At 31.7% G+C, this 56433-nt stretch overlaps 6 protein-coding genes and 2 pseudogenes across 11 annotated transcripts; 7 read left to right on the top strand and 1 right to left on the bottom strand.

Annotated features, from left to right (window-relative positions):
- Positions 1-1010: 1010 nt before the first annotated feature.
- On the top strand, positions 1011-5006 carry CLPP3 (CLP protease proteolytic subunit 3). The gene is made up of 5 exons (XM_007033044.3): positions 1011-1388; positions 1888-2002; positions 3203-3378; positions 4363-4458; positions 4565-5006. The coding sequence occupies exons 1-5, from the start codon at positions 1119-1121 to the stop codon at positions 4856-4858; spliced, it is 951 nt and encodes a 316-aa protein (XP_007033106.2). The 5' UTR covers positions 1011-1118; the 3' UTR covers positions 4859-5006.
- Positions 5007-5950: 944 nt separating this feature from the next.
- Positions 5951-8246, bottom strand: LOC18601942 (uncharacterized). Its single transcript, XM_007033045.3, has 4 exons — positions 8112-8246; positions 7142-7509; positions 6885-6927; positions 5951-6648 (listed from the first exon to the last, which is right to left on the bottom strand). The coding sequence occupies exons 1-4, from the start codon at positions 8236-8238 to the stop codon at positions 6203-6205; spliced, it is 984 nt and encodes a 327-aa protein (XP_007033107.2). The 5' UTR covers positions 8239-8246; the 3' UTR covers positions 5951-6202.
- A 65-nt stretch (positions 8247-8311) lies between these two features.
- ZEU1 (P-loop containing nucleoside triphosphate hydrolases superfamily protein) lies at positions 8312-12951 on the top strand. 3 transcript variants are annotated; one of them, XM_007033047.3, is made up of 7 exons: positions 8312-8448; positions 9164-9224; positions 9476-9835; positions 10898-11009; positions 11100-11159; positions 11977-12081; positions 12671-12951. In XM_007033047.3, exons 2-7 carry the CDS (start codon positions 9184-9186, stop codon positions 12785-12787), a joined length of 795 nt encoding a protein of 264 aa, XP_007033109.2. In that variant the 5' UTR covers positions 8312-8448; positions 9164-9183; the 3' UTR covers positions 12788-12951. The 3 variants fall into 3 exon arrangements, with proteins under 3 accessions (XP_007033109.2, XP_017975413.1, XP_017975412.1); XM_018119924.2 differs by having other exon boundaries at positions 9598-9835; XM_018119923.2 differs by lacking the exon at positions 9164-9224 and having other exon boundaries at positions 8340-8448.
- Positions 12952-13140: 189 nt separating this feature from the next.
- On the top strand, positions 13141-15616 carry LOC18601944 (carboxypeptidase). Its single transcript, XM_088805467.1, has 2 exons — positions 13141-13501; positions 14696-15616. Exons 1-2 carry the CDS (start codon positions 13249-13251, stop codon positions 14848-14850), a joined length of 408 nt encoding a protein of 135 aa, XP_088661593.1. The 5' UTR covers positions 13141-13248; the 3' UTR covers positions 14851-15616.
- A 117-nt stretch (positions 15617-15733) lies between these two features.
- Positions 15734-16684, top strand: LOC18601945 (uncharacterized). The gene has a single exon (XM_007033049.3). The coding sequence runs from the start codon at positions 16132-16134 to the stop codon at positions 16570-16572; it is 441 nt and encodes a 146-aa protein (XP_007033111.2). The 5' UTR covers positions 15734-16131; the 3' UTR covers positions 16573-16684.
- A 9839-nt stretch (positions 16685-26523) lies between these two features.
- On the top strand, positions 26524-26964 carry LOC18601946 (uncharacterized). Its single transcript, XM_007033050.2, has one exon. It carries the CDS (start codon positions 26524-26526, stop codon positions 26962-26964), a length of 441 nt encoding a protein of 146 aa, XP_007033112.1.
- Positions 26965-48284: 21320 nt separating this feature from the next.
- Positions 48285-51303, top strand: LOC18601948 (protein PIN-LIKES 2 pseudogene; annotated as a pseudogene). Of its 3 annotated transcripts, XR_016025691.1 has the most exons (3): positions 48285-50340; positions 50539-50796; positions 50900-51303. The product of XR_016025691.1 is annotated as a protein PIN-LIKES 2 pseudogene, transcript variant X1 (transcript). The 3 variants fall into 3 exon arrangements; XR_016025692.1 differs by lacking the exon at positions 50539-50796; XR_016025693.1 differs by lacking the exon at positions 50539-50796 and having other exon boundaries at positions 50927-51303.
- Positions 51304-55554: 4251 nt separating this feature from the next.
- LOC18601949 (non-specific lipid-transfer protein A pseudogene) lies at positions 55555-55936 on the top strand (annotated as a pseudogene).
- The last annotated feature ends 497 nt before the right edge of the window (positions 55937-56433 follow it).

Raw genomic sequence — 56433 nt, forward strand, 5'->3', positions numbered from 1 at the left:
GTGGAACATGGAAACAATTAATTGCAAACTCAAGCATAGAAGCTGATGTAGTGTGGCAATGAGAGATGGGCTTAAGTTAGCTGAGGAGGCCAACTTTCAGAAGATTATATTGTAAATAAACTTTGAAGTGCTGCACAAGAATTTCAAGACAAGATGAACTTACTCAAATTGGAAACCCCACCCTTGGTGATAGATATTAAGACATGGTTTTAAAAGTTTGAAAATGTGAAATTGAGTCGTATTCAATGAAAGGCCTCGCTACTTAATCAAACAAGGGGATGTGTCTTATCGACTCGGTCAATGTGCCCTATCCTCCTTGGTGCATATGTCATTGATTGATTCCTCGTCAATAAGAGATGGAACGAATCTTGGTTCTTCCATTTATCGGACATATTTTTAAGTTTGAAAAATGAATTCGTTACAAGTAATATTAGAACAAATTTATATCTTCACTGATGTGGAACCCATGAAAGATACCAAGGCGGAAGTAAACCCAAACCACAATATAGTCCTTCTTCTTTATACAAAGGTGTTACACAATTGAGTGGAGTAAAATGTAATGGATCTCATATCCTTAAATAAAGACATTCTTCCACTTATTAAATATGTTTTTTGGATTAAAAACATAAGTCAAAAATTTAGGTTACGTAGAAGGGGTAGACCTTCTCAATTTGTCCCTAGAGAATATTAGGGTCATCTCTATGTGACCAAAAATACTTTTTTTCATTTGCAACAAATCAGTACAATTGGATTTTTTTTTTCAATAATGAAAGTTTACAACTTTTATTGCTCATATCCAAAAAGCTTAGACCTAATTTTTAATTTGGTACTATATTTAATCCAAAGATAATTGCTAGAACCTATAAGTTGAATCGTTTTTTATTAAAAAAAAAAGCCCAAAAAACAATTCTATTATTTATTGTCAAGAAAAACAAGGCAGTTTACCAAATTCAAAACGACACCGCTTTTAATATCCAAAGCATCCTCCCCGACTCCCCAATTATCCCAACCCGTTATTGCTTCTCTTCCTTTTCGACTACGTTTCCAGTTAAACAAACGACAGACAGAAACCAAAGACAAAAACAAAGAAAAAAAATCCCATCATTCGTAAGAAAACCATGGAGATGAGTTTAACCCACATAGCCAAACCACCTCCATCTCTTGTTAACAAACAGTTTCTGTTTCCAAATAAAAGAAGAGAAAAAATCATATGTGTCAAGGCTTTGAAGAGTTCATATCGGAAAACAGCAACTTTATCCAGCGACTGGGATGTCTCTGATTTATCTGCTCTTACTTCAGCTTCAGCTCCAGCTTCGTTTTCTAGATTTGAAGAGTTTGATACTACCAACATGCTTCTTCGTCAAAGGATTATCTTTTTGGGTTCTCAGGTTTTACTCTCTCTCTCTCTCTCTCTCTTTCTTGTTTTCTATTGCGTTATTAATTTAATTTGGAAAGTGGGTTTCTTTTGTTTTCTTACGAGTACTTGATTTTTTCTTCACCTTTATATTTCATTTGGGAAAGTGGGTTTTTGGTTTTAAAGGATTAGGATTGTCAATTGTGTTTGTCTTCTCGGTTTCTTCAGTTTCACTCTCTTTTGATGTTGTAGAATTACTTGCTTTTAACCTTTATAATTCACTTTGGAAAGTGGTTTGTTTATTAGTGTCTATTTGCGTAGTATTCTTTTATGGAAGATATAGGAAGTGGGTTTACTTCTTTTCAGCATTACTGTACGTTAAAGGTTGAATTTTCTGAGATGGGTTATGCTTGCAAGTTTAGAGGATTTTTCCGTTTTATAGTTTTGCATTTGAAGGTCTTGATGATTGTTTTGGCTGAGTTTTGAAATTTCTGAGGTTTGAATCAATTTGTTCTTTCATTGATGCTGAGCAGGTGGATGACATGACAGCAGATTTGATCATTAGTCAGCTGTTACTTCTGGATGCTGAAGACTCTAAGAAAGACATCAAATTATTCATCAATTCTCCTGGTGGCTCTGTGACTGCTGGTATGTCTATTGGATTTCTTCCATATGCTTGAATCCCTGTTTCCCTCCTCTTGGTCTTGCCTTATTCATAAGCATCAGAGTAAGCTTTTGAATTGAACAAAATGCTTTTAAATATTTTGAGTGTGGGTTGTTGGAATATTCTTCATAATATACAACAAGGCAAGCTCCTAAAATTCCTTGCTTGATTAGCTTCAGGGTAGTCTTATGAGTTGTAAATGGTCCTGAATGGTATTAGTTGAAAAAGAAAATGTCTAAAGGATCAAGTATAGCATAAGAAACGTTACTTCCTGATTTTTATTTAGAAACCGAGTTTTAAATGTTGGGTTGAGCTCATTTAAATGAACCTTAGGTTTTCCAATAAGCAAAATTTCCCTTGCAATTTGTTTACCCCTATTTTTTCTTTCTTTCATGCATTATTAATGGTTCAAGTGATGGATGAAAAAAATATTTTAAAAATGGTTTTCATGGAACTTAGCTGATATTTTTAGTGGATAAGCATAGACACGGTTTACAATGATCATTTGCCAAATTTGAGCTTCATTTCCTCACCTTCATATTATTTAGATGTCTTGTTAAATTGAAAACTTCATCAATTGGGTAATTGTCATTATATGCCTATTGGCATCTGATTCAGTGAATCATAAGTACCATAAGGGCTCGTAGACCTAGCTGAAATGTTGGAGGGGCAGTGCAGCAGAATCTATTTCTGGTTGTTTAAGATGGAATTGAAAAAGGTAAAAAAGAGTTTCATGAACTGGAAGTTTGGTGGCGTTGTGTTCATGTTAAGTTTTTATAATGTTATCATGCGCTCAGCTGCATGGGTCTTTTTGTGTAGCATTTAGGAACTTCATTTAAGTAGTTATAGTTTACTCAAAAGCAAAAAAAAAAAAAAAATGCTGTGGTATATAATTCTATGGAGCTTTATCAGTTCCAAGTTGTGAGAATTGGGTTTGTGTTAGTTAGCTGTGAATGCAAAATGCAAAATAATCTGGGAGGTGGCCTCTTTAAATTTGCAACTTTGTGGTTAGAATATAGTAGTACGAGAAAATAAAGGTGCTAGAATTACTTAATCAGCTGCAATAAAGGATTCATGTAGATGATGCAAATATATAAGATGTTTGTGTGAGTTGAGTATATCTAAGCAGCTTGTGGTCACCCTTCTGATTATGTCAACCTTCCCTCATTGATTGATGCATTCAGGAATGGGAATATATGATGCTATGAAGATGTGCAAAGCAGATGTTTCAACTATTTGCCTAGGGCTTGCCGCATCAATGGGTGCATTTCTCCTTGCTTCTGGTACAAAAGGAAAGAGGCTTTGCATGCCCAATTCGAGAGTGATGATTCATCAGCCACTTGGAACTGCTGGGGGGAAAGTAAGTGCTTGATCCTCTGCGTAATTTTGTAAACATTGATAAGAATTATACATCTTCATTTCAGGGGCCCTTTGGCTCTATTTACTTTTTTGTTTGTTTTCATTAATAATTATGACATGCTTGTCTTCAGATTTCAACTGGAAAATTTGTTGTAATTATTGTTTGTTTTCATATGAAACTTGACATGCTTGTATTCTGATTTGGACCTGCAAATTTTCTTTGGTTGATCTTCTATTATCAAGACTAAAATTTGAATCATCATTAGTGTGGGTTTTGAAATGTGCTTCAGATCTGAATTCTTATTCACTTTGCTTCCAGAGAACATATTAATGCATGAAGGGGAGAGATGTAGAAATGGAAGGAAAAGGGCTGTGGCTCAAATCTATTAGAGATTTGTTTGCATTATTTTTGATAGAGTTAATTGAGCTTATACTGCCAATTTGAGTGCTTTCACATTTTGTCAATATGGATCTTTTCTGCTAATTCTGTGTTGTTTAATTTACATGCTAATATGGCAAAGAGGAATGATATATGATGATTGGAAAGGGTGATTAGTTGGTGTGTGTTTCTGACATATATTAATGTAGGTGGATATTTTTTAATGTGTGCGTAGCAAATATTTGAAAGCAACTTTTTCTTTTGTTTGATTTACATGCAAATATGCTGAATGAGAACGCTAAATGTAGATTGCTTTCCTTAATGTGTTGGCAAATTATTTGGATGCGACTTTTCCTTGTTGTTCAAGAGTAACTTTCTTGCAAGATGTAATTACATTAACCATTGGAAAAATGTAGTTTTAAGTGGCAAAAGCTGGAGCTCAGTTGAAAAATTCTACTCAATAGAACAAGTCTAACTTGAACTCAGCTAGTAATTTGTCTGGCACATTATAAGATGAATGTTGATTTAGAAGGGTATGATCGTCTGTAGCTAGTTAATTTCTGGTGGTTTCTTTTAGTCACACTAGACTGTTGCATGTGATTCCAGGCAACAGAGATGAGCATACGAATAAGAGAAATGGTGTACCACAAGGTTAAGCTGAACAAGATTTTATCGAGAGTTACAGGAAAGCCTGAACAACAGGTTGGGCATTTATTGATATACCTTCCAACATTCTTCTATTTTCTTGCACTTCATCCTATGTTTTTCTTTTCAAATTTTATTATCTTCACTATCGCTGACTTTGCAGATTGAAATAGATACAGACCGGGATAATTTCATGAATCCTTGGGAAGCTAAGGAATATGGGTTAGTAGATGGAGTTATAGATGAAGGCAAGCCAGGGTTAGTTGCACCAACTGCAGATGCAACTGCGCCACCAAAAACCCGAGTATGGGATTTGTGGAAAGTTGAAGGGAGCAAGCAAGCCAAGAAGAATTTGCCTACAGAACATAAAATTTTACAGAATGGAAATAGGGGAGGTCAAGGAAGTGACGGGGGAACAGACTCGGAGAAGGAGAAGAGAGAGCCTGCTCCTTCATGAGATTTGAGAGATATCTCAACTAGTTTGTGTGCCTATAGGTCATCCTGTGTTGTTTCTCACAATATGCTTTTGACAATGTAAGATTGTAACAAATTTTTCAAAACTCAAAAGGTAACACAAATTTATTCATATTTTTTATTGACCTCAATGTGCCTCTATATCTGCTTGCTATCTGCTTAATAGCTTAGGTTCACAGTGTCAGTGACTTAAATTTAGTAAACATCAAAGACATCAGATTATGGTTGCATACGGATATGGTTGTAGCATTAGCATATTGTGACTATTGAGATCATCTCTCAGCAGATGCTTAACGATGAAATACTCCTTTTGTGTAATGTTATAGGATTTGAGTTTGAAACAGCTATCACCATCAACATCATTGAATCTACCAATGGAGTTGGAAAAGAAAGAATTCATACAGAAACCTCAAAATCTCAGACCACTGTTCTATTTTGCTAAAACAAACTGGTTGCAACAAATAACCACATCCTGCATAGATTTGTCATAACAAAAATCCTTGTCTGCTTAGAAACTTGAGGCACGGTATAGAATGTTTTTCCCTCTAAAATTTCTTTTTCTTTTTTTTTGGTGTTTATCAAAGGTATGCTGCAAGTATCATTACAACAACCTGTATGTTCGTTTCTCTATATTGATAATTTTGGCTGTTGCCAAAAAAAGGCAAGAGGTGGTGATTGACAGAACTGGCCCAGAGCAAAAATTTAAGCACGAAGGATAATTGGGTAGCTTTATTTTTCAAACTATGTCCAACAACTTTATTTATATTTCCTTCCATCATATATTTACAACAATGATATTTGACTATTTCCCAAAAGAAGACTAAGCGGTAAGAATTGAGTTACATTAACTACACGAAACAGATAAGGATGCTTGATATGCACAGTGGTTAATGCAATAGACTAAACACTGCCGGCCAAGATCTGCATGTTGCTCCTAAGATCAGCTTCTTAAGCCCCGTTTGGCATCGAAGGGGAACCTGCTTTTGGACTGAAAGCAGCTTTTCAACACCACCACCTCAATGCCAAACAAGCAAAGAATTTTGGCTTTGAACTACTAAAGCTGGTTTTAAACCAATTTCTCACAAAATTACTAGTATATCTCTGTACAGCTCAGCTTCTCATTATTTCATTAATGTCTTTTGAACATTTTAATTCATTACAACAAATTTTCACAGCAATGCTAAACGCTCAAAAATCTCAAAACACTTTCCCATGCAATTTTTCACAACAAATTTTAAACCTCAGTTTTCCAACCAATTAGGCTGTTCAAAATGACTACTAGGCTGTTGCTGTAATTCTCGAAGTAAATCTGCATGATTGTTATCACTTAAATAGAGATGACTGAGTCACCATCACTGCTTTCACTATCACTACTACTGCTCCCACTCCCGCTCCCACTCCCGCTACTCTCACTTCCACTGCTACTGCTTGAGCTTGAAGTCTGTTCTTCTTTCCCTTCTGCATTCACCTGAGCTCTAAGAGCTTCTGCTGCATTACGTCCCACTTTATGTTCTTCATCATCACTTACATCTACATCAGCAATCTCATCATCTGTGTCACCATGATGTGGTAAGTTAATATCAATACCAATAGCAGTGTATGGAACCTTTTCAGAGGCATTTTCTTGCTTAGCTGTCCCTAAACCATAATTATCATCGTCATCATTCACTATATCCACCTGTTCTTCTGATTCATAATTTTTGGGGTCAGGTGATGCAGTTGGTTGATTAGGAAGTGAAGATGGGTACTGCACATTGTTCTCCTTTCTAGATTCTGCAATAGGGAAAGAATGAGTTTTCCATAGTACCCAAATTGACTCAAAACAACATCTCATAAGACAAAGTGGTTAAAGTATCAACAACAGCTTAGCCACCTGGATTCTGACTAATGAAGCAAAGATATTGTCTTTAATTTCGAGTTCAAAGTCAAATTCAAATAAACCAGTAAAATCATGATGATAAAGCCCTAACTTAACTATATTAGCATAGAGTAAACAAAGTTAATCTTACCTCCACTCTCAAAGTCACCAGTGTCAATATGTTCCACCTGAAGCTGTACAATCACATAGAAACATGACAAAAAGAAAAATTAATATAATTGTAGATCTTATTAACAACAATAATGTCTAATTTCTTCAAATAAAACAGCAGTTCTATAACATGCTTTCAAAATATGAAAGTTTCAACAATAATCATAAATCAAAAGTGGTCCTTGCTTTTTCTGATAGAAAAAGATGCAAAAGGTTCCAAGAGTCAAGTAAACTTACTGACACTGGCTGAACTGGGCCTTTGTTCAAAGACTCATGCTTTGCTCCTTTAGCAAGTGGAGGTGAATAAGAATCTGCAGAAGGGCCGACTGAAGGAGCCATAGCTGTGGTAGCTGCAGCTGTGGACTCACCAGGCTGCCGTACATGCCTCAACCGCTTCACTGCTCGGTGTAACCGCTCCATTCGAAAAGTCTCGCCATCAAAGAATAACACCGCATCATTGTCCTTGTAATCTTCACTGACACCCTCAAACGTCACCTTGGGTTTTCCATGTTGGTTGTTTTCAAATTCTACCTTAACCCGGTTATCCTTAGCCTTGTGGAATGATCCTGGTTGGTTCTTATCAATTGATGCTGGCTTAAATTCATCTGGACCAGAACAAAAAAGAGATCTAAAACTTAAAATTCTTCACGTTCAAATATTTAAGGCACTGATAGAAATGCATATATCAATCGAATTCCGATTAATTTATAGCAAACCCCTCCACTAGATTGCCAATCAAACATTATAGATAAAAAAGGCAACTAAAAGTGTACTACTTCGTAGCTAAAAGAATCTTTCACTTCCTTTCCAACCTTTACTCTCTATCTCTTTTGCTTAAAAACCTTCCAGCCATTTTTTACTCGTATTTCTTTACAAGCTAAACTGTAACAATCTTTTCGATTCAACTCTTCTTTCTTTCTTTTCGTTTGTTTCAAAATTAAACTCGAATAATATTATTATTTTGGATATTCAATTAAACAATTCCTACTTTTTTCTTCTCCATAGTTTAATATGCTAAGAGATCAAATTAAATAAAAAAACACCCTGACATACAGATTCAAGAGAAAGTATATTGTTTCCAAATCCTTATTTTCTTGGAAAGCAAATAGTACCCTGAAAAACTGAAAGGGAAAACTTAGTAGGAGATAGTGTTTTCTTGGAAAACAAACAGAACCCAGAAAAATTAAGTGGAATAGTGAGTACTTACAGCGTAAAGTGCAGAATTTGAGTGAAGGCTGGTGTTGGTCCTTGAAAGAAGACCCTAAACTTATATTGTACCAGCGATTAGGCTTTGGAGCAGTGCTTGGTTCTTCTTTATTGGTGTTGTTTGCCATTTTTGAAACCCTAGAAGAATTTTTGACAAAGAAAGAAAGACAAGAGAGAGAGAGAATTGGGTTCCAAGAGGATATTTTGGTCTTTTTGCTTTATTACTAAAAAGTTGTTAAATTAACTTTCGCGGGCGGGGTTACACATTTTATAAAGTCGCCATAGTTTTCCCTCGGAAACCTCTCCTTTTTCGCTCTGATGGCTGCATTTCCTATCAGGTACTTAATCTCTTCCAGTTTCTTTTTCTGGGTTTTCATTATCCCTGATAAATGCTTGTTCCTTAATTTCATGTAAAATTTTTCTTAAGCTGTTATTTGAGTTATGATGTTATTCTATATTTCTTTTTGAGAATGAGATCAAGTCTTTATGTTGGGATTTTGATCCATTGTGTTATTATGATTTTGATTAAGCTATAAAGGTGGATTTGGGTTAAGAGTTTGAATTTCAAAATAAATTAGTATTAGTATCTAACTTTTTTCTTAACTCAATATTTTATTGTATTAAAAAAGGATGGATACCGTAATTTCTGTCCAGTTGAGTTTTACTGAGACCTGTAAAATAAGTCATTAAATTGAAAGATAATGGTGCTTTTGGAAGGTGGATGACATATCAGGGAAAGGAGAAAGTTTGCAAGAGAAAGAGAGGGAGGAGGAAGGGGGAGGGGAATTAAACATACAGAACTAAAAGAACAAAGAATTGCAAAAAGATAAAAAAAGAAGCTTAGTTTCTGCTTCAGGCATGGCATGTAGCATGCTTTTCTTGTTTGGGTTTGTTTATATGTTCTTTCTTATTTACTTATTGTGGAACCGTTTTTAATCTGAAGTAGGAGGACAACATATATTGCACTTTGTATTTTTACTTTGAAAGTTCAAACTTTTAAATTCAGTTGCTTAATTCTTGGACCTTTTTTTTTTTTTTTTATCTTAATTGCAGTTTGTAGCATTAATAGGGACATGACACATGCCTGCTGCTCTTTTACAGTTTCTAAGGCTTTGTAAGTACTTTTTCTGTTATCTTTTCTAGTTCCTGTGGTCCATTTTGGTCCACACAAGTTTATTTTTGGGTGTTTGAGTTGGAAGTTTAATTTTCTCAGATACCAAATAATGTGAAACTCATAACTTGAAAAATTTTCTTTTATCAATTTTCCACAAATGAAACACTAAGTAAAGACATCTGTTAAACTATTACCTGAAACTTTCTTGTGTTTGAGATTGTTTTATCTCATTAGTTGTTGTTGGATTCCAGAAATCTTGGAGCTTTTGCTGTGAGGAGGTCGTTGAATTTGGGATCGAATTTTTCCTACAAGTGTTCAGTTAGGTCAATTAGAATAATGGAAAATGCTAATACTAGTAGTCTGATGGGTGCAGACAATGAATCTAGAGGTGCCTTGGTAGTTTTTGAAGGATTGGATCGTAGTGGGAAAACTTCGCAATGTGGGAGGCTGGTTTCATATTTGGAGGGACTGGGGCATTCAGTTGAATTATGGCGATTCCCCGACAGAACTACAAGTGTTGGGCAGATGATATCTGCATATCTTACTAATAATTCACAGTTGGATGACCGCACTATCCATCTCCTTTTCAGTGCAAACCGGTGGGAGAAGAGGTTTGTTTTGGCACTTTAGCATTGCATTATATTCTGCCCTACAACAATGTTTGCTGATAGGAAATTACATGTGCTATTTGTTCCAGTGATTGTTTTCTAGTAAAATAATCATTTCTTGGTTAGATATGTGGTGACTTCATTTCTCTACAAGTTTCACAATCTTTGAGGTTTTTTAGTGTTCAGTTTTATTCTTTTTACTAGAACTTTTGTCAGCCATATTGGTGAAACGAAAATCCTTTTAGCTACACTGCCCCAATGCTCCATTTTTCTTCTCAGATTTGCAATGCTGCATTTGTCAACAAGTTTTGTAATCTTTGAAGTTTTTTATTGTCTGATCTAATTTCTTTTTAGTATAACTCGTATTCTTAGCCATCATTTGTGAAAGGAAAATTCTTGTAGCTATACTGCCATTCTGCTCCATACGTATGTTTCTCGGATATGGCATTTGCACTCATTTCACATCCAAGTAAATTAAATGGCCAAGATTCATCGTGGTTGGAATGGTGATACTCCTCTATCTTGGACCTTAAGTATGCATTTGTAGCATAATTAAGTTGATGTTGTGCTTAAAGTAAGCACTTTTTGAGTTGGAGAGTGAGTATGAATAACTTCACCAAAATATGGCTTTAGACAATCCATTGACTGTGTTCTTGTGTTTTTGAGTGGTGGCATGGCAACAAGGATAAGTGGGGCCATCTTGGCATTAGTTGGCAGTGTAACACTATTGGAATAAAATAGCCTGAATGAGCTGATGTTCTGTGAATGTATATCAGATGAAATTATGAAAATTTGTATGCTTTTAAGGAAGTTAGAAAATTCTCATGACATATTTTAGTGATAGATACTATGAACTTGATGCACAGCATTACTGTTTTGACAAATGTATTTGTCTGTCTGTGATTCTTGTGTTTAATTCATGGAATGTGCTTTGCATATGGACCACTTGGATATTCCATTCACTCATTTAGAATAGCATTAAATGAATCAGATATCTGCATAAGCACACTTCTGATAGTAGTTTGCAGTATATTATGAGGTAGTTAATCTGACTTTTGTTTGCAGATCATTGATGGAAACCAAACTGAAAGCTGGAACCACTCTTATCGTAGACCGTTATTCTTATTCAGGGGTTGCTTTCTCATCTGCTAAAGGACTTGATTTTGAATGGTGTAAGGTGAAGGCATGCTGCCAAAAAAGATTAACTGCTAAAAGTATTAAGTAATTTTCTAGCGTGATTATAACGAAATAAGGTCCTTTGTTACAGGCACCAGAGATTGGGCTCATAGCTCCAGATCTGGTAGTGTACCTTGACATAGTACCAGAGGTTAGTTGTGCCCACAACTTATTTTGTTATGTTAAAATTAGTGAAGTGGATTGGTTACATTAAACAATTGACTCTGCTTTGAATTTTTTGGTCTTAATGATTATGGTGTTGATAGTTCACTCCTTACTCCCTAAAGTTTGTTTAAGAAAGGGACTTGTCTTCCGATTTGCCATTTTTTCAAGCCCAGGAATATTTCACTGCTCAATTATGTGAGTCTTTTTTGTGGCACACACTGCCACCTCAAAATAAGCTGATTTCAATTGATCTAAGCTGACAAACCTGCATTTAGGGCACCCCCATCTTTCCCCACCTAAGCAAAAAAGGATTTTTCATTGCCTTTTACCCAAGGAATTCATGGTCTAAAAATAAAATGTCATTGTAAATTTCTGTCTTTAATTCATTACCAGAGGGTCATTTAAAGACAAATTTCTCTGTGTGAGGATGACTGTATAGGCGGGTGCAAATAGACATGGTAAAGTTCAATAAAAGTTTAGAAAACAGTCAATGCAGTTAGTTTTATATAGACAGACTGCTTGTGTTAATAAGCCAATGCACTTGAATTCGGTTATCCTAGCTTCAAATTGTGCAGATCAGTTAAACAAAAATGGAAAAAGAAAAAATAACTGAGATTTGCTTTGCATATTATTCTTCTGGAAAAAAAATATTGGATGCAATTTAGTTCAATTTGGTTAGCATAGACTTTGACATTGTAATGAACATTTAATTTCATGCTTACTTTCATAATTTGTGCTTGTTTTGGTTTTGCCGCTTTACTATAACGTAGCTATATAACTAAAATATTGTTTCATATTATCAGAAAGCGGCAGAAAGAGGAGGCTATGGAGGTGAGAGATATGAGCAGCTTGAGTTTCAGAGGAAAGTTGCCCAACGCTATAAGCTCCTTGAAGATTCTTCCTGGAAGGTAAAAGTTTGTTTCATCTTATGCTTTTTAGCAATACCAAGATGCATGGCCTGCATCATGGTTGTGACTTTGATGGGCTGTAATCTAGGTGTGAAGAATGCTACTGCTACTTATTGTGTGGTTTAGAACCTTTCTTCTCAGGCAAACTTTGTTTGTGGTCGCTTTAAAAGTAAATTTCTGGTTTTGCTTCAGAGACACCGGGAAAAATATTACACCTAGTACTCAATGACGGTACACATGCAGAAAAGCTAGACTTTTCCTAATCTAACAACTTCCATCCATTTTATTGCTGCCTTTTTGTGATTTTTACTGTTTGCTCCATTCATTTTTCTGCAATTTTCATTTTGTTGCTAAAACTTTTGGTCTTAGATGATAAGATCTATATTATCTTAGTTTGTTGCATGTATATAATGGTCATTATTCTCCGTCCACTTGTGTAATCAAGTCACTCATCACGGTAGTATCCTAGAATTTTAGACCCCTCTGCTATCTCGGTCAAGAAATAGGTTTGTTTTTCAGTTTTATTTGTCTGGTTATGGGAATGGATGAAGGCATTGCCCTTGCTTAAAGTTTCCCGTGTCGATTGCAGATTGTAGATGCTTGCCAACCCTTGGAAGATGTGGAAAAGCAGGTGAAGGAGATTGTATTGGAACACGTCATGACATGCCAGAAAGGGAAACCTGTTTCATCCCTCTGGTCAAGCTAGTTTATCTATTATCCCTCTTGCTTTCATACGAGGGATGCAACGCTCACTTGGGTTTGACAGCTTGGCTGAGTGTTTCCTACTGTAAAATGTTGAATAGTTTTGGCGTTGTGGACTTGAATTCAGTGTGTTCTTCCAAACTAGAAAAGGCATACTTGCATTTTGCAGTATTGTTTTGGAACTATACAAATAAAAAAAATTAAAAGTTAAAATCTAAAACGAAACCCGAATAAAAGATTAATGATTATAAACAAAATTTACTCGAAATAAATATTTATAAAACTATTATTTATTAGATTCGATTAATAAATGCTTATAGCACTTATTAACATTAATAATTTTATAAAAAAAAAAAACGATATCACCCAACGAATATCTACGGCTATTGTTTTTCTCAAAGGGAGACCGTGAACCCTTAAGACCCAATAGTCAAGCCTGAAGATCAAGAAGAGGATTGCTATCAAATGGCTCTATCAATCTCTCTCTTTCCTTCTCCTTACACTCACAGAAACTCACCAATCTTTCGCCAGGAATTGCATGTGTACCCATGTCCCATAAAAACCAGCCAAAGACTCTCCAAATTGGGTCCAACTCCAGTCCTGTGCACAGCAAAACCCAGCAGCAAAAACCTGAAAACATGCAAGAATTGCAAAACTCAATTCGACCCTTTGCTCAATCACCCTCGGGCTTGCCGTTTCCACACTGCCCATTTTGGAGGTAACCTTTTTACATACATTCTTTAGCTTGTATGTGTAAATTAGAGCTTTCTATGCATAAAATCAACTAGCTATGAATTTTTTTTTTTGGGGTTAGTGTACCTGGCTCTCTTTGGAAATCTAACTATGACTTTTTGGCTTTGATAACTGAAACATGCTTTAGTTAATTAGGAGAAAACAGGTTCTCAGGTTAACAGTGATATTGGTGGTCGTTAGTGAGAGAGAACTTGAAAAGTGGTTTCTCGACTGTTAAATCTACTAAGAGAAGTTATTTTGAAAAATGGCTATCAAAGGTTTCTGCTCTGGCTGATGCGGATGCATGAAAAAGGCAATTCGAAATGCTGATTATGAGGAATTAGATATTCTGGTACGTGTTACTATCAGAGTGAGGTTGAAGAAAGTGGAAATTTTCATTTTTTTGGATAACTATTTTCCTGCTAATGGACAGATGTTGAGAAAAATTGTTAAGGTTGTGTAGTTTAAGCATCGAAGTGGCCAGATTGTGTAGGATTTTGTGAATGCTGCTGTTTGCTACTTTATGTGGATCTTATTTCTCTGTTGCTGTTCTCTGTGATAACTAATTTATGCTATTCCAATCTAATAGTACTGCTGGCTGAATATTGTTATGGATTTTTCATCGACAATTTTAGGTGTCTGTGTTTGAGATGAAGGGAACAAGATAACTGAAATGGTAAAGGATGTAAACGGTACAAGCTCCAGCCAAATGAGACTGGTGAAATTCTTGTGACCATTTTGCAAAATTAATTGTTGAATAACAGAGATAACTTGTAATGATAAGCGCAGAACCTAGTGAAGATCTTACTACAATTGGGTCCCTTGGAAACATAATTGGGATAGAGTTTTACCCTTTGGCAATTTGTACTGAGTCACAGCTCTCATGAACCTGCTCCTCTGGCATTTGTCAGTCTAAAACATAAGAGTTTTGCAGCTCCCTAAACTAGTTGCGTCTTTTCTTAGAGATTATGAAATTTTTTAGTGCACAAAAGATGGAATATGAGCATGTTTGAAATATTTGTAACTGTCTTGGGCCTTCAATTTGCTTGACGGATCACTTTGAAATTGTCCCTTTTTTCTTTTTAAAGTTTCTCAATCTCTCAAGGTCAGATTTTAAGAATATTCTGTTTTTCTAGAAGCAACTGCAGTTTGTTCCTTACCTCTAACTACATATTATCAGGGGAAACGAAGAGGAAATTTGAGAGTGTGTACACTGGGGGCACCATGAATACTCCTGAGTCTGGCAAAGTTTTTCAATATTGGCATTGTTGTGGATCTGAAGATCCTTTTGATCCTGGATGTACTGCTGCTCCTCATGCCTCCTATGATGACTAATATGGTTGACTATCTTCCATGACCAACGCCTGGTTGGCTTTTTTTTATGTATTAGCATTGTGAATATGAACAATTGGAAGAACATTTCATTCAAATTTTGTAGAAGAGAATATGATAATGCGTCTTTGTCTTACTTTTTATTTGAAATCATTTGGCCTTGTAAATAATTTAAGTGAAGATCCAGCATTGAATCTTAAGTACATTTGTTTATAAGGAGTCTATGTTAACTATTACATGCTATGTTAACTGTTTCATGTAGGATCGGAACATTAATGGTTCCAACAGAAATTACCTAAAAGCGTTTCTCTAAGCTCTCTTGGAGCAAAATCATCCATATTCTTAGTATTCTTTGCCAATGCTCCTCTACCAGTACTTTGGTTTGATATTTTTATGGGTAGTTCATAATTCTGATTTATATCTTTCCGGGGGTTTTGTTCCTTTCGGCCTCTGAAATCTGGGCTTGTCAGCATCCCATGGTACCCTTTGCAAGAAGAAGACTGGATTAGTGATTGATTGGTCATTCAAGTAGGAGTGGACATTTGGTCGGTTTGGTTTTAAAAAATGAAAAATCATATTGAAGGTGATCCAGATGAAATATGTTTTAAGTTCTGTTTTTGAAAGAAGATGCAAACAACAGATATATTATACTTTAAGCTTTCTTAGATTTTGATTTGGGAGGGGATCCAGATGGTGAAAACCACCACCATTGCTTATTTATTTCACACTAATGGAAATCCAATCTCCTAGTGGTCTGAAAGGTAGAAAATTGTGGCAAGATCTTTTACTTGAGCTGAATTACAGGCTATAGCAGGTAACCCCAAAAGAGTCTCATAAATTTCTTCAAGATAATTTTAGAAGAAATAAATAAATATGTAGTGATTGGAGTGGCTAAACAATTGTTTGACCAATTGGATTCTGATGCAATTAAATGAACGTACTGCTCGGTTCAAGTTTGATAAACAAACACATAATTGATGTAGAAAACTATTGCAACAGCAAGATTGATAAACAAATCAAGCCTTTTTTTTATTAGTTTCTTGCCGACCTTCATTGGCAAACCGCCTTCCTAGGGGCAGAGACCATACACCTGAAGCCGACAAACACAATTTTAGATATAAATCTAGCAATATTTTATTTGAAACTAGGTGCTAGGCCATGTGTTCACTCTCTGATCGGCATTTGAGCTTTAACGTTATGGAGATTCAAGGCTATATATAAATAGCATAATGCGTAGCCAGAAATCCATCTTCCCATCTATTCTTGAACGTCACAAATTCAGCAATGGAAGCGACTTCTCTAAGCTCCTCCTCCTCCTCTTTCCTGCATTCCCGGAAAATGTTACTCCGGGAAGATAAAAGGCATAGAGGTCGCCTGGTTTTTGCAGCTGGGAGAGACTCTCAGCAATGGAATTACAGTGGACAACTGGTGAATGAAAGCCTGACCGTGTTACGAAAACGGATTCATGATTTGAAGATCATAGAGAGAAACTATGAGCCTCCGGCAGATTGGATGGAGTGGGAGAAGCAGTATTATACATCTTATAACGAGTTCATTTGTAAAATTGTGGGGTTATTGCAATCACATTTGATGAACACAAAGCCTAGCTTGGCTCTTGGGGCGTTGGCATTGGTTACAATGAGTTTGCAAGTATCCCTGATCATGGTTTTAGTGTACTTGATGCAGGCAGCCAATGGAGTCTTGTCTACCATCCATTTCTATTGACCTTTTCGATCTTATCAATGTATTTTATTCTAATGTAAGGTGACGTTTGGTATTTTACAATGTAATGTGTTTACAGGTAATGTAATTGTAAGTAATGTAATTGCAAGCAATGTGATTGTAGGAAAAATAACATTATAGTGTTTGGTATACAAACAAAATAATGATTAAAATGCAAGAATGATAACATTACAACATTTGGTTTACAAATATTTTGTTGAGAATGTAATGCTAATTTTCAAAATTACCTCTATTTATTAAAATACAAGTTTAATATACTAGTATTTTTTATTGTTAATTTTTATATAATATCATCTCTTAAATATATTTGTAATATCATATATATTATTTTTATTTTTTATTATCATTATATTTTTTATTTTTATTGGACACATTACAGGAAATGTGCTCTCACTTCCCTTATACCAAATGCTACCTAATTGTATAGAAGATAGGTTAAGGACATTTTTACATATAAGCTTTTGTAAGTCTGGTTAATCATTTTAATGAAAAATGACAGTCTAAGGATTACACTTTTGCATATAATTGATACAAGTTGCATTAATCATTTCAATTTCTGTTAATAATTCATTATGTGATTTCAAAAGTTTGTACAATTTGGATTAATAGATTGCACCAAACATGACTTATAATTCTCTTATGTATTTCTTATAATTGACAATGGCATCCATTCTAAAAGAAACCAAATTAAATATGGTCTAACTAAACGCCTAAAATGGGCCAAGAAAAGTAAAGATAGTTTGATAGGCCCAAATAGTAACAAAAATGTTAGAGCCCACAAAAGGCAAGAGGGAAAGAAAGAGTTCTGTCAGTCATAATTATAATATATTAATATCATAATTATAATAATAAAAATAATAAGTTTGTAGATTATGCATCATGACCATAAAATTCCAATTAGTTAACATTTCAAATTGGGACATTTTTAAAAATAACCCTTAAAGATAAGATGTTTTCAAAAATAGCTCTCTTGATAATTTTAACTATTTTTATCTAAGTTGGACAAAATTACCCTTAATGAAATTACACGCTATGATGTTACACACTATGTACAAAAATATGTGACACACCATGATTAGGTTGTTACACACCATGTATAGAAACATGTGACACGCCATGTACAAAAACATGTGACACGTCATGTACAAAAATATGTGACACGCCATGGTTAGGTTGTTACACTCCATGTTGAAAAAAATATTGTTGTTACACGCCATGTACAAAAACATATTACAAGCTATAGTTAAAAAAGATTGTTACACGCCATGTTGAAAAAAAAATACTGTTGTTACACGCCATGTTGAAAAAATATTATTGTTACACGCCATATTTAAAAACATTTTGTTACACTTTAATGTCTAAAATGTTATTGTTATTTACAAACCAAAACTTCAAATCCTCTCAACTCTCTTCATTTTTTTTATTTTTTTGACAATTTGGCACTGATTAAAGTGTTTCTAACATATTTTCATAAATCAAAATATAAATTTTCTTATCTAAAACATCTATTTCAACTAAAAATAAAAAAAAATTCATTTGAAAACCTAACTTTATAATTTTTAATTTTTTGAGTTTATTGGTGTCTAGGTCCCGAATTGATTCAATTAAAAATTATTTCAAACATCTGTGATCATTTCTACTATTTTAGTTTTACCCAAAATACCTAAAAATCAAATTTTCTAAATAGCCACCCACCCAAGCACATCAAAACCATTGCTTGGTGTCTTGAAAACACAAGAAAGAGAAATATGAAAATGTAGGAGAGAGAAATTGAAAGCATAGCAGACGAATGCCGAAGAGAAGAATCGATAAAATTTGAGAGATTGGGATGGTGAGAGAGATAAATCAGAAACACAAATAGGGAGAAATTGTGATGAATGGTTTAATTTATTTGAAATAGTTTCAAGGGTATTTTTGTCAAGTCATGGCTAAATATGACTAAAAATAATTAAATTTATTTTGATGATTATTTTTAAAATGTCCTTATCAAGAAAGACTATTCCTTATAATTTCCTCTTTCAAATATAAGTGCATAAATTAAGTACATGAAAGTAAAAGAAGATGTATTTTCATGAAAATTTTTATGCTTAAAATAAAATTTTATTTATAAAAATAATATACTATAATCAATTCAATTTTAATTATTTAATTTTGAGATTGTAAAAATAAAAAAGAAAGAAACAGATTAATATGACATATATCGTTTCAGCAGTTAATAGTTGCTCAATTAGTCACATATTTTAAAAAAATATATATGTCAAAAATATATTCATTCAAATTAAGACATGCACCATCAATTGATTATTAAAAGGTTATAAAATTTGAAACCTAATTTTCTAGCCACTAAGATAAAAAAAATATTATGCAAAAGCACACTGTAAAAAAATTTACAAACCATTTATAAGAACAAAATCAAATTTATTTCAATGTAGTGTTATATATTCAAGCACAATTAATTGTAATTGGTAGAATGTTATTTTATTTTTCAAAAAAATGACAATAGTATAAGTCATTTGCCTCAATGTAATAATCAATCAATTTTATTTATGTATTTAGAAGTGATTTACTAAACAATCTTTAAGTGCCAAAATCTTGATCGCATAAAAAACCACCAAATACTCAAATTCTATTTATAAGTTACACAAATATCATAGAATAAGAGTGTTTTGGATGAAATTAATTACGTTACCCTTCAAAGAATAGGATAGAACTGCAGAGGGTAAATGTGAAAGAAAAGATCCATAAAACAATTTACCCTATGTAAAAGAGGTTCTTGTGATAAGAAAAGAAAGCGTTACAAACAAGTTAGGGATGTACTAGAGGTGACAGAGAGAAAGATTGGAGCAGTTTTCAAAATACTGAATGCCGTTGTAGTTTAAAGAGAACAATAAGAGAATAGGTGTTTTGAGTGAGAATAGGATAGAGAGAGAAACTCTGAGTGAAAGTCAGATAGTTTTCAAAGTAAAAGTTCTTCTTTGAATTGTGAAAGCTCATATATAGTGCAAAAAGTAAGGGTTACAAGTTATAGCTTTAATACACGTAACAAATGATATTAAAAGGAGAGTTTTAATATTAAGTAACCGTTACTAAGAATTAATGTCAAGTAATGGTTAAAAGCTCATTATGTGACTGTTGAAGTAATTATATATAATAAGACTTATTCTAGAATAAGACCTAATAAAGAAGAATTGTATGTGAATAGGTATAAGAAAAGAAACTGTACGTGAATAGGTACAAGAGAAAAAGTTGTACATAAATAGATACAAGAGAAGAAGCTATACGTGAACAAGTATAAGAGAACAAGGTAAAAGCAGGAAACACTTGTATTTCAAGAAAAGGTTAAGAGAGAGACCTCTTAATTACCTTCATATCTAAGCCATCAAACTAAACTCTTCGGAACATTTCAATATGAAAGTAACCCATGAATCCTACAATTTATTCCTGATTACTTTCACTGTTATTTGTGTGAAGTTGTTATTCTGTGCGAAGTAATTGTTCTATTCGTATTAATTATTCCACATGAAGTAATGCTCCACTTATTCTAGTTGCTCCATATAAAGTAGTAATTCACTTCTTTTAATTGTTCTGCGTGAAGTAGTGCTTTACTTGTAATAGTTGTTCTTATTACTCTCTATATAATGTTACGCGATAAATAATTCTTTAAAGAACATGTATTAACCAAAATTGATTATCTACACCCTATAATAAATAATTAAATACGATATTTACTTGATATATAAAAAAATTTAATTACTGCAACTGAACACTTGATTCAGTAGTAGATGTGTATGTTCCGTGACTTTAAAAGAGTTCAAACCTCCTTCCCTCAAAATCAAAAAAGGAAGAGAAAAAGTTATTATTAACATTTTCAATTTCAATATAAATAAAATAAAATTAATGAATAATAGCAAAACAACATTGTCTCAAAATATTAAAGGCGAAAGTGTATTTTTCAAAATAAAGTTTTATTAATAGTCAAAATAGTAAAGAGCTCTTCACTAAAGAGTAGAAAGAAAATGTCAAATTCAAATATGATATAATAATTAATTGTATAAATCTATATGTATTTGAAACATTGTAATAATTCATATTGCTTATATGAGAAAGTGGGCGGTGGCTGACAATATTGAGATTCAAAGGCAAGCGTGTCTTGAATTTCAGGGGTGTCCAATATTATACTTTCTATTTTAAGGGTGTAATTCAGCTTCGACCATCCCCTAGAGTGTAACAATTTATATTAGACTTATTTTAGATTATTCAAAAGTCAATTTCAATTTGTAGCATTTCCCTTTAATGTGTATATGAATGTGAATCACATTATAGATTTTAGCTCTAATAGATTCAATGAATTATCTCTAATTTAAAAAATGAGAAAGGTGCTGATTGAATTGATGATTTATGTGAAAGGACAAAATTTGACTTAACTCTTATGGTTCTGGATGTTAATTTTAAGGATGTTGATGTTGTTAATGTCAAATGTTATGATTTAGATATGTTTACTTAGTTTTTTTTTTTGTTATGTTCATTTGTACTTTTATTAATTTATTTATATTTAAATTATTTTTATATTTTATAATTATGGATAAAATTTATAAATTTTAATATTGTAATTTGTAAAAGATAAAAAAATAACAAAATTTTTATTTTTTTATCCATAATCAAATCGATTGAATCAATTAGATCTTCAAACGACTCTGTTCTCAGTTTAAATTTTATGAGTTTGATTGGCTCTTTAAAAAAATTTGATCAATTCTATCTTCGATTATGACACATTGAACAATTGTTCACCCCTTATATAATGAATATTTTATGAATGGTTGATGTCTAGACCCATCCACTAGCCGAGCAATAGATCTTGTCTAGTCCGAGGTAGATTTTGCATGCTGGTCAAGGTAAGCGTGTGATAAGGAATGAGCAACCTAGGTCATGAAAACAATGAATCCATCCTCCTTTTGTCATTCATAAATTTTACTGTTCCATGAAAGCATGATACCGCCAAAATTTTGTCTAGGAAATGGTTTACTTATTTTAGAATAAAAAAAAAATGAACTGTTATGGGAAGTTCCACTTCATGGCCAAGTGCATGCATTCATCGTTGAAACTACTTGAACACATTTTTAGAGGTTCCACACATCGCACTAATTCCAACCCATCTTTGAAAGAAAAAACATTTTCACATTGCCTAAGTGTGATCAATAAATGAAAATTTAAATTTCTTTCTAGATCGTACGCGTATGTACGGATTTATATTAAAAAAGAATATATAATTAAGAAAAAAACAAGAAAAAAGCACCTAACTAAATAAAAAATTTAACTTATATTAAGATCATCTTAAAGTTGATTTTTAAGCATCTAATGATACAACGCCATTTCATAATTTTCTACAAACACGCGATTATCTTTATATATTCGCCCAAACGAAAAATTTCATCTGAAAAAATTAGATTTTTGTAGTTAATCTAATTAATATAATTACAACTAATGTTTAACCTAAGGAAAGAAAAAGAAAAAATAAACTGTAAAAAGATAAAGAACGCAGAAAAAAGGAAGAAGACCTATAACTATTAAACTTGGTTGAGACATTTTGTTTTCTCCTCTCTCTTGTTAGTACGTGTATATGATAATAAGATTCTTTAAAAATGATATTTGAAAATTTAGGAGATTGTGAACATTAATAGGTAAAGCAGAGAGATAATAATATATATAATAAAAAAGTTGGGTCTATATATTTTGATCTTTATGAAGAGGAAAGAGAGGAGCATATAGCTAAAGGGATATACATGGATGTTGCCATACAGTGGCAACACTACCAAAACAAATTAAAAAAGAACATAGTATAAAATAATTATTCCATGCAGTGGCATGGAATTGAATTTAAAAAATGTTTGCATTCAAGGTTTTATATGGAAAAAAAATTAAAATTTACAAATGACGTATTACAAAAAGGTGACAAATTAATAATGAAATTTACTTTATTTTTGAAGTATAATTGGTTGAAATAAGGTACAACACCAAAACTAGTCATAGTTAAATGAAGTAATTGGATCATTTGGACTGTCGAACACTTTATTAGTCTATTAAAAATATAAGCATACTTTAGTAATAATAAAAAAATGTAGTGTAGATTTGAATATTTAAAGTCCGATGGATGGTTGTTACATGTACATGCACTTAAAATGGGTAAATTAAGTACATGACCACCTAGTATTTTGGTTTTCTGTTGTTTGACCGGTGTGTACGATTAAAAAGGCAAAGCTTTCTGTTGATTGCAGCAGCAAAGCATTCCATTAAGACTTGGCTTCCTTGCTTGGATACTATTATTAAACTGTTATAGGAGTTTCAACAACAAGACTAAGTGCATGCATGCGCACACTGTATTCATCAATGAAATACATACTTGCTTTTCAAAAATAAATAAATGGATGAAATACATACTTTGAACGCATTTTTCAAGTCCACTCCTAGATTTATTGGGGTGGATCAGCACATTTTCAGAGCATTCCCCTCAAACAAAAACTGTCATATACCTTAATATTTTTCCATTTAAATTTTTGTGAAAGAAGGCTGCATTAGTTCAATGCTTTGCATATTATTAAAAATTTAGAGACTTAAGAGATTATAAAGGAGAGAGATGATAATATTAAAACTCTACATTTGGGTCTATTCTGATCTTTATGAAGAGGAAGGAGAGGAGCATCTAAATGGATGTAAAATATGAATGCAGTGGCAGCAATATAGCAAGAAAAAGAAAAAGAACATACAAAATAATTAATTAGGTGCTCCTCTTCTGAATTAATTTATTCGAATTTTTCCACTTCATGTCCTTAATTCCCAACCAATTGAAAGGTATAAATTACAAATTCTTTGTATTAAATAATTGAAAGTTGCGTATAAACTACAATTACTTTGTATTAAATAAAGAATATTAAAAGGAAAAGCAAGTCTAAAAATATATTAAAAACCTTAAAGTTTTGTGCATACACTGCTGCAAGAAGGAGCTGCATTGCTCCCTGGGATTGCTGTCGAATTAGGAAGATGGTTTCTACATGTAGTCTGATTTTGTAGGTGTTCTGATAGGTTTGCAGTTGTTTTCTTTTTGACATACGCAGCACAAATAATGTTGTGGAACATGTCCCTCATGTTTTGGCTGCGTCACTACCACTCATACCTAGTTTTTGTATACAGGTTTAGAGAAATGAATCATTTTTAATGTTGTGGAACATGTCCCTCATGTTTTGGCTGCATCACTACCACTCATACCTAGTTTTTGTATACAGTTTAAAGAAATGAAATCATTTTTAATGTTGTGGAACATGTCCTTCATGTTGGCTGCATCACTACCACTCATACCTAGTTTTTGCATTCAGTAGTTTTAAAGAAATGAAATCATTTTTAATGTCTTTAAAAAAAAAAAAGTTATGTCCAAACGCCAGCATGAGTTTCGAGGTTTCATTCATTTGGATTTTCTAGTCGCCTTCACCCCATCGTGAGAATGAATAGGAATGATATTTTTTCTTTTCAATTTTCTATGTTTTAATGTTAGAATATTAATTGGATATAAAACGTCATGATTTTTGTCTTGTTGTAGATTAAATAAACAATTTTTTTCTTAGTCAAAGATAAGTTAGCATTAATGGTGAAAGATGTACAAAAATAGTTTCAGCTCAAGAGTGCTAGAGCACAATAAGCATTACAGGAAGGGCAACTGAAAAAAACCAAAGCCTTTGAGTGGCTTAAGCGTAACAAACAAAAACAACAAGCTTAACATCTAAGGGGGTTGCACAATGAATAGCTCCCATCTGAAGTAACAACAAAACCAGCATAAATGGCAAGCAGAGAGAGGGCTTAGGCAGCCTAGCAGAAATTAAAAACAATGTGCAGAAGGAAGAAAGAGACCAGAGCAGTAGTGGTGCATAGCAGAAAAACACAAAGCAGCAATGAACACAGTGGAAACACAGCAGCAGGGCGAAGCTAATCAATTTTTGTTGGAGGGGGGTCAAAGACGAAAAAGAGTAAAAGCTAAAAATTTTTAAAATTAATACGTTGAACTTAACCAACAATCAAAAGATTTATAAGAGATAATAATTTTATACAATATTGTAAACAAAAAAAAAGACTTATAATAGTTATTTAAGAAAATTATACTTGACGATGTTTCCTGAATTCAAATTCATTATTGACTCTGTACTGAAAAGACTAGCAATGTCTTTCTCAATATAAACAACTAAATTATCTGCAAGAAACTCATCATCTATTTTATTTCGGAGTCTTATTTTTACAATTTTTATTACTAAAAAGACTCTCTTTATAGTTACTGTAAAAATCGAAAGAATCAAAATAAGGCGAATTAATTTATCAATTAAGTGATAATATTTTGACTTTTTTGTTTCTGTAATCTCTGGCACAATTCATAAAGTGTTTTAATATATTCAAAACTTTAATGATGAGGTACATCAAGCTCGTAATGCCTCAATTGTAATCTCAAAATAATTTTTCTTATTTTGTGAAATCCTGAAAATAAAAACTCTCTTCTAACTTGCAAATATTATCAATATTGAATGATTTATAATTGTTATTAGGATCCAAAGTAGTGCTTAAAGTTAAAAGTTCCATAGCTTGCTCATTGAATCTCAAATTTAATTTTTGTAACTGGAATCGATCGTCACTAAGAATATATCAACTTGATAATGATGCTCCATAGTTACATCTAGTTGACGAGATCGACTTTTGCCTAAGATATATTGTGCACCCATGTCAAGAATTTCTATCTCATGTTTTTGACAAAAATTTTTCACATTCTCGAATAAATTAGACCACCCATAATCTTTCAACTTCTGTAGGAGTGATTTTGTAGTAAAAACAAGATGAATTGTATTTAAAATGTCTTGAGAGTGTAATTGTAATGCTTGACATAGAACATTAGTAACTCCCATAATCTTATACATAAAGTGTAATATGAAAATAAATTCAAATGATACTAATATTTTAGTAGCAGTAGAAGCATTATCTTTTTGTGAATAACAAAATTTCACATAATTTAAATAATATAAATAGAAAGAAGAAGGTAAAAGAAAACTTTTCCTCCTCTTAATTTTACACAATGACGATGAGTGGTCCTTGTCTTTTCTTGTTCAAGTTCACAAGTTCATAAATCTCTTTTGAAGAATAAGGTGTGTTTCAGTAGTGAGTTACAAGAAAAGAGAAATAAAAATAAAAAGATACAAAAGAGAAGAGAAAAAGAAAAAGAGAAAGAGGTGTGGAGAAATTTAAATTAGGGTAAAGTTACGTAAGTTTGTAAAATTGTTTTATTTTTTTATTTGTATTAATTATTAAATAAAAAATTTATTTTGAGTGAGTTATTAAAAATATATAATAAATAAAATTTTTAATAATTTTAGGGGGGTCGTTGATAAAATATAAATAAAAAATAAATATTTTTAAAAATTTGAAAAGGGGGTGGGGGGCGGTTGGCCGTTGGCTTACCCTCCGCCCCTGCGCAGCAGTGGTAAAACCATCAACCAACAGTGGTAAAAAAGCATCATGATCGAGGATATAAGACAAAGGGCAATACCACCATCCCGAGAAGTAATCCAAACTTTGGAGCATAAATAAGACAAAGGGAGTGAGAGAGGCCTTACCATATGGCTGAAAACATAGAATGTCTTAGCTTTACCAAAGGGCAATACCAAACTTTGCTTTCGACTATTAAAGTTGTGGCTTAGCTTAAACAGTATTCAACTCAACTGAGATCCATACGGTAAATCCACAGTGTTTCACTCGGTTTTCATGGCAAGATCCTTGTAATCTTGCTAAGTTTTCAGCATAGGCTTCTCTTCTTCTTATAACCCTATAAATATGTTATCGTATCACTGCTCTCAAACCAATTAGCAAATACTTAAACTTTCACTTGAGCTCCTTTCTGTCTCTTCGCCCATGGAAGTAACCAGTGTTTCATCATTTAGGCTTATCTACCGACAAAGGCCTCTCCGGCTTGATCCTAAGTACGGGAAAAAGTCCCCTAGCTTCATCGTGGCTTCATGTAGAGGGAGCGATGGACCGGATTATGTGGGTAAACTCGTTGACGAAAGCATGATTGTTCTACGAATGCGGATCAAGGAGATGAAGATTTCTGAGAGTAGTGTTGAGCTGCCTTCGGATTGGATGGAATGGGAGAAGCAATACTTTCTACACTATAACGAAGATGTTTGTGAAGCAATGGGGCTTTTGCAAAACTTTTTGATGAATATGAGGCCAAGTTTAGCTGTTGGAATGGTGGCACTTGTTTTGCTAAGTGTGCCATTATCCTCTGGTTTGACCTTGTTTCATGCTTTGCAAATAGCTCAGGGATTCCTATCTAGGTTCAATCCAAGTTGATTTGTAATTTGTTAGCACATGTTATTCAAAATGCTTCATATCTAGGTAGGCCAATCATATGGCCGATATATTGTCTTGCTGTAATCCTTTTATAGTTTCATCTTATGATCTTGGAAAGCTGGGAGATCAACCTTTCTGTCTCTTTTGATCTGCTTGTTCCTGAACTCTAGCACTTACTCTTTTATCAATAAAATTATCTATACAAATGTATCTTGCATTTAGCAAAGTAAAGTGAAAAGTAGAAGAGAGGAATAAAATTTTTAAGTATGCAGTTGATTATTTTCAGTTTGGTTTTTTTTAAAAATTTTTAATAAACTATTATATCCATATAAGAAAATCAACGAGATAAGCCAAACAAACAAGTATAGTTGGATAAAATCTATCATAAAATTGGAACAATTCCACGAATGGTGAGACCACAATAATAGCATTTACAAAATTACTTTAATCTAATAAAAATGTAAGACTCTATTAATAATGAAATTCTCGTTAATATGGCAATAAAAGCCAAAGGATAATCAAAAGTCACTTATATGATGAATTTCGTTAAGCATAAATGAAATTACACATAAAGTTTAACATATATTTTACAACAAAAATGTAAATGGGAATTAATATGCAATTTTATATTTCTTCATATATTGATTGATTTAGGTGTACAGTTAGAGGAAAAGCTTTACTTTATTTAAATGCAGCAGCAGCAGCAGCAAATTAATCTTTCATCATGACTTTTTTTGTTGTATTAACAGTTACGAGAAGTTCCACTTCATGCCCAAGTGCATGCATGGACACCCTATTCACCATTGAAAATTTTATTTTTGAAAGCTTCATTTGCGTTCATCTTTAAAATTACTTGAACACAATTTTAAGACTCCACGGTTTGCATTAATTTCAACTCATCCTTGAAAAAATCAATATTTTGATATCAACTAGGTTTGACTAAAAAAAGAAGTTTTCGGTTTTTTTTTTCTAGATCATACGCGTGCGTGCGTATAGATGTATACTTGTAAATTTCAAAAAGAACATTTAATTAAGAACAAGAACAATAAAAAAGGAAGAAGACCTAAAAACTATTAAACTTTGTTGAGGGGTTTTTTTTTCCTCCTCTCTCTTGTTAGTTTTGCTCATATTTCAAGTTTTGCCTTTCTCTTATTGATCATCTCCTAAGGTGAATTTTTCACTACTCTGCATCTCTCTCTTTATAGAGTGTATCTTGATTTCTCTCTTTGATAATTCCTTCTTTACCTTCCAGTAAGAAAAAACCAACATGACTTGGACAGGGAGATAAAAATCACTATTCCGCAGCCTCTCTGATGAGTTTAACTTTGTCGGTATCCAAGTCTCTTTTTCATCTCAATTATATTTATCAAGTATAGGGTAGTATTATTCGAAGTAATACAGCCCATGATGGAGTAGGAGATCGAGAAGTGAAAAGGACGTGGCATGCAATATAGCACAAAAAAACAAAGAAAATACAAAATAATTAATTACGTGCTCCTCTTCTGATTAACTTATTCAATCATTTGTGTCCACGTCGTGATCCGTACTCTCTACCAATCCAAATATAATAGTTTTCTGGTGAAAACTTTTACGACTCAAAGATAAGTTGATTGACTTGCTTTTAGAAATCTATAAGTAGTATCCTGTATGTTATAGTAAATACCGTAATCATTTACGTCCGAACTTACAAAAATCAACACTCAAACATAGGCCTAACTCTTGTAATCTAATAACTGTTCCTATATGGGCTGATTTGGTAAAAGAGATAGTAATTGAGTTAAAAAAAATGATATTGTAATGATCTAGAGTGAAACACCTATACTAATGTTAATCGATAAATTTCTTTATATCAAATTCTATTATTAAATTTTAAGATTTTTTTATGAATATTATCATCACAAATTTTTAACTTGATGATTCAAATATATAAGTTTTTAAAACGTTAAAAAGATACATGTATGATAACGTCAAGATACATGTACAACAATAGATTCAACATTATAATTAATATTGGCATAACAAAAACTATTTAACATACCACTGTAAATTTGACATTAAAGAAACATATTCCTATGAGATAAGAAATAAATACTACTTATTAACATTTTTAAGATCTGAAACATGTGCATATATATATATATATATATATATATATGTATATAACATGAAATTTATTTTCTTTTTTGGATAAAACTTGACGTGAAATTTCAGTGTTTCAATATATATATATTTATATTTATATTGGGTAAGAAAGGTATCATAAATTTGATTCTTTTTTTTTAAATATTCAAATTTAAAATTTTTAAAGAAAAAATTTAAAATTTTGGTCATTAAATTTCCCTTCCAAAGTTAGAGATCAGCATTTTATTGAGCTAAACTGTTATTTTTGTTAAAACAGGGATTAATGCATTTTTTTTAAAGTTCATAAATTCATTAAAAATAGAAGAAACAATTGTTCTACCTCTGAAATTAAGAGCAGCGAATTTTGTCCTGTTACACTTCCACTCAAATACAACATACCGAAATCTACTCAAAAATCATAACACTTTCCCTATAAACATTTCAGCACTCATCGTTTCCCTATCACCTACATCAAAAACCATAGAGCCTCAGAACACAAGAGGCCATGGCAAAACAACAAAAACTAAGAGTCAGTATCTGCCCAGCTATACATTAATCACAGCCCTTCCCTGTACATCCAACATCCAACAGCCCTTCCCTGTACATCCAACATCCAATATGACAAAAACATCGCATGCTCAACAATCTAGAATCATTCACAGCCACCAGCATATCAAAGGAATTAATGCAATGTCGAATAGAAATCCTCTGTCCCCTCTCGTGCCCCATTTTTTTGACCCGTTAGTATAATCTCGCCATGTGTCCTATCATGTCTTATAATTTTTAACTGCGTTTGAAGGGGTTCTTAATCAAAAGGCGAAGTAACAACTTAGTGAGAATGTAGTCATGAATCAAGCTGGCCCGCGTGGTCAAAACTCAAAAGGTTGACCACATTCAAGATTTGTCTTGATGTTCAACTTAACTTAACGCGGAAGCAGAAGCATGGAATCAATGATAACATAAACTATTATATATTCATCGCTTCTGCCTAGAACATGTCAAATCATCATAGTAATTAAAGAACAAAAAAGCCAACTTAAGCTCTGTTGGAAGTACTATCCAAGTGCTATATTCGCCGTTTGTGGGCCCAACGTCAATCCCCATTTCAAGTTGAAGGTCTCCAGATTATCCATCACGACAAAAAAAAGTTGCTCTGTGATGGGGTACTTCTTGACCTCTTCCCTTCTCATTTTTACGTGTCAGATATTTCAAGTTTGTCCGGAAGCTTCAAAGTTTCGAATTTTGGCAAATTATAATTAGGATTTTATTTTATACATCATCCAATTAAATTTAAAACGACATAAAATTATATATAAAATTTTGCAAAAAGGAAACCTATATAAAATGTAAGCGATATATCCTTAATAAATAGGGAAAAGGAAAGGAATGCCAAATAGTAAAAATCAGTACACTCACCCTTTTGACACGAATGGGGTCTAAGGTCTTTTCACCACGTATAGTGCACACACTTCTCCTTTGTTTTAGGGTCTTCCAAGTTTAAGCACTAAACTATCTTACGCTTTGATATTCTTGTCTCGTTGCAGACAACTTTAATTTTTAAAGTAAAGTTTGTGGCCCAAATAAGGAAAAAGGAGATAGCTTTGTCTTGAAGGGAAATTTCGTCTCAAGGACTAAAGACACGGCAAGTCCGCATGAATTCACACGGTATTGGACTTGCCTTGGCTGCTAAGACTTTACTATATATTTGCTTGTATCATCAACCTTCCTTTGCATATTATCACTATCTTCAGTATTTCAAGAGCGAGCTGATCATTTTTGCTTGAGCTCCTCACTCTCTTCACAACTAATCATGGAAACAACTGCCCATTTTTCATCTCGTACGCTTAACCCTCATCGAATTCTCCCTGCCTTGTCGACTTGCCGGAAAACGCCCTTTAGAAAAATCATGGCTTCGACTAGAGGGACGAATAATGGAGGAGATCATTACCAAGGTAAGCTTGTAGATGAAAGCATGATTCAGCTACGAATGCGCATTAAAGAGATGAAGGTATTTGAGAAAAGTGATGAACTGCCTTCAAATTGGATGGAGTGGGAGAAGCAATACTTTTTGCACTATAATGAAGATATTTGTAAAGCAATTGGGTTGCTCCAAAATTACTTGATGAATGTTAGACCAAGTTTAGCACTAGGGATGATAGCGCTCCTTATGCTTAGTGTGCCTATATCCACTGCGGTTCTTTTGTTCCAAGGTTTAGAGATAGCTAAGGGAATATTATCTCGATTCTAGTTTTAGCTAATTTCTGTTGTTTTCATAGACAAATTTGGGAAGGCTAAAATACTTTAAAAGCTTATGAACTATGTCAAAAAATAAATAAATAAATAAGCTTTTAGGCTTTTATGACACTAAATTAAGCCGTTGAAATGTTATTTTAGCCCATAGAAGCTCCCCTTGTGGATGGATATTGGTCTCATGAGTCATCTGACGAAAACATCCGTTATCTCCAAGGAAAGCATCACACAAATTGGACAGTTGCTCAGAGATCGGGAAAGCATAGAAGCTGGGGAGGTTTTGTCTCTTCGATTTTGAACGCCCAATGAAGAAGTGCTGATCCAAGAAATTTGTACCCCCAAAAAATGAAGTTTCTCTATTTTGAACTTGTTTGTCTTGACAGTAAAACACTCTCCTTAGTCCCTTCATTCTTAGGCTAAGATTCTTGTATCATGAAAAGTGTGGTTACTACTTGATTTCATAGCAGTTTTTCTGGGTTTTACTTTAGATATTTGAAAAGCAATACGCTCGTAAGTCATTCAAAAATAACTTTATATTATTCTTCCAAAGGTAAAAGTTGAGTTTGTAGTAAAGTGTTTTTGTGCACAGGTTCATTGATTAAATTTCTCATGCCATTGTTTTGGTACTTATTTCAAATCATATAGAGATTACATCAATTTAAAAATTTTGTTTTTTTATCAAGAAGAACACATTCATTTGGTTGTGTCATATAAATTTCTTCTTCTAAATCACCTCTTAGAAAAGTTGTTTTAACATTTATTTAATGAACAACAAGTTTGTAAATCGAAGCTAAGATAAATAAAATACGAATAGATAAAATTCTTATCACTAGAGCAAACGTATCAAAATAATCAATATTTTGTTTTTGAGTAAAACTCTTAACAACTAATCTAACTTTGTACTTATCAATATTATTTTTTTAAAAAAAATCTATTTACAACCAATTGGTTTAGCTCTAGGTGGTAAATCAACTAATTCTCAAGTTTGATTTTGTAAAATAGAATTAATCTTATTTTGTATAGCTTCTTTTCAAAATGTACTATTTTTAGAAGAAATTGTATCAACATAAGTTAAAAGATCATTATTTACAAGATAAGTGTAACAATCATTACCAAAAAAAATTTCTTTGCTTGGTCTTTTACTTCTTCTCAAATCATCATTTTGTATTTCAAAATCATTTTTACTAAAATATGCATGAGAAATTGTATCAGTTATCAATGGAAAAATTCAACATTTCAACAATTATATTTTTATCAAGAACATCACTTTTTAATATAAGAAATCTATATGCAACACTATGTTCGGCATAACCAATAAAATATACAATCAAATGTTTTAGGGTCAATTTTTCTTTTCTTAAAATTAGAAAGTATAACCTTAGCAAGACACCTTTACACTTTTAAATATTTTAATTTAAGAGAATAGTATTTCCACAATTCATAAGTTGTTTTACCAGTTTTCTTACAGGAAATTCTATTTTGAATATGACATACATAATATAATTTCACCTCACAAATTTTCATGTACATTAGAACTAACAAGTATAGAATTCATCATTTTTTTAATGTTTTTTTTCCTATCAGTTACACCATTTGATTCAGGGGAAAATAGAGGAATAATTTTATGAATTATTCCTTCATTTTCACAAATATTATTAATCGGTATCTATTTACCCCCTTTATTTGATCTAACTTTTTTTTTTATATTTTTATTTAGTTAATTTTCTACCTTAGCTTTATACTAAGAAACATGTCAAAAACTTCATTTTTATGCCTAAGAAAATAAACTTTAGTAAATCTATAATAGTTGTCAATAAATGTAACATAATATTGCTTACCACCTCTAGTCATGTTTGTTTCAAATCTCCCAAATCAATATGAATTAAACTTAACAACTCAGATTCTTTATTTACTGAAGTACAAGTTTTCTTAATCAATTTTGTTTCAGCATATGTTACAATTTACTAAAGCATGCATTTTTAATACTGAAAATTAAATCTAGTGATTGCATTTTCTTAATATAAAGAAATTAAATCTAGTAATTTAATTGCCATAAATCAATTGAGTCAATCATGTAAGCAAAGCATTTTCATTCATAGCATTTGCAATGTTAAGTACAAAAAGCCTTTGATCATTATAGTATCTCTTACCCACAAATACATTATTTTTTGTTATTATTATCTTATCAGATTCGAATGACACTTTCATCCCAACCTTACCTAATAAAGCCACAAAAACTAGGTTGACCTTTATATTAGGAATGTGTAGAACATCATTCAAAGCTATAGTCTTGCCAAATGTTAATTTGAAAAGGCCTTTTCCTTCACCAAGAACTTGAGCAGTTGGAGAATCATCTATATATATTATCTTTTCTCATTCCCCTATTGGAGTATAGGAGGTAAATGCATTTTTGTTTGCACAAATATGCCTAGTAACACCTGAGTCTACCACCCATTTTTCACACTAGTCACAATATTGACTTGAGAAATGATTGCATCAATTATATCATTGGATTCATCTGCTTTAACCAAGTTGACTCTTTGATTAATACGTTTGTCATTTCTACTCTCTTCTTGCATTGTTATGTATGATGCCTTGGTTTTTTTAAAACAAGTACCCTTCTTTTTAAAAGTGGGATGAGTAGTTTTGGGTGTATAATAAAGTATTTTATTATCGTACCTTTGTTGATGATAATGGATTCTGTCTTGCACTAGATTGACAACGTTTACAACGGTGGTAGCGATGGTGGTAGTAGTGACAACGACGATAGCATTATCGATGTAGACATCCATTATCCTTAAGATTGTTGAAAAAATAAAAAAAGTACAAAAATAATTCAAGAAAGTTTGAGACGTGGAATATTGTCTTTAAGGATAATTTTTGTCCCTTCGAAGTATTAAATTCGATGCAAAAGGATTGTGGCGATTATCCCTAAGGAATCAACAGACTCTTTTTATTAGTTTGCACAAACTACTAGGGAGACTAGGAATAGTAAAAAATATAAAGAAGAAAGGACCTAGTAAGACCAAGCAGGAATAATAGAAAAAAGGTAGGCAGAGGAAGCAGAAAACAGAGAAAAGGAATAACTGAGAGGTGTGTTATGAATTGAGGCAGAGATTGGTATTTATAGGTTGAGAATTGAAGTTAACGTAGCACAAAATCAGGAGATTCGATGTTAAAATCAAATAGTTATAAAACTTAGTCAGCATGTAACGTTAAAGAGTTTGAGACTGTTTTAACTACTTTAGTAAAAAGGAATGAGTTAAAGGTTGAGGTAAAAAATAAATAAAACCAAGGCACAAAAGTTCACCTGGATCTAGCACACGTGTGTTTCCTCATGTAAGGGGAAATCTGCATTTTCTCAATGCCTAGCCCAATCTTGTGTGCGCATGAGTCCATTATTTTCTCTTCCTTACAACAAACCTATAGTGAGTTTGCTTATTTAAAACACTCATCTCTTTAAAACCTTGGCAATATGGGCTATTAAAACATTATGAAATACCACTATTTGCCTAACAAAAAATGGAGTCCATATCACTACAAGTTTTACCATTGCCAAATTACTAGTATAAGGTAATTCGACACGAGGCAAAAGCAATTAGAAAATATCACAGCATAATAGGTAGAATTTTTACGAGAAAAGCTTATAGAAATTTTACACAAAATAATTATTGACCATGACAAAACAAATCCAGATCTTAAAATTCTACCAACACCAATTCAATTATGGGCCATATTAATTCATAATCAATTTCAAATTTTCTAAAATTTTAGTTTTATTACTAAGCAGTAGAAAAATATAGCTTTGATACTACATGATAAACTATGCTAAGATATATTCAAATAAATAAATCATGTAGCAGTGAAAATAAATATGAATTCATACTAACCTCTAGCCATAGCAATACTAAAATAATAAAATCCTTTTATGATTCTGACCCAATGCAATTCCCAACGATGGATATAGGGCTAATGAATTACTGTGTCAAGGAACCCATAGGATATCTATTTATAAACTTCCTCCGATCAAGGAAATCTCAAATTTCTCAAAATTTAAGGGAAATTTTTATCTAGAATTTGAAATAGATTTTATCTATACCATTTAAACTAATATTATCACATACTTAAATATAGGTGATAAATATTTAGTAGATAATAACAAATACATGATAAGAACCACAATTGAATTTTAAATTTAAATTAAATCTAAAATTCCAACATTATAGTATACTTTTTGTACCCATATGTCGAGTTTCCTCCTATGATTAGTGTCTTGTTGAGTCTGTTAGTGTTTTATAATTTAAGGAAAGCGAGAATAGCTGGGATCTCAACTAAATGCTGGTGGAGTTGATGCTGCAAGGTGCCACTTAAGAACAAGGTCATGTTGAGTCAATTATTCTATCATGTTATTCGATCGAGACTATGACCAAATATGGGACCAAAAGAATTGTAAACAGCTGAGCTCTCATATTAATGCTAGTTTTTTTTTTTTTTTTGAGTTGATTGCTTCAATGCACTACTTGAAAACGGGGATCTAGTGTTCTGGGTGTTTGTTTTCAAATGGCTTTTGTATAGGGTTGTCAACGGGTAAGGTACCTGCTAATTTTGAAATACCCGAACTCTAATCCTATAAGAACCAAAGTACCCGAACCCTATTAACTACTTGAATATTTTTTAAAATTACTACCCAAACTCTAATACATTTTCACTATCTTATAATTACCCTAACCCGTTTAAAAACTTGATTATGTAAAAAAATTATTAAAATGCTATTCATAGGTACCCAATTACCCAAACTCGAATCCGTACCCGTTACCATATACAATAATATTTTTCCTACATATTTTATAAAATTTACTAATAATTAAATTAATAAAAATATACAAACAATAAAATTTAAATTTAAATAATCAAAAACAAATATTTCAAACATAATTAATAATTTTATAAGTTATAATTTTTATAATTATAGACACCTAATTTTTTCCTCTTAAATAAAAAATACATAATAAATAATAAATAAAATAAATAAATTGTTGTTTAACAAAAAAAGAGACTAAAACTTGGCCTCCATAGTCAACCTTTAGGAAACAGCCTACATAGAGCATTCAATGCTTCTTGGGCAACCGGATTTGGTTCACCGCTATAGATTTTCTTTGACTTGAAGGCCATCATCTGTGAAATAATACTTAAAAGAGCATGATTTCGCCTTCTGATTGTCCAAAAACTTGAACAATCGGGTTCTTTAAAAACTATCAAAATTTTTTATTTTGGAGGAAGCTAGATTTGGGAGAGAAAACCAGATTGAAAAAAGTTAAAGGGGCGGAGATTTTCAAAAATCGTAGAAAGCGATTCAAACAAAAAAGACTTAGTAGCCAAAAAGCCCTAGAAATCTCGAACAAAAATCCTAGAAATCTTTGTTAGGAAAAAACCTAAGAACAACAAAAAGAAAAACCTTAAATTTCTACCAGCCAAAATTCCTAGCCACAATCAAAAACTAAACACAAAAAAGAAACCAAAAAAATAAAAAATAAAAAAAATAAAAAAATCAGTGAGATCAGGGAGTGTTTCTTTTTACTTTTTTTTTTCCTTTTGGGATTTTCATGGTTTTGGAGAGTTTAGGTTTCGGAATTGGTGGCTTGCGAAACTAGATTGAAGGAAAGGAGAAATTAGGGAAATAAAAAGGTTTTAGAGATTGGGGGTGATTAAAGGTTGAGAGGGAGAGGAAAAGTTGAAAGTTTTAAAAAGAAGTCAAAGAGAGTAGCCATTAGAGAAAGAAAGTGGGAAGGGAAAGTGAAGGGAAAGAAAGAAAAAGGGATTTATATATCTAGGTATAAGTGGGCAAAATGGCGTTGTTTTGTTGATGGCGGTTTGATGCTAAAGGGGAAGCTTGGAATAGTGTCGTCTGGGAGGATTATAATGCCTTAAACCGTGCGTTTGGCTGGTGCACTGTGGGCTTCTTTTTGGCCTGTTTCCTTTCAGCCTACCTCAAACCCACACAAGGTATAAACTTTCTTCTTTCTTTGGGCCATGTTAGACTTGAATAATTAGTATTTTACTTCCTTTTAGTAGATAGGTAAATGTTGTTTAATAAATAAATGATGACACAAAATAAAATAAAAGATATTAGTAATAATAGTGATTGGGAATGTATGTATATATTTAGATTAGGGTAGCAATATTAAGAAAAGACAAACTGAAAATATAGGTAGAAAAGTAATGAATAAATATTTAGTTATCAAAATAGATATAAAAAAAATGGGAAAATAAAATATTTAGTAAAAGTATATGGATTCAAGTAAGTAAAAAAATGCAAAAAATGATGTAAATAATAATAATAATAATAATAGTGTAGATAATGTCTCATTACTTGAATAGTACCAATGATGACATATTCATTCGGAGTGTGAGAAGTTACAACCTTGGATGAATTTTTTTAAGTTAGGGATTGAAATCCCACTAGTACGATGAGAGAGTTTTAATTTCGAATTTCGATATTTACAATTCTAAATAAATAAAAAAAATACTAACTGTAGACACTACCGATATTTACTTTTATCTTATTTACCTTCAAGATTTAATTATTATTGCCATAGTTTAAATTTATTCACTTATTATCTTCAAGTTAATTTAGACTTAATTTAACTTTCATTCTTATTTTTGTATAGACTGACTTTCACTAATGTCATGGGTCAATGATCAGTCCAAAATTGAAAAATTGAGCTTTTGAGTTGTTGGGCAGCTTTGGGCACATTGATGGCCCAATATCAAAAACTAGTCTAATAAAGTTAATGCAATTAAGGATGGATCTAAAACAATTAAAACAGATTAAAACACTAATCAAATATTAAAATTCCAAACAAAATCTAGAATATTCAAGAAACAAATGAAATAAATGAAGCTAAAAAAATGAGAAAATGCTAGGCACAATACATTGTGCACAATACGCTGTGCCAAATGCGAAAAATTCTCGTCTGGCAGAAGGTGGAAATGGCACCCCCAAGATTGTAACCGGGTATAAAAGCACTACAGTGGCAGCTATAGAAACAGAGAAAGAACGACAACCAAAAAAAAAAAAGAAAAACCCTAACTTCTAGCAGCCAATAGAACCACAATAGCCAAAAAAGGAAACACCACAACCAGAAAAAAATAAAAAAAAGCAGTCAAAAATATACAATGAAAAATGAGAGAAGCAAAGAAGGTTTGTTTTAGAGTTTTTTTTAGTTTGTTTTTTTAGGGGTAGATTTTGATTTTTGGGAGGGATTTTTTAGCTTGGGTGGTTGGCGGTTTAAAAGAGGGAGAAGTCTCTCTTTTAGGAACAACCCGGGACAAAAGCGGAGGCTCAATTTAAGGGTGTCACCGGTTAGGAATAGAGAGCTTTAAATGGGGTGTCGCCGTTTGGTAGAGAGAGAAAAGTTCAGCGTCGGAGTAAGAGAGAAAAGGGGGAGTCGAATCGGCAATAAAGGAGAGGGAGAGAGAGAAGATCTAGTCAACGATGCAAATAAGGAGAGGAAAGGTATCATTTTGTTGGGAGATTAGAAAGAAGGGAAAGAGAGTTTGGCAGCTTGAGAAATGAAATGAGTAAAAAAAGAGAGAAAAGTGAAGAAGGGAGAGGAAGGTTCAAGGGTTTCAAGGGTTATAAAACGACACCATTTTGATCTACCAAGGCCTCCTTCCTATCGGCAAACGATGCCGGTTTTGTTGCTTGGAAACTGCCACACCAAGCTCCAAATTGTTCCACTCCAAGGCAGGCTAGGGTCCGACAGTAGTTTAGGCTAACTAAGCCAGATCAAGTAAAAAAAAACTTTATTTTTGCATGGATCTGTGATGGATTGGTTGTTTAAGGGCTAGCCCACTTTCTTTTATTAAGCTCTATTATTTGACTATATCAAATAAATTTAAATGGTTTGGGCATAATATTTAAAATCCTTTTAATAATATTTTAAAAGATTAAAATTAATAGAAAAATGTGAAATAATAATGTTAATCGTAAAAGATAGTAAAAAAATGTTTTAAATAATTTTTTTTAGTCATAAAAAAGAATTGGGATTTAGAAGAATATACATGTTTACAAATATATAAAATAAATAAATAAATAGTAGGAAAAATGTAGTAATAGGTATAGTCTAGTTTAAAAATAAAATGAATAAGAAGAACAAGATAAAAAGGAAAGAAAGAGAAAGAAAAGACATAAGAATAAGAAAGCAATTAATAGAAATTAAGTAAACGAATAAGCAAAATATAAAATAATAAAGTATAATATAGGAGAAATGGATAAAAAGATAATATTTGTATCAAGAGATAAAATAGTGTGACGGAGAAAATATTAGTCACAACAATAAAACCTTTGTTTTAGGTCAATATTAATAGTTATGATAGTACATAAATTGAGCCTTAAAGTACCATACTATTAACCATAGGAATAATAAATAATTAATACCGATGAGGGGATAATCGACCGGGACGCGAGAAGTCACAATCTCGGGCTACTTTTCTGTAGGTTCAAAATCCAAATTAGGGCCCCACTAGTATGATAGGAGGGTCTTTATTTTGAGGTTTCGAGATTCTTTTAATTTTAAATAAATAAAAATTACTATGCAATAAATTAGTCAAACGAAATATAAATACAAATATGGCATAGACGACATATATTTAAGTCGTCCAAAGATAAGAACGAAAATTGTGAAAATAGTAATACTCATGACAATAAATAAATAGATAAATAACTAAAATAGTCAATAATGGAAAATTCAAAACAATAAATAGGTGTAAAATATAAAATTTAAATATCTAATGGTATAAAATATATTTAAATAAATTAATAAGTGTTATGTAAAGGGAATAAGATAAATAATAAAAGAGAAAAATGAAATTAAAAAATATATATAATTATGAAATAAGATATCTGGCTATAGATTTTGAGTGAAAAGATTATTTACATAGTAAAAATGTTCACTTAACTAGCATAGAAACATAGATAATTTATAACATGCATAACTATAAAGGGAGATATAGAAAAAGAGAGTCCATAAGAAATAGCAAGGAAGACATAGGAGAACTTAAAAAAAAAAAACTAATAATGAACTTCACAAGCATAGCATATATTTCTATCGCATCATGCATGTCATGGCATATAGATATTCTTGTTCACGAGTGTAAGTCCCGATGATGGGATTTTTCGAAAATCTTGCGAAGGTGAGTTTCTCTCAGAAAGTTTCCTAGGTGAAAGGATGTCCCCATGTCCCACCAATATGATGGGAGAGCTCGGGGAAATATCTTTAATAAAAAGGCTTTTGCTTGTAATAGGTTTACATTTATGAAAATATTTTTTTCTAGAAAAACATACAATAACCCTGATGATGAGATTTATTCATCAAATTTACGAAGGTAAATTTCTCGGATAATTCTCTAAGTGAGAGAATATCCCTAGATCCCACCAGTATGATGGGCGGATCCGGGAGAATGTCTTCAATAAAAGGTTATTTGTCTGACATTATTTGAATTTCATGTCATGCACTTCAATACCTCATGTTCACACCACACCTTAGAGTCAAATAAAATATTTTAACAAAATAGAGATTAAAATAAATGAATAATAACTAAGAAAACATAATAAATTTAAGGATTAAGGCCCTAATAGGATAATTTAAAATCAAATAGTACCGTTCATGGAACAAGCGTCATAGGGGTGCTAATCCTTCCCCGGGCGTAACTGCACTCCCGAACCTAGTCTTAAAATACGTAGACCAGTTTAAAATTCTCTCGACGGACTTAAAATCAATTTAAGACTTCGTTGATTAGAATCGAGTTAATAGGTGGCCAATCACACCTAGAGCAAAGATTGGTGGTGACTCCTTAGTGTTTTTCACCGCGTCTAGCGATCGGGTTCTCGGACCCGCACATTACGACATTAACCTAATTACTAATCAAATAAAATATAAAAATAAAAAAGTAATGAAATAATAAAAATAATAAATATAGCAATAATAATAATAAATACAAGAGGGGTTGATGAAATATATATAGTTTTAAGAATATATAAGATTATGAAAGATAATGATATTTATGATGACAAATAAATAAATAATAAAAATAAAATTTCAAAGATGATAAAACTCATAGGAATAATGAATATAACTAAAATCAAAGAGGCAAATATTCAGGAAAAAATAGATTTACGAGAGAAGATAAAAAAGTAGTTATTCAAAATATATAGGTTAAGTAAATAAAGAATAGAGAATATATATTTGGTCAAAGAATAGGTTTGGTGAATAAGTAAAAATAAAAATAGAATAACTAGAAATACAAGAAATATTTATTCACAACAAGGTAGATTAGGTAAAATATATAGATAAATTATAGTGACAATAGTAAAATAGAATATTTGGTTATCAAAAACTATAGGTGTAGGCAAAGAATAAACATTGATAGAAAAGTAGATAAATGCTTAGGTAGAGAAAATAATAATAACAATAACAAAATATTTATATAGGATACACACATACAAGAAAATGAAATATAAAAAATAAGAGAAATTGCAAAGAAATAATAAAAAAGTTATATAAAAATTGAAAAAAATATATTGAAAATTGTAATTATATTAAACACCATCACTACATCATTTAAATGTCATGGCATGTAGACGTATTATGTGCACGAGTCAAAGCCCCGATGATGGGACTTTTTGAGGGAGCTTACAAAGGCAAGTTTCTTCGAAAAAATTTTTAGGTGAAAAGATACCTTCGAGTCCCACCAGTACGATGGGAGGGCTCGGTGAATGTTTTTAATAAAAGACTTCTACTTGCAATAGGTTTGCATTCACGAAAAATATTTTTTCAAATACGAATGATTACCCTGAGGATGAAATTTATTCGTTAAACTTGCGAAGACGCGTTTCCCGAATAATTCCCTAAATGAGAGACTATCCCCAAATCCCACTAATATAATGGGCGGATTAGGAAAATATCTTCAATAAAAGGTTTCGTTTGGCATTATTCGGATTTTATGCCATGCATTTCATGATTGCATCATGTGTACACCACACTCGTAAATAGAATCAAATATTTTAATTTTCTAATAAAATAAAGAATAAAACAAATAAAAATTAAGGAAACGCAAATGAAATAAATTCAAGAATAAAGACACCAATAGGATAACATTTGATTAAATGGTACCGTTCGTGGAACGAGCGTCACAAGAGTGCTAATTCTTCCCTGTATATAATTGTACTCACAAACCCAATTCTAAACATGTAGACCAGATTATTGTTCTTTAGATAGACCTAAAATCAATTTAGGACTTTATCGAAGAGGATTAACATAACAAGTGGCCAATCGCACCTAGATAAAAAAAAGATTGGTGTCAACTCTTTGAATTTTTCATGTCTAGCGGTCGAGTTCTTGGACGCGCACATTACGATAGTAATGTTAATACAAAATAAAAAGGAAATACATTTGTATTTAAAGCGTATATGTGCTAAGAGTATTTTAGTAAATATATAATAGTAATTATATTTCTTATAAATGAACCCAAAGTATATAAAGTATATATATTAAAAGACATTGCAAGTTAATAATCATAGTTTCATTAATTAATTTAATTAACTATATGAATTTGTCCTTAATTACATGAAATTAAAAAAAAATAACTAGGTTTCAAATCTCACAACTTTCCTTTAGATTTATATATTATAAGTTTTTATAAACAAAGGTATATATTGTAATTAATAATTTTATAAGTTATGATTTTTGTAATGTTAACACAAAAATAGATAGTAAATATATTTATATTTAAAGTATATATATATATATATACTAAAAGTATTTTAATATATATAATAATAATATTCTTTATAAATGAACTTCATATATATAAAGTATATATATTAAAAGACATTACAAGATAATTAATAATTATAGTTTCATGAATTAATTTAATTAACTATATGAGTTTGTCCTTAATTACATAAAATTAAAAAAAATAACTAGGTTTCAAACCTATTCTATTCTCGTAACTTCTCTTTAAGTTTATATATTATAAATTTATATAAATAAAAGTATATATATTATAATTAATAATTTTATAAATTATAATTTTTGTAATGTTAACACAAAATATAAAGTAAATATGTTTATATTTAAAGTATATATATACTAAAAATATTTTAGTATATATATAATTGTAATTATATTTCTTATAAATTAACACAATATATAAACTATATATATTAAAAGACATTACAAGTTAATTAATAAGGGTAAAATACCCCCACCTCTTAACTTTTAATCTAAATTTCAAGTAGGTCCATTAGTTTTTGAAATGGACACTCCGGCCCAAACCGAAGATTATAAAAAGATTAAAATGTCCTTTCTTTCTTTATTAATTTAAAAATTATTATTATATTTTTTAAAAAATAAAAAGCTCTCCAAGAAAAGGGAGCACCGATCAGTGCTCCCAAGGGAGGGGAGCCCAGATCGAGCTCCGCAAGGGAGCTCTTTTTTTAAATTAATAAAAAATTAATAAATTATATAATAATTTTAAAAATTAATTAAGAGTGAAATTATCTTTTTACCCTTGCCACATCATCAAGTTGACAGAAACACTAACAAATAGACCTAAGTGTCCAGCAAAAAATATTTTTTTTGGGTGAAATATCTATTTTGAAAACTAATGAACTCATGTGTAATTTCGATCAAAACTTAGAGGTTAAGAGTATTTTATCATAATTAACAATCATAGTTTCATGAATTAATTTTATTAACTATATGAATTTATCCTTAATTTCATGAAATTAAAAAAAAATAGTTAGGTTCCAAAACTATTCTAATCTCAAAAGTTTTATTTAAGTATATATATTATAAGTTTATATAAACAATGGTATATATATTATAATTAATAATTTTATAAGTTATAATTTTTGTAATGTTAACACAAAATAGAAAGTAAATATATTTATATTAAAAGTATATGTATATAATAGTAATTATATTTTTTTTATAATATGATATGATATTCATATTATTTAAATATCATTAATAATCTAATAATTTTTTATTTAAATATATTAATGTCATCACATTAATAATTAGAGTAACCATACTTTTCATATATGTGTTAGTTTTTAATAAAAAAATTGCTTGTAAAATTGGTAAAAATTGTATATTTTTAATTTAATTATTAAAATAATAATAAAATATTTATAAATGATAATTGGATTTGGGTAATTGATACCCAAGGGGTGGTACTCGAACCCAATACGGGTAATGAACTCACTATCCAAACTTGTCTCAAACCTGATTATAAGATACCATAATCCTATATAATTAAGTCGAGTATCTACGGGTACCCTATAACAGGGTACCTATTGCCATCCCTACTTTTGTATCACTTTGTGGTTCCCTCAAGTTATTATAGTTTCGGAAATGTATAGGCCATTGCCTTTACGATGACAACAAAGGAAAATGGTTTTGGCTTTTAGCAAGGGTTCAAAGTATACAGGTGTTGCATTTTTTTTTTTTTTGTAAATAGCACTCTCAACAATTATATTGCAAACTACCATTTTAATCAGGTTTATTGTCATCAGAAGTCTTTTACCATTTCTACAGGAAACTTTGAATTGCACAACAGTTATGATTTTTCTTAATGAATTATTATAAGCTTTTCAAAAAATCAAAAGTTTGTACTACAGTAAATTATGTCACAATTTTTTATTCGTACGTTTTTCTCACAATATATTATATTTCTTGATTACATTTGAATTAAGTTAGTGTAATTATCCGCTTTTCACATGTTAGTAATTATTTTAGCATATTTATGTAATTTAAGATAATTTTATATCAAACATTACAAGATTTTACATTTGTTATATATTTCATTTTTACTTATATTCACTTGTATATAAAGAAGTTTTAAGTTTTCTCCCATCTTTGTCGACGTAGTTGATGTAGATCATGGTGAGCTAGCTAGGGCAGTTCACTTTTGGTTAGTCGTTAATGTCATGACAAGAGACCAAAGGGTGGAGGCACGTCCTCTCATGAGCCATCTCATTAGGTAAATTGTGTGGCTAGAGAAGGAATTGTTGTCCTTAGTAGAAACCTGAAAACATGGTTCCAAGACTATGGACTGAGAATCATAGATTGGGGAAGGATTTAGTTAGAGGGCCACTTTCCAGACCGACCATTGTTCCAAGGAAACGACCCCATGAGTTCTTGGGGCATTCAACTATTAAGGAGGCGAATTAGAGACGAAATTCCTGAAATAAACTTTGCAAAATACTTTTTGAGGACGAAATTACTTGAGTTTAAGAAATCTTTTTGAAAGTTGGTAGCACCTAGTTATTAATTAGTTGTGAGACAACAACAAAGCAAATTAATAATGCACGTGGAAATATGTACGGCTTGTATTTATGGGATTACACTTCTCTATTATATCTACAGATCCTTTAATTATGATCCCTTTTTATTGCAATGAAATATTTACTTTTTTATTACAATACAAAGGATTAATATTTACACACTTGATATCTAAATTATAGTAATTAAAATTATGGATTTGATACATAAAATTTGAAAATTCATAATAAGATGCTCTAACTTTGCTTTTATTAAATAGTTTACACCTTCAAATTGGTGACATAGCAAAGAAAAATCAACCAATAAATTGTGTCACATGTCTAGAAAATGAAACCTCATCTTTTCTTTTGAGTTTTTTTTTTTTTTCTGTTCTAATTTTTTATTTTTAAAATTAAAAAATAATTCTAAAAATTTTAAAAATAATTTGGAAATCTGGGAAATGAACATAAAACCAAAAAAAAAGGGAAAAAATGGAAAAGCTTAACGTGAGAGTTCAGTAAAAGCTTAGAAAGCTTACTCATGAATTGAACCCTAAAACACAAAAGAGAAAAAAAAAAAGAAAGGAAGAAAAGTCCAAAGCCCGAAAATTGAAGGAAATCAGACAACGCAACCCAAATCTTGACATGGAAATGGAGAATGGTCTTGGCCTGGGCCAAACCAACAGGCTCTTGGATGACACCCGGATTCCTTTGTTACGTGTCAGGCTAAGCCTGAACAATGATAATGAGTCTTTTAATAAAATATTTCTTAAATATTTTAACAGTATACCTTGTTTAAATCAACGGATCAAATCTGTCTTAAAAATAATGAAAAAATTAAAACTGTCTCAAATTAAGAAGGGTTTTTGGACATTTCATTGTACAAAAGGGGGTGCAACGATTGGACCCCTTTCTATTATGCCTAAGTCGTTAACAATTTTGTGCCGTATGTCAAACAATTCAATGTCTTAATTTATTATATTTTGTCTTATCATAAGAATTTTCTTGTATTTGCAAGGCACGTGCTCCATGCTGGATCAGTAGATCTCAAACTTGGTCAAAGATTTATTACAACTGTGTTTACGACCAAGATTAATTAATTAATTAAAAAGTATGATCCGTACATATTAGGCTTCAAAAGATCTGATGCAAGACCAAAACATTGTTCGAAAAAGTCCAACAAATGATCATGAGGATCACCATTACGGATGCATATATATAAATAATATATATTATTTTGTATCCTTTTACTATTTGTTAATAGAAAATTTTGCATTAAAATACATAATTTTTTAACCTGCTCTACGTGAAAGGAACATGTGCGGCATGCTGCATGTGCACTGCCATTCTCCAAACGTGGTATATGAGATTCAGCCTGCTCATCAATTTTGTTTATTTACTTACCTGCTCCATCATATAATTAGAATTGTACAGTTAATTACCCACAAAAAAACTAATTCAAAGAGTAATTAACTAACTATTTTAGTGATTGAATTTCTATTATAACGAGTAGAGTACTATAATTCTTTTTTAGAAAGTAAAAATAAGAATTTTATTACAGTTCAGACCAAAATCAGTGCTTACAAAAGCAAAAAACCGCACGAAAACCAAAAAAAAAAACTATGGTGAAGGGACTTTTTCTTGTTTTTTTTTTCATTGCAGATCGTAGTAGAGTACTGCTACAATTACTAATTATTCATAAATGTGAAAATTCGTATGATATCTGAGAACCCTTTTCTTTTCTTTTTCTTTTTTGTGGTGTGTGGATAAGCACCAGTTGTGGAATACATGAAGAAAAATATAAGTTGTTTCTCATTCTCTAATTAAATTTGAGTCCCATCCCAATGAGGACTCTGGCACTGTTACTTATTGTTCCTTTTCAATAGATTGAATTGGATTTAGTAGGATGGGAATGTATAAGAGGAATATGCTTATAACTTATAATCCCAAAAGCATTTCAAGCTCAAAACGTAAGTCATGTGAGTGGTGTGATTGTCACCTTCGAATGGGGTAAGCTTGAACCTTCTATGATAACTGAATAACAAAGTGTCACCACATTTACTACAAGATGTGATTTGAAATTTGTGACTCTCAAAAAAGGCCACATGTCTAAGAGCACTGGAAGTAATCCTCCACAAACATAAAGCTTCTTTTGTTAGTATGAATAGCAACTACAAGCTTTAATGGATATGGGAAGAGGAGAAACGACTCTTCGCTCTGCCAAAGGAAAGTTTAACAAAGAATCACGATATACATGAGACAAAGCCAATCGTCCTTTGACAGACAGCATTTAACGTCAGGAAGGCCAAGCCACAAAGGATATGAAGGGGGCAGCATCCATGGCTCCACAAGCAATTGTCATTGGAAGAATGGTAGTTGACACTTAAAGAAAAATTTAGTGTTACAGCAATCTGCGAATGTAGCCAGTGACAGACAAACCAGAACCGTCTAAAGTACTAAACCAATATAGTTGGATGTGTTGGTAGGTGCTGGTTATTTTCAACCTTTAGTACACTACTTTTAAAATGGATACCCGACAGCCAGCCTAGCCCGCAAGACTAGTAGCTGTAAAATATGATGCCAACAGCTGTGAATATCTACCCTTTTCTTTCACTGTGAAACAATTAAATCATTGTTGTAAGAAACTCATCAACCTTAACATGCCACACATTCTTGTTATAGCCACTTTCCAATGTTTTCGGTTTCCTTTCTGTGCAGCCTCTAAGCTACCATGTCCGACTTCTCAACTCTTAAGCCAAGTTTGTTCCCATTTCTTCAATCAATGTTTCACCATTCTTTCAACTCTTTTCTGGTTTAAATCATCATTTTTATCTAATAAACCCCATTTTCTTTCATGTTAATCGAGACATTTGGCACTTCATTGGCATAATTTGGTGGGCTTTGTGGGATCTAATTGAAGTTTCTTGGCAGTTTCCATCTTGCTGACTGGCTCTCTATCTGGATCAGTTCCGATCTTGTCCGTCTTTTAAAAGAAATTATAGCTGATTGGTTTGGCTCACCATTTGCTTTTCCTTGTGTTTATCTGCATAGAGCTCTGAGATTTGAGTTTCAGTCTTGGAGTACTATGCATTTGGATTTACCGGTGAGACAGTGAACTTTGAGAGAGCTTTCCTCCCATGATCCAATTAAGACAAAAGAGTAAACAAACGATGTTTTAAATAGTTGTTCATGCTTAACTGATTGATATCTATAAGTTGATCCGTATTTTCTTGCCCTCTCTCACTGTCTTTCTTTTCATTGTGCAACTCAATCCTTGATTGTTTTTGCATTTGCAATAGAGCTTAATTGCACTATCTTACAGTAAATGATGGAGCCTCTACTTGCCATTTTGAATAGGGACTTGAAATCAACAGAATGTGTAGTTGAAGCAGTTTTGCCTGTATTGAAACTCCTTTCTATAGCTCTAATTGGGCTTCTTCTTTCCCACCCAAAAATCCAAATGATTCCAAGACCTACTCTTAAGCTTCTTAGCAAGCTTATTTTTGTTCTATTCTGGCCTTGTTTGATATTCACTCACCTTGGTCCAGTCATTAGTGTGAAGAAATTCATTCAATGGTGGTTTATTCCAGTGAATGTTGTCATTAGTACAGCCATTGGTTGCGTACTTGGGTTATTAGTGGCATTAATATGCAGGCCACCGCCTGAATTCTTTCGTTTCACGGTGATCACGACTGCTTTCGGAAACACGGGAAACATTCCTCTTGCGGTTGTTTCATCAGTGTGCCACAATGAAGACAACCCTTTTGGCGATACATGCTATGATGGAATTGCATATGCATCATTCTCCCAATGGGTTTCTGTTGTTCTTGTTTACACTCTTGTTTATCACATGATGGAGCCACCGATGGAGTTCTATGCGGTTGTCGAGGAAGGAGGTACTGAGATTGAGGAATTGCCAAGAAATGATATCAGTACTCCACTTCTTCATGAAGCTGAGTGGCCTGGAATTGAGGACAGAGAAACCGAACACTGCAAAACACCCTTCATAGCAAGGCTTTTTAATAGCATCTCTGGTGTATCTCAGTCTGATATTCCGGATGTTGAAACTACACAAGAGGAAAGTCCAAGTACCAAGTCAAATAGGTGTTTGGCTGAGCCTAAGGTAGTTAAAAAGATTAGAATTGTTGCAGAACGTACGCCGATCCATCATATTCTTCAGCCTCCTTTGGTTGCCACTGTATTAGCTATTCTTCTTGGGATCATTCCAAAAGTAAAAACCATAGTTTTTGGTTCTGATGCTCCTCTAGACTTCATCACAGACAGCATGGCCATGATTTCTGAGGCAATGGTACCTGCAGTTATGCTTGTTCTTGGAGGAATGCTCAGGGAAGGACCAAATGAATCTAGACTTGGGATTCGAACTACCATTGGCATCATTGTTGCAAGGCTTTTGATACTTCCGTTGGCTGGGATTGGGGTAGTCTATTTGGCTGACAGATGGAATTTTTTGATCTCTGACAATTCATTGTACAGATTTGTGCTTTTGCTGCAATACACAACACCGAGTGCCATATTGTTAGGAGCAATGGCGAGCTTGAGAGGTTATGCAGTTAGGGAAGCTTCTGCTCTTCTGTTTTGGCAGCATGTGTTTGCTCTGCTCTCTCTTTCATTGTATATATATGTCTACTTGAAGTGGCTGGCTTCTTTCCTCTAAGGTTCGTTCAAACATTTTTTATTTCAGGTTTTCTTTTTTTGACATGATTGGCACCAATTGACTTGCCCTTTTCAGATTCAGATTGCCCCATCATCTAATTGCAGTTCACAAATCAATCACTTTTCTTTGTTATGTAGATAAAATGTTATGTTAACCAGTTGAAATTGATGTCCTTTTGATTCTTCTCCTTAATTCTCAGGCCAAACATCAAACTTTAAACCACGATTAAGTTACTGGAAATCTGAACTTGAACTGAAAGTGAGAACCGATCAGTGAAGTTTTCAACATTTGATAAGCTGCAGGAAACTGTAAAGTCTAGGCACATCTATGCAACAGGAAACAGAAAATATCAACGAGTGTTGCCTTATTTAATCTGAGGGATTTGTGAAATGGATTTTAGTCACGTTTGCCACATATGCAAGGAGTTAAGATGAACTGCAAACTGCACATGAAGCAAGTTTGTTTTTCTGCAAACTATTCCTAATGGATTCTTAACTTTCACTTAACAAGAGAGACAATGCTGTTTTACTATATCTGACAATCTGTTCTCTTTTATTCAGCAAGCTGAAGATTGTTTTGCCATACAGATCCAGTGCAGGCTAGATATTAATGATTCAGCAATGAGATTCTGAGGTAGAAACGATGTTACAGCTGCAAAACTTCTTTGGCACGGGTGATCTCTACTATAGCCTTATCAGCATCGAGCAGCAGGTGAAGTTTTTGTGTCAAAAATCTATAAAAGAATGATTATTTTTAAAACGTCTTGTGGGATTCATATTCTTTCAAATTCATTCCAATATGTTCCTCCTTGCATAATCTCCCAAACATCTGTTCTTGAATGGCAGATATATACATGAGAGTAGGATGTCGTGTAGTTTATACAATCTGTAGACTGAAATGTCAATAATCCTCGTGGCATCTGCAGCATTCTATGTATCTACTATCTCTTCATTTTTAAGCTCTATTCGGTACAATTTTTTCCAATTTAAATTGGAATGCATGCATTACAGAAACATGTAAAGTAATACAATATTAATTCATTTCACTTGAATATATGAAAAATAAATTTCAATAACAATTAAAAGAATGTAATCAACTTCATGTTCCCCCAAACCATTGTGCCTGGCAGATATAAGAACCAGAATGGGGGCTATCAAGGCGTGGATGGGGCATTTAGATGGGCTGGCACATGCCCTATTTAGAGATATGACGTGCCAACTTGACCTAAATTCTTTTTTCCATCTTATTTTTTTTATCTTAAAAAAATAAAAGTAACCTTAACTTTTGTTAAGATATATTTTTTTTTAAATTGAGAAAGAAAATTCGAACTCTATTTTTAATTAAATTTTTTAATATGAAGTATTTGTGTTTGGCCTTTGTTAATTGATACTTATTACTTATAGGGATAATTCTGAGTTTTTCATTAAAGGAAGAGTTAATGATACACATTTATATTTGTTTTGTCATTTTGCTTTCTCTTGATTATGTAGCATCAGTGTAATATTTTGAGAGAAATCCAAGTTAATCACTGAATTTCTAATTATATCAGGATTAATTACATTAAACGTTTATACCTGATCCTATATGGCTAAATTATTCTTTTATTAGTTAGTGCAATCTTTTTTTTATCCCTCTTCTCCACTTATTCAATTTATTTTCTTGTGGACCTAATTACAAGTTGGGCCTCTATTTGTGTAAAACAAATTAAAAAATTACAACACTATATGTAACTTAAACTATATAAAAGAAGGAATGTAACTTTTTCATGTTACATAATCGCATCCTCTCATTTTTCAAATTTGGAATTTTAATTTTTTTTATTTGAAAAAAATATCTCATATTCTGACAATAATTATTCTACGTATCATACACCAAGAAGCATATAAAACACAAATATTCTCACGTGGTTTAAGTATTAGATGTAAATGTAATTATTAAGATTTATATAAAAATTAAAGTCAATTACATTAATAACTTGAGTTTAAGTTTTTAAGCTCAAATGATTTAGATTTGAAAATTAAATTGTTGGATTAGTGGTGTTTGAACTCAAATTATTGCATTTATACGAATGAAATTCATCATCTCCATTTGTGAATAACAAAATAATTTTTTTTTTTGTATAAAAAACATAATAACTAAGGTTTAAAGATAATATATCAAATTTCGAAAGATCAAAAAGCACATCCATTGGAAAGTAGAATAATTGTAATGAAATTATAGGTCATGAATTTTAAAATCATCTGGAGTAATTAACAAAAAGTTACGGCACTATCAAATAAAAATATATTTTTTATTTACTCGAAAGTAGAATAATAATAATGAAATTATAGTTTCTAGAGTTAATGAACTTTTTAAATCACTTGGAGCAATTTACGGAAAAAAAATCAACATAGCTATCAAATAAAAACATATTTTCTTATAAATAAAAAAACAAAGTTAAATACAAGAAAATACAGTAAAATCTCTAGAAATTAATATCTTTGGAATCATAAAAATTTATTAATTAATTGAGATATTATTTAATCAATAAATAATAATTTATTAATTTATATATTAATAATAAAATTTAATTTATCAATGTATGTTTTTTTTTTCTAAAACATTGAACGTAATAAATGTATTATATATTGTAATTATACGAATATTACCAAATTATCGAATTATAAATTATGATTATTTGTGACAACTAAATTATTGAGAATATAATGGGAAATAACAAAAAAAAATGAAGTTGAAGACGATAGTTCTGTACTGGAGTCTATATCGTGCAAAGATGCATTTAAAGCAACAATCACATTGTAAAACTTTCTCTTGCAATATGAGAACACTACATAAGAACTTCTTAATGCACTAAGAAAATATAAAAGATGAGATCTAAAGAGACATCAATTTCAAGAAGAAACAAGTAACATTAGAGTCATATTTTACAAAAACCTCATAAGTGAGTCATGTATATATATAATTTTGATGTATAAGGAGATTATTAATTTATATATTAAGTGGGACCTATGTATGTTTTAAAAAATGTATTATCTTATAAATTTATCGAGTATTAATTTATAGAGATTTTACTGTACCATGAAACAAATGAGCATGTAATTCATTTTATAAAAGATTAATTACACAAGAAGTTTTGTCTACCGGGTAAGCCTTAATTGTACATATGATTAATTAAGATATTATTCTTAAATAATAAAAGGGAACTATTAATAAGTGTCTAGAGGTACCAATAAAGGTGACATTTATTAAAAAATTATATTTAATGTATTGTTTCTCTTGACTTTGATAAAATTAATTTATTAAATAAAAAAATTTTCTAAAAAGATAATTGGTTAAATATCCAAATAAATCTCTAAATTATACTAAAAAAGTCAATTAAGTCCCTATACTTTTATATCATTCAATTAAGTCTTTGAATTTTATTTTATTGGGTCAAATAAGTCATTCTCACTAACTATTGATTAACTTCCATAAGTCAATAACATAATTGGTACTTTTATGCCATGTTATACGTTACATGGCATCTTGACGTGTCATTTTTATGATATCAATGCCATATGGCAGATGACGCGACAATAACATTTATCATTTAGGAATTAACTAAATGCTCAATTTGGGATCAAAACTTTTGAATTTTTGTTAATTTAGGGTTAAACGTTTCAATTGTAACAATTAAAGGTTAAACGTTTTCAATTCTTTACAATTAAGGGTTAAGGTGAGAGGTGTCTGGTGTGTATAAGACAAGCACATGACGTGAACACTAACTTTGAAGGGTAAAATATGGAATGGTAGTTTTATCATAAAGTTTTTTATGTCAAATAAAAACAGTTCAAATTATAGCGTGACGTGTAACAACTTTTTTATCATGGCATGTAACAATTAAATTTTTTAAAATAGTGTGTAACAACTAAATTTTCAACATGACGTGTAACAAGTACATTTTTCAATATGGTATATAACAACTAAATCTTCAAAATAGCATGTAACAACTAAATTTTCAATATGACGTATAACAATTACATTTTTCAACATGACGTGTAACAATTAAATTTTTAACATGATATGTAACAACTATATTTTCAATGCGATTTTTTATTGTGTGTGATATATGCTCCATCCACTTGTCAACTTAGTCCTTAATTGTAAAGAATCGAAACATTTGACTCTTAATTGTTACAATTGAAATATTTGGCCCTTAATTGAAAAAGTGCCCAAAGGTTTAGCCTTGATTTGAGCATTTAGCCTTTAGAAATTGGATTATTACTTTTCTTTTTACCATACCACCTATCCAAAAATAATTGAGTGAAGAATTTAAAAAAAAATTAAAAAATTAAACAAAAATAAACCAAGTCTTCATTATCATCTTATTCGGTCCTTAACCTTAGTTTAGGATTTTTATAAAAAATTTACTAAATTATCAAGAAGACAAAAACGCAAGTCTCTAACATTGTGGTTGCTTTGCTGCAATTTTTTTTGACTCTTCAATATTAGTTTAACAGATAAAGAGAAGGAAAATAAGATGTTAGATAATAACCTAGAAGAGACTTATTAACAAAAAAACACATTAACATAGACCCCCTAACAAAGAAATTTTAATTAAATGAAATGTATTCAATAATTAATTAGTAGTAACAACTTGGAAAGAACAAAGGAGAAAAAATGTAATACAAAAAATAAAATCCATCAAACCCAAATAAAAAAAAGACTAAACTAATAATGATGAAGGGCCTTCGGCTGTTTATGGATAAACTACCTTCACATATCAAACAATAAACCTTTCACTTTCCAAAACCCAAGATGGAAATGGAAAAGAAATGTGAAATTGAGAAACTTTGGGTTGGTTTAAAGTCACATAAAGAATACAATCCAACCCATCACCAAGGGTTAAAAAAAGTAACTTTTTAATGAAGAAGATAAGAGAAAAAACAAAGCTTGAGGAGGGATTGCTGAAATTTGACATTAATTGTCATTAATTTTGTAGCAATCATCCCACTTAACTAGCAATTAATTTCTTCATATATAATATGAGAGTCTTCTGAAAAAAGGAAAGTGACAGCACATGCATTAATTATGCGTATTAAGTACGTATTAACTCAACTTTAATGACAGAACCAAAGTTATCCCTATAAATAAGTTCCAAGTAGCAAAGGCCAAACACAAAGAGCTCCTAGGAATATAACAATCAAGCATCTATCTCTCTTATTCTCTTGCTGCAAGAATCACCAAAAGAAATAATGGACAAGAAAGTCATGGGTTTTCCTTGGTCTATTGGTCTTGGGGTTGTGGGTTTAGTGATTTTGGTTGCAACTGCATACGCTGTGGATGCAATGACATGCCAGCAGGCCATAACCACATTGATGCCTTGCCAGCCTTTCTTGACGGGCGCAGCACCCGCACCCACAGTTCCTTGCTGCTTAGCTGTGAGTAATGTGAACACTGCGGCCACCACCACTCAAGCACGCAGGGACCTGTGTGAATGTTTCGAGAAGGCTGCCCCAGGTTTCGGGGTTAAACCTGAGAAAGCTAAGCAACTTCCCCAGTTGTGTGGCGTTACAGTCCCCGTGCCCATTGATCCCACCATCAACTGCAAAGAGTAATTCATATTCCATCTTTGCTTGATTTCATTAAATTTTCAATGAATTTAATTATATCCTTTTGATTTGAATATAGTCTTGCTGATCATTTTCTTTCTTTGCCAAGCAGCATCCAGTAAGCTATGAAATGGAATTATGCCGCTGCCACCAAGAATAAAAGCATGAAGAGCAGCAAAATTCCTTCAAAAGAAAACAATCTCTTATGTAGTAGAAGACTTTAATTCTCTTTTAGTATGTTTGAAGAAGAAGTTTATGAATAGAAATGTTTCATCCTTTCTTCAAAATTTCATCATATCTCTTTTTTTGGAGATCATCAGCTGTAGTAAAAATTTCATTGCTGATCAAGGCAGGGTTACAAAAGAGCAGCTTGCATGATCAAAAAGGCCGCAGACAAACAAAAAATGGTGGCTGCGGGAAGAAGACCACAACACCACTTAATTGGTGGTAGCGTGATGGCCTTGTAGTTAAAAGCAACAACAAGGAAATGATTCCCTGTACAA

This window comes from Theobroma cacao, chromosome 4 (genome assembly GCF_053813885.1).
Source record: "Theobroma cacao isolate CCN51 chromosome 4, ASM5381388v1, whole genome shotgun sequence".
NCBI lineage: Eukaryota > Viridiplantae > Streptophyta > Magnoliopsida > Malvales > Malvaceae > Theobroma > Theobroma cacao.

Bases quoted from the DNA above. Each gene is read 5' to 3' on its own strand.
- CLPP3 (XM_007033044.3), top strand. From the start codon at position 1,119: ATGGAGATGAGTTTAACCCACATAGCCAAACCACCTCCATCTCTTGTT. The intron at 2,003-3,202 runs GTATGTCTATTG...TGATGCATTCAG, and splicing joins TGGTGGCTCTGTGACTGCTG to GAATGGGAATATATGATGCT. The intron at 3,379-4,362 runs GTAAGTGCTTGA...ATGTGATTCCAG, and splicing joins TTGGAACTGCTGGGGGGAAA to GCAACAGAGATGAGCATACG.
- ZEU1 (XM_007033047.3), top strand. From the start codon at position 9,184: ATGACACATGCCTGCTGCTCTTTTACAGTTTCTAAGGCTTT. The intron at 9,225-9,475 runs GTAAGTACTTTT...GTTGGATTCCAG, and splicing joins TTTACAGTTTCTAAGGCTTT to AAATCTTGGAGCTTTTGCTG. The intron at 11,160-11,976 runs GTTAGTTGTGCC...TCATATTATCAG, and splicing joins ACCTTGACATAGTACCAGAG to AAAGCGGCAGAAAGAGGAGG.
- LOC18601942 (XM_007033045.3), bottom strand. From the start codon at position 8,238: ATGGCAAACAACACCAATAAAGAAGAACCAAGCACTGCTCCAAAGCCT. The intron at 7,510-8,111 runs GTAAGTACTCAC...GTTCTGGTCCAG, and splicing joins CAAATTCTGCACTTTACGCT to ATGAATTTAAGCCAGCATCA. The intron at 6,928-7,141 runs GTAAGTTTACTT...GTGATTGTACAG, and splicing joins GCCCAGTTCAGCCAGTGTCA to CTTCAGGTGGAACATATTGA.
- LOC18601944 (XM_088805467.1), top strand. From the start codon at position 13,249: ATGGCTCTATCAATCTCTCTCTTTCCTTCTCCTTACACTCACAGAAAC. The intron at 13,502-14,695 runs GTAACCTTTTTA...ACATATTATCAG, and splicing joins CCACACTGCCCATTTTGGAG to GGGAAACGAAGAGGAAATTT.
- LOC18601945 (XM_007033049.3), top strand. From the start codon at position 16,132: ATGGAAGCGACTTCTCTAAGCTCCTCCTCCTCCTCTTTCCTGCATTCC.
- LOC18601946 (XM_007033050.2), top strand. From the start codon at position 26,524: ATGGAAGTAACCAGTGTTTCATCATTTAGGCTTATCTACCGACAAAGG.